General features: G+C 41.8%; 1 protein-coding gene across 1 annotated transcript; it reads right to left on the reverse strand.

Annotated features, from left to right (window-relative positions):
• Window positions 1–5,877: 5,877 nt before the first annotated feature.
• gnb1l (guanine nucleotide binding protein (G protein), beta polypeptide 1-like) lies at window positions 5,878–41,036 on the reverse strand. Its single transcript, XM_068006338.1, has 8 exons — window positions 40,968–41,036; window positions 35,656–35,757; window positions 22,883–23,015; window positions 17,037–17,162; window positions 15,003–15,165; window positions 13,751–13,849; window positions 11,257–11,472; window positions 5,878–8,382 (listed from the first exon to the last, which is right to left on the reverse strand). Exons 3-8 carry the CDS (start codon window positions 22,996–22,998, stop codon window positions 8,116–8,118), a joined length of 987 nt encoding a protein of 328 aa, XP_067862439.1. The 5' UTR covers window positions 22,999–23,015; window positions 35,656–35,757; window positions 40,968–41,036; the 3' UTR covers window positions 5,878–8,115.
• Between the last annotated feature and the right edge of the window lie 31,053 nt (window positions 41,037–72,089).

The raw sequence follows: 72,089 nt of genomic DNA on the forward strand, positions 1-72,089 counted from the left end.
TCCCACTCCCCAGCTCTGACCCCACATTGCTGCTTTGTAACTCCATATCTAATTCGACCAAATCCAATATCGAGAGTATGAAGAGGTAGATGGAGCAGCACAGAGAATGGGAAGGGAACTATAAACAGATAGGGAACCATAAACTATCCATTCAAAAGAAACCCTAGTATACATGTAGCAGAATGAGTTTCGTATAACAGGAAAGGGGGAACACTGTAAAAGTATACACTTTATTGGGAGAGTCTATGCTTCAATGGGATGGGTAGCCATATCCGTTGTATTTCCGGTAACCTGGGCCTGCTCAGACAGCTCAAATAGAATATCACCAATCTGCAGTTCACAAGGCAACAATATAAAAAAAAAGTAATTCTCGGGATGTGGGCATCACTGGCAAGGCTGGCATTTATTGCCCATCCCTAGTTGCCCTGAGGTGGTGGTGGTGATGGGCTGCCTTCTCCTGAGAGTACACGGATAAACATACATTTAAGGCATTGAATTATTCTGCAACTTTAAAAGGATGCCATGTTTAAACTATAGCTCTGAGCTTCTTCTTGTTTGATTATACAGTGTAACCATCTCTGAATATTCAGAGTGAAACGTTACAAAATAAGCTACACCCCACACTGTTATTTTAGAAAAGAAAGACCTGCATTAATATAGCTCTTATCACCACCTCAGGATGTCCCAAAGCACTTTACCTCCAATGAAGTACTTTTGAAATGTAGTCACTGTTATAATGTAGGAAATGGGCAGCCAATTTGCGCACAGCAATGAGATAATAACCAGATAATCTGTTTTTGGTGATGTTATGTGAGAGAACTCCCCTGTTCTTCTTCCATATGGTGCCATGGGATCTTTTACGTCCACCTGAGAGGGCAGAGGGAGCCTCGGTTTAATGTCTCATCCCAAAGGCGGCACCTCCGTCAGTATTGACTCAGATTAGAAATCTCCCTGAATCTATTGATTTATATGTGGGGGTCTAAGGTTGCACCGAGTTGTAAGACTCCGGATGTAAACTATCTGAGTCTAGCTCCCCGTATACTGCTCTATTATCATAAAACACTAGTCCCTTTAAGAAAAGACAGGAACTCAAGTGGACACGAAATTAAATTGGAAAAAGCAAAAACACTGCAGGTGCTGGAAATCTGCATTAAAATTGTCTTCATTGTCTATCAGCATTGCAGTGCATCTAGGGTTTACTGATAGAGAATTTACAGAGCTTGAAACAAACCACTAAAATACAGGGGATCTATTTAAATAGGGAGAATACATCACAACAGTGACTACACTTCAGAAGTACTTCATTGGCTGTAAAGCGCGTTGGGACGTCCTGAAGTCGTGAAAGGCGCCATATAAATGCTAGTCTTTTTCTTAAGGGTGTTTCAAGTCTACTCAAGGCGCTCCCATTCCTGGAAGAGCCGCATATATATTTTGGCGAAATGAACCCCAAATCCCGCCAGAACCAGCCGCATCTTTATTCCACCTGCTTCACAATATACTGGTCACAAGGGATAAAACCTCGTTTACCAAGACACACACGGGAGAGGGGTTGGAATTATGATGTCCGGCCTCTCCTCAGTCCTGAATGATTGTTAATATCACAACCTGTTTGATTAAATACAGTATGTCCACTCAAACACTATCGACACTTAACCATCCCCAGGTTGAGAGCTCGCATTCTCTTTTACAATGGGTAAAAGACGAGCAAACCAAACATATGAAATTCACAATCAGTTTACTTAACTGTACCGGGCAAACAATCTATCCACTTTTTTTTCTTGGTGCCTGTAGGCTGAGTTAATGACACGAAAACGACAAATTATTTGAAAAGTGCAAATCCTCACTGAGACACTTACCATGAACAAGTCGTTAAGGTGAAGTTAGACGGTAAGGTTGCAGAATTTTTTTTTGACGAGTCTCTTACAACACACCGTAGGCGAACTTAAAAAGACCACACGGAACTATTATAATGCCACAATTCTAAACATAAAAGGGAGATTGCCAAATTAGTCATTAGAACCCAAGTTGCCAAAACAAAAGTGCTATCAATTGCAAAAATATTCAGCACAGAGTAGATGAGCTGTATGTGCCAGTAACTCATTCCCTCCCGATTCCATTTTGCTTCTTACCATCCCACAATAAGCGGGATTATCATCATCTCCCCCAGTCCCTTTTCCAGCTTGTCATGTTGATAACAAGGGGGGTGTCAATGGAACCCCAAAACGGATCTAAAATTTGTCTGGAGAAATATCCCACACAAATGTCTAAATTACTCCGTTCTTAAATGGTTAATCGATTCGCTCCCATTTCAGGAGCTCGCCGCACATTGCAGACTGGATTCCTCTTGTGGATTGTTGTGCTGGCGGGTGCTAGGTAACCGTTTAAAACAAATGCAGGTGTGTAAAATAAGCCTGGCTACTCACTATCAATCACTCATCAGTCACAATCTGTCAGGCAGGTATTTCAAACTACGGGCCATACAACTAGCAACACTCCCCATTGTCTTTCCCTTAGAAATTGATTATTCTGGAAGTGTGCCTCTCAATTGTTTTATTGCTCACTATGGAATATTATTTTCAAATACTTATCGTTAATGCATACTTCTTGCAGAAAACTGCTAGCTGGATTTTCACACGATCGATAATCACTCTTCAATGTACAAACGTATCAGCGCGTTATTAATCTTGTAAATTGTTAAATATGCTATTAAAAAATGTATTAAAATCCGCTACTGACAGGGAGAGCATGGGTCCATTGAAGGTTTCAAGGAACATCTGCTCTTACAGTTTTACCAATAAATCAGTCCTCTTTATTCATGGCCCGGTCAATGTCATGATGCTGCAATTCAAACCAAAGCCGTACCGAAACCGCGCTAAATTCCTTCGTTGGCGGTTCTGCAGAAAATAACACTCAGTAATTGGGGACAGGCAGGTCCAGTACAAAACAAATGGATCATCATCTTATCTGTTTTGCAGTTATTTTAGTGCGATTCCCTTTTCCCAATTAAATATACCAGTCTGGAAATTGCTCTGAAGTTAGTTTTCACAGCCCATATAAAACCAACAAAATACCCAACACAATTTATAAAGTGTATTGTGACTACAATTAAGAAATTGGACAAAGTTATCCCCGACCATGCAAAACAGGGGCCGTGCTTTTACATACACCAATGTGGTATGTCACCAAATTTCTGACAGCTCAAACCTTAGGAAATCACAAGACTAATTTGGAAAGGGCCTAATCTAAAGCGTTTTGAAATGCCGCCTCGTGGGTTGTGGCATCATCACTGCAGAAATAACTTGAATGGGACCGCCGTGTTCATAGTAGGTACAGCACAGGAGGCCATTCGGCCCATTGTGCCTGTGCCAGCTCTTCGAAAGAGCTATCCAATTAGTCCCACTCCCCCTGCTCTTTCCCCATAGCCCTGTAATTTTTTCCCTTCCAGTATTTATCCAATTCCCTTTTGAAAGTTACTACTGAATCTCTTTCCTCCAAGGCTCCTGTGCAGAATTGCACCACCACAAGATTGGAGACACATTGGGATGGGACTTGTGACTCCTATTAGTACTGTCTGTGCAGTGCCGAGGGAGTGCTGCAGTCAGAGGTGCCGTCTTTTGGATGAGATGTTAAACGGACGCCCTCTCAGGTGGACGTAAAAGATCCCATGCACTACTGGAAGAAGAGCAGGGGAGTTTCTCCCGGTGTTCTGGCCAATATTTATTCCTCAACCCACAGCTAAAACGGATTATCTAGTCATTTATCTTGATGTTGTTTGTGGAATCTTGGTGTGGGCAAATTGTTATTTCCCACATTACAACAGTGATTACACTTCAAAAGTACTTAATTGGCTACAAAAGAACTTTAGGACTTCCTGAGGTTGTGAAAGGCACTATATAAATGCAAGTTCTTAGCAGTTGTTTTCCAAAAATGAAAACTAAATTGGGGTAGTAGTTCCTACTCTACACACCCAGGTCCTGCTGCAACCCAGTCTAATAAAGCAACCAGTGTATGTAAACATCTGTTGGAGCAGACTGTTCTCAAATGTCTAGCAAAAGTCCCCAATACTGTGACAATGGTTATCCATTTGGCGTCATGTAGAAACTGACTACACTGTGGCAAAAGATACCCCATTCGCTGTACTAGGAAGGTGCTTAGATTGGGAAGATTACAGGGCAAAAGTAGTACACCATAAAAAGTCTGTCACAGTTTAAAAAAAAATTAACATTTTAAAACTAATTGAGACAAAACTTTGAAAGTATCTTTCACAATAAATTGGCCATATTCTCTCTTTTTTAAACTTTAATTTTACATTTTTTTGACCTCATGTGACTTGCCTTGATTCTTCTTTCCTCTCTAGAAGTTGCTGACTCATGCTGAGGTATGCTGGCCATCGTACTTTGGCCGAGTTACCACTCTTTCAGCGTGAGCCGAGTAGGTGAATTCTGGAAGGCCATTCAACCATGAAGGGCAGCACAGCCACCCCGATCCTCTCGTCACTCGACACCAGCACATGCTTTTCCGGCAAGGATGCCATTCAGGAGAGGGAACCCTGGCAGGCTTTTTCTTCCTCCCTAGCACTGGAGCATTGAGGCTATTTGTATCATCGCAATGGCCGCATTGCCTGAGATTAGTTAACTCAGCCCAGCACTGGGACTAAACCCGGGTTCTTTCTGGGACAAAATTTACAGGGCTATGGGGAAAGAGCAGGGGAGTGGGACGAATTGGATAGCTCTTTCAAAGAGCCGCCACAGGCACAATGGGCCGAATGGCCTCCTTCTGTACTGTAGCATACTATGATACTAGGTTTGCAAGGCTCAGCATAACACTAAGCAGTGATTGTACCCACAACAGTACAATATTACATTACAATAGTGCAAAAAAACCTAATTGGCTGTAAAGCGCATTGGGATGTCCTGAGGCGGTGAAAGGTGCTATATAAATGAAAGTCTTTTTTTCTTTTATGATTGCTGATCCTATTATTGCTAACACTTTCCCCTTAGAAGCAACTTTAAAAACATTCCCTTACCCTCACTCTCCTATTTGCCACTGACAATTTTTGGAAGTTGGAACAAGTTTGGAATATTGGATTTTCATTGTCTTACGACCAGCTTTAAATATTAGTATTTCAGACAATCGAAAGCCCAGGGTTTGGAAATCTAACCAATTGCATCAATCGTTATAAGTCAAACAGAGGATTGCTGTCAGTGGATCCCGAAACCCAATAGACAAATAAAGATCTCCATGGTGCTGGAAGGGTTAATAATGTACTACCCCATCTGTAACTGTACACTGCCAGTATCACAACTTGGGGTGGGGGCAGGGGTTGTGATCAAAGGTTTCGTGCACTTGTCTTGTCACAAATAAATGATTTTTTTTGTGGTGGTGGTTAGTTAAAGAAGCCTGTTAATTATCATTGGGTCGGCTTTGCAACATTTGTTGGTTTGCACAGCAGTGGTTAGTTTCAGGAACTTGAGCTGTGTATCTCTATTCTAAACTGAACATTTCCCTTTATGATTGACAAAAAAAAACCATCATAGGTCAAAGCCTAAACTGTACAAACACCATCCTCCTTTTTTACTCCGCCATTGTACTCCTGTCCCTTTAATACAGAAAACTATATTCAAATATTAACAACTCACCTTCACCACAAACACTTCAATGTCGTCACAAAAGCAAGACTTTCTTAGTTCCTACCAGCAAATGGAAAAAAATAACTGCAGCAAGGTCACGGCACTGCAGCTTTAAGCACTTTCCACTGCAATTAATTGAGGATCAGTCTCGATCGCAGTCCTTAGTTAATTCATTTACATTCCTGCATTGGAGGTTAAGAATTGTCAGATAAACAGTACAAAGCAGTGAAACAATAAGGTGCGTTGAATTATGTATTTTTAATATTGTATGCTTAACTGACAAAATGATGCATGGTATAAATCTGGTTTGTCGTAAACTATGACCAAAATATAGATACAAGAACAAATTTCTCAAGGCATTTTATTATGCCAGCAGACACCTGTATTCAAAATGGCGGCTGTGTCCATGCTTCATCAGGTCTGAAATATGCAAATAGTTGTTTTAAAATAATACATTATTAACACATTCATGCATATTATATACATATATATTGCACCCACCAGAAGTAAATATTCAAAAAGGTACAGAGATGAGTAATAAGAATGATTCCGAGTTCATCCTAAAGAGAGTCAAGCTGGGGGAATGTCACTCAATATATAAAATCTTAAATTGATTGGTTAAGACAAATCACAAATATTACTTTGAAATGAAGCAGCATATTAGGACCAGAGGTCTTAAGTATAAGATGGCAAACAACAAACTTAGATCAGATTGTTCTCCTTCGAGCAAAGAAGGTTTAGGGGAGATTTAATAGTGTTGATCAAAATTATATGGGGTTTTGATGGAGTAAATAGGGAGAAACTGTTTCCACTGGCAGGAGGGTCAGTAATCAGAGGACAAAGGTTTAAGATAACTGGCAAAAAACACAGGGGGGAGATGAGGAGAATTTTTTTTCACAGCGAGTTATGATGATCTAGAATGCACTGCCTGAAAGGGTGGTGGGAGCAGATTCAATTGTAACTTTCAAAAGGGAATTGGATAAATACTTAAAAAGAAAAAAATTGCAGGGTTATGGGGAAAGAGCAGGGGAGTGGGACTAATTGGACAGCTTTTTCAAAGAGCCAGCTCACGCACAATGAGCCGAATGGCCTCCTTCTGTGCTGTACGATTCTATAACAAAAGGATTTTCAGCTAAAGAATTGGATGCTATGCTGAGACAGCTGGGATACTAGATGGACGAGCTTTGCTGGGCTTTCCTTGTCCTTGACTTTTCTAATATTTCTAATAGAACCTTGGATCAAAATACCTATTTGTTGTTTCAACACTTCTCTAGGTGTGTTTTAGCCTTGTGTGTGTATATAGGGAAATAGATTAGAAAACATTCAAGAAATCAAAGAATTACAGGAAAAATATAGGCAAAAACAAAATTTGTATTGTACAGGAAAGGTCTGATCCGGAAGCAGCATCTGCCAGATCAGTTAGGACTCTGAAATTGTTGCTGGTGATGAAACTGGAATAAACTGTGCAAATAATAATGGGTGGGAGCTGATTCAAAGGCCAAACAATTAGAGAAATAAATGGTTTACAAACATTAATAAATTATGTTAAGTTGTTAACAGTTAGCCCAAGAAATAATGGGAGTTCAGACCATATTTTTGGCATATATTGGTAAAAGATTACATTAAAATGATGGCCCATTTTCAGTCTGTGAAGAGACTAATCCTAGTCACATTAATGTTACAGTGACCATGATCCAAAAGGATCTGCTTGGTTGATGTCATCTCATTGTCCACTTCTATGCTAGCTGAGCAAAATGGAAAGCATGAAGAGTGTTCTAAATATGATTTTTTTAAAATACTTTAAAAACAAATACATTTCGATTAACTATGGGTCAGTATTTAAAATCAAAACTACTGTCTCCTTTACGGAGGAAGTATTGTGTTAAACACAATGAAGTCTCATGAGGTATTAGAGTTAAATTATTTTTTAAAAATTTACCTCATGCCAACAAGTTGCTGTAGAATTTAGAGCTGTGACACTGGGTGGCAAGGTTTATTTTTGCAACATGCTACAGGCTTTCACTTGGTTATTTGTGATTTAAATTTTTGTTTTAAAAAAAATCCCAAGGCACTATTCGAAGTAGTGCTGGAAGCTCTCCTGGTGTCCGAGCCAACATTTATCTCCACCAAAAAAATAGATTAACTGGTCCCTCACCTCATTGCTGTTTGTGGGACTTTGCTGTGTGCAAATTAGTTGCTGCATTTGCATTTCAAAAGTAATTCATTGGCTGTAAAGTGCTTTGGGATGTCCTGAGGATGTGAAAGGCGTTATATAAATGCAAGATCTTTCTTTCTTCTTTAAATATCTGTTCAGTAAGAAACAGCCCGTAAAAAAATAACAAAATTATAACGATAATAGAATTACAGTACGAAGTGCACATCGTAAGGCTGACTCACATCATCCATCACCAATCAAACAATACCAGTCACATAGTCTTCAGCTTAGTGAGAATATGGATGATGCTTCCATATAAAATTAACTCCTTCATGGCTCGTTGTAGAGCGACCATAAGCTTATGCGCTGGTCTTTAGATCCTGCAGCCATAAATCTTTCACTTAAAACAACATGATCTGAGAATGTCACGCAGTGGACGCTGGCTGTGTGGTACTGTAGAACTGCCAGGGGTTTCAGCTTCTTCCAGCCAAAGACACGGACTCGATGATCCCAACCAGCTGTGGCTAGTATCTTCTTGTCTTGACGAATGCAGGTGTGAGCTATCCCATCATTTACTAGCGTCACTGTTTCCTGCAGCTAAGGAATTAATTTGGAAACAATAATTAAGTTTTTTGTAAAATATTCAACATCTACTTTCTGCCCAGTGATTTCCATTTTGTTCCAGCTTTAAGACACTAAACTATTTTTAAGCCATCTTTTTAAAGAAAAGTTTAATTGTAGTACCTTTCCAAAACTTGATTTGTATAATATACTTAAATAGTAACTAAAATAATATTTTCTGCAGGATCTGGTTATAAATATGTGGATTTCAGCTACACTATAACTACAGTTATAAGGGAACAAGAGGGGCAAAGAGGGAGTATGAGAATAGATTAGTGGCTAACATAAAAGGGAACTCAAAAGTATTTTACAAAATACATAAATAGTAAAAAGGTAGTCAAAGGAAGAGTGGGACTGATTAGGAACAAAAAAGGAGATCTTCTTGTGGAGCCAAATGGCTGGGGTACTAAATGAATACTTCACATCCATCTTCACTAGAGAAGAGGATGCTGCCATTGTAGCAGTAAAGGAGGAGGGAGGAGGTAGTAGCGATATTGGATAGGATAAAAATGGATAAAGGAGGTACTTATAAGATTGGCAGTAATCAAAGTAGAAAAGTCACCCGGTCCAGATGGGATGCATCCTAGGTTACTGAGGGAAGTACGGGTGGAAATTGCAGAGGCTCTGGCCACAATCTTCCAATCCTCCTCAGATATGGGGACGGTGCCGGAAGACTGGAGGATTGCAAATGTCACATCCTGTTCAAAAAAGGGGAGAGGGATAAACCTGGCCAGGCTAGTCAGCCTAACATCAGTGGTGGGGAAACTTTTAGAGACAATAATCCAGGACAAAATTAATTGACACTTGGAAAAGTATGGGCTAATAAATGAAAGTCAACACGGATTTGTTAAAGGAAAATCATGTTTGACTAACTTGATTGAGTTCTTTGATGAAGTAATGAAAAGGGTTGATGAGGGTAGTGCAGTTGATGTGTATATGGACTTTCAAAAAGCATTTGATAAAGTACCACATAATATACTTCTTAGCAAAATTAAAGCCCATGGGATTAAAGGGACAGTGGCAGCGTGGATACAAAATTGGCTAGGGGAAAGAAAGCAGAGAGTAGTGGTGAACAATTGTTTTACAGTGGTGTTCTCCAGGGGTCAGTATTAGGGCCACTGCTCTTTTTGATATATATTAATGATCTGGACTTGGGTATAAAGGTTATAATTACAAAGTTTGCAGATGACACGAAACTTGGAAATGTAGTAAACAATGTGAAGGATAGTAACAGACTTCAGGAGGACATAGACAGACTGGTGAAATGGGCAGACATTTGCCAGATGAAATTTAACACAGAGATGTATGAAGTGTTACATTTTGATAAGAAGAATGAGGAGAGGCAATATAAACTAAACGGTACAATTTTAAAGGGGGTCTAGGAGCAGCAAGACCTGGGAGTGGACGTACAAATCTTTGAAGGTAGTAGGACAAGTTGAGAAGGCTGTTAAAAAAGCATATGGGATCCTGGGCTTTATTAATAGACGTATAGAGTACAAAAGCAAGGAAGTTATGCTAAGCCTTTATAAAACACTGGTTAGGCCTCAGATGGAATATTGTATTCAATTCTGGGCACCACACTTTAGGAAGGATGTCAAGGCCTTAGAGAGAGTGCAGAAGGGATTTACTAGAATGGTACCAGGGATAAGGGACTTCAGTTATGTGGAGAGATCGGAGAAGGTGGGGTTGTTCTCCTAGAACAGAGAAGGTTAAGGGACGATTTGATAGAGGTCTTCAAAATCATGAACGGTTTTGATAGAGTAAATAAGGAGAAACTGTTTCCAGTGGCAGAAGGGTCAGTAACCAGAGGACACAGATTTACGGTTATCAGCAAAAGAGCCAGAGGCAACATGAGGAAACATTTTTTTTAAGCAGCAAGTTGTAATGATCTGGAATGCGCTACCTAAAAGGGTGGTGGAAGCAGATTCAATAGTAACTTTCAAAAGGGAATTGGATAAATACCTGAAGGGAAACGTTTTCTGGGGATACGGGGAAAGAGCAGGGGAATGGGACTAATTTGGATAGCTCTTTCAAAGAGCCGGCACAGGCACAATGGGCCGAATGACCTCCTCCTGTGCTGTACCTACTCTGATACTATGAGTTATGACTCCAATTTCAGAACTATTATTCACTGAAGTACAATGAACAGACAATAGCAATTTAGCCAGAACATTTTTACCTCAGGGAAATAAAATGAACTACGGTATAATTGCATTTAGTCATATCTTGGAAAATGTAACATAAAAAAAGCTTTTAGATTTAATATTTAACTGTAAGCACATGGACATCATAATATAACAATGGTTTTCAATCATGATGAATAGTGCAGCATATAAAACATATATTTTGTTTGTGTTTTCTGCAGTTTGTTTTGCTAATAGGTCAACATGGTAAAGAGAATGGGCAGATGAACACTGTGCTTAGCAGGTCAAGATAAAAAAATGCTAGCTATCGTACATAAAGCAAGAGTCGCTCCTCATCCTTAGCTTTCCTTTGAACCATCAGCAGCCATTGTCGGCAATTAAACTTTGTGTGGTTTTTTTGGCGTTAAGGACAAAGTGGAACAAATAAGGGGGTTTATATGGGGATAATTTGCCAAACCTAAAATTTACTGTTACAACAGCTCAGCAGTATTGACTTTCTAAAACACGGAACATAAAATCGTTAAAATTTCAGTACCTGCTAGATTGACAATCCAGACAACATACCCTGGGCCCATATATTGTAACTGGTGCATGATTAATTAGCTTGGGCTCTGCAACAACTCCTCTTCATGACTAAATATTTTTTCAGCATATCAGACTGTTGGTGCAATGCTGAATAAATGACACACAGGTCATTGTTGCTGACCTTAAGGTTCTGTTGCTTGTCAAGTCCCCAAGAGCTGAGAACCTTTTCTGAAGAGCCGGAGATACCCTTGGCCTTCTCTGGGTCAAAGTCAAGACACATGATTGGTTCTTTATGGCAGGCGAGACGGCTCAACATTTTCTTTTCCGATAGGTCCCAGAGGGTCACAGATCCATCCTCATATCCAACCAATAACAAAGGCCGAGAACAGGAACGAGGCTGGTGCAAAGGGCAGAGTAAGGTATAGTAATGCAGCACGTAATGTTCCATGACAAATTCAGACCTTTGAAAGGTTCATTGTTGCTGCAGTCCAATATACAGCAAAGATTCAGACCGAGTGCAACCCATTTTAATAGCAGTCAAAACGAAAACAGACAACTTACAGTTCTCCCAGTATTGCTACAGAAAATGTCTGGGTGCAGAAGAAAATAGGTCAACATGGTAAAGAGAATGGGCAGATGAGCACTGTGCTTAGCTACATCATTAAATAAATTTAAAACAGAAATAGACAGTTTCCTAGAAGTAAAAGGAATTAGGGGTTACGGGGAGCGGGCAGGAAATTGGACATGAATTTAGGATCAGATCAGCCATGATCTTATTGAATGGCGGAGCATGCTCGAGGGGCTGATTGGCCTACTCCTGCTCCTATTTCTTATGTTCTTATAAAATCTCACCCAGCCAATCGCTGCAGAATTTTCAATGTGTTAGAACAGGCTCGAGGGGCTGAGTGGCCTACTCCTGTTCCTATGTTCTGGTTAACACCAACTTCAGTGTGAAGGTTCCTTTTTTCTCCAGCATCAATAGGATTACATTGCATGTTTTTAGTATCTGTGGATTAACTGATTTCCTTACATATAGAAAAAGTCCTTGTCATCATCAGTGTCACTGTAAAGGCATTCAGACCTTTTCAAAATGTAATCACAAATATGTGATCCTTGGAGCACCTATATGTTTCTTATCAGACCACAGATTTTAAAAGAAATTGCAACAGAGGTATGTTTTTACTATTTAGTCGCAAGCAACTTTTTAATAATATATCATATATAGTGTTACTACAGCAGGGGTTAATCATAAAAGGTCTGATGCTGTAACAGTTTTGAAAATTATTTTTATTTTCCCTTCCTTTCTGTTCATCACCTTTTTCCTTTCTACTCTTTTTTCTCATTCCTTTCTGTTATTTTCCTTTTGATGTCTTTTGTTTCTTTCTTCACCTCCACAACCCCGGGCTGTCTATGCGTCTGCTATTCTTTATTCACTTTTTTCTTTGCCCGTTTATCTTGTCCACTCCCCCATATAATACTTCCCTCTACAGGTCAAAATCAAGATTCTACTGAGACAATATAAATTATTTATGCTTTGCTGTTGTTATTTGTTAAACTGCAGTATAATGTGGATTATTTAGGTAGTATTAGGTGTACAAGACAGAAATTGATTCTATAAAAACTATGGACAATTATTGACAGCATAGTTTGTAAGCCCCCTCTAAGTGCATCTAAATTTTGGACTCCAATAAAAATATTAAACAAGGAAAAAAAAAGTTGCTCAATAAGTGCATATCCTTCACAGATAAGTGTTACCAAAGGTCATGTCAGGGCAAAGGAGAATCCATCACAACAGGTGTGAAGCATTAAGACCCGTCCAAAAGGCATGGAAACCAGTTGGGATGGATGGCAAAAAAAGTCAAAGGCTGCATCAGATACTGTCAGCGACACTTCATCAAACCCCAGTGGACATTGCTTTGAGAAAAAGCTAAATGAGATGTGTAACAACTCCCCTTTCTCTTGCTACAGGTCTGATGGACACTTCAATGATATAACAACAGTAAGATAGGTTGAAAGGGAAGCCAATGCTGGCATTTACAGTGTTACCATTTTGGTAATTTTTCCCTGTCAAGTTGTAATTACTGTGAATATTAGCAAAGACTTACAAAAGAATTACTGTCAACCATGTCATAGCTAAGTTGGATAATTTCAGAAATAAAATATTTACTTGGTTCCAATATTGGCATGCCCAAATATACCAATAATGCACACCTCCACACAAACTGCCTGTTAACTACAGCGTGGCCACAACTGTCTAAAACTGTTCCAGTCTTCACTGAAACATTTAAACTTATTTCACATCACAGACAGTGCATAACCAGTAGCTTTGTAATTAAACAGCTTTTTGAAGAAATGCCTTGTTAATCCCAAAATAGGCTAAAGCCAATATTATCATTTCCTGCTCATGACATTGACAAAGTGCCAAACTGCTCAGCCAACAATCCTGCCCCCGCTCCAGCCCCCCCGCCCCCCACACAGACGAAATAAACAGCGCCTGCTGTTCAACTGTCTACAACACAAAGTGCATCTGCTTTCTGGGAAATTATAGTTTTCTAGATGAATCGGAGACAAGCTAAACAGAAAACAAAAAGAGCACCTGATCAAAACATGAATCACATGCTCAAGGCAAAATGAGTCAGTGTTCAGGTTTCCGCAACACATTAAGTGTGTATTACCTGCCACAGTTTCAGACACATGGGCATGCCCAGTTTATCATCTGCTGGCGGCTTTAGGGTCCAGACTGGCGTCTTGTTAGGTAGATCTATAATCTTCACCTATGTTTTAGAAAAAAAAACAAACACCATTAATTCAGCGCTATGCCAGGCCTACATTTGTTGCATCCTACATTGAAAGCTATGGGCAATAATCAGGGAGAAATTATGTCCCACATTATCTCTTTGAAAAGCGAAACTGCATTAGCACTAATCAAGAAACAGTTTGTCTGCATCCAAATTATTGTGCTTGGTTTAATGCCTTCATTGTTTTCCAAATTTAAACATGGTAAACAATCACACTGCTCTTGTGCACTATTCCAAAAGCTGCAAATGTGATACCCGACGGCAAATGAAATGGCAACCAGAAACGTTCTGTCAAAGGTGGCAGACATAACAACAGGGTGGAATCACAAGAGTTTATTTAAAGTATAGCAATTAGAAAAGTAATAATCTAAAATGAAAATCTACCAGTCTGGCAACCCAACAATACAACCTAGCGGAAACAGTTCTTTCACTCAGTATGTTTTAATTAATCATTATTTGACTATTTGTTATTCCCTTCAAGCTGTCATGTATAATCTTGTAGTATAAATGCCCTGCCCAGTTATAATAGATCTGCACACAAAGTAGATTAACCTTGTTGCAAAACTCCCTTAACATTAAAATGAAATCTTACATTTTATACTTATGTTGCCACATACATGGTGCATTGCTGCTCTATGGTTAATATTAACTTTTTCTTCGAATGTTTCACATTGGGACCTTTTGTCAAAGTTCAACATTCTGATGACTGGTCTCAACATTTATTTCTTCTTTCAAATACTGACAACACTGCATTTCAAGCATTCCCTGCTTATATGTAACACAACAACCCTCTTCACTGGGCCTTTATGCCAACTGAAGAGGCAGCTCTAAGTTCTTCGACGTGACATTAGCTTTGAAAATGATTATTTAACTCAGTGTAACCGACATCCAATGTACGCGTTGCTCATTCACAAGATGTTACAAAATGTGAGAAAACTGCGAATAAAACAATTGGCACTATACCACTACTCTAGGTGTATGCTGATAAATAGAGTCGAGACGACGTTAAGTAAAGGCAGAGTATTGAATCAGACCATTCATGAGAGCTTACCTGTACAGACCCTAAGCAAGGACACTGCATATCTGTGTATTATGATTATCACATCCATACGGTAAAGTGTACGATTACCTCTGACATAGTCTTGCCCGGTGAAGCTAAAAGGTAGCGGCCAACATCTTTTTCCATTAGCGAACATTGACAGAATCCATAGCTATCCAAAGGAACGCAGTCCATCACTGCAGTGCGCCCTTCCGATAGGTCCCATGTATAGACAGCTGAGTCACGGCCTTGGCTACATGAAAATATGGAACACATAAAACAAAGCAAAACCGTTACCACATTTTCTTCATTAAATTAGCATTAATTTGCAATCAGAATAAAGCTTCCCTTGGTTGCAATGAATTTAACTTGTGAGCAATTGGCTCTGAAATGGTACCATGGGATGCTAACATACAAACAGTTAACTCGTTTGTCTGAAATTCCCCCTCCCTTCGCTAATTTAGCAGAGGCACTAACCCATTTATTTCAAACATTTGTGAATTTTCTTTACTTTTATACAATTCCAAGTCGTAAAGTATCCTATTGTTTAGAACACAATTTTGTCCCTCCTCTCCTGATGCACTGATTCCAGCTGTGTACAATTGCATGGATGCCAGTGGGTCTTCAGTACTTATTCCAAGAGATCATTTTCCATACGTGTGTCTTGACCTCCCTATATTTTTATCGAGGGCCACAATACAGCATCTTACTCTCGAGTCACTCTCAGGAATGCTGCGACACAAAGCATCACAGCGTGACGAGACAACAAGTCCACACATGCAATTCCCTACACAGTGCAAAATTTTGATTTCAGTCATGGGCAGTTGTCTAGTGCAAGCGAGTACTTCTCTAAAGGAAGAGGGACAAATAAAACTATAGGTCCAAAAGGTTTTTGCTGGTCAGTAAGAATAACAGAGAACAGTAGTGAATCAGACATAAGAACATAAGAACATAAGAAATTGGAGCAGGAGTAGGCCAATCGGCCCCTCGAGCCTGCTCCGCCATTCAATAAGATCATGGCTGATCTGATCCCAACCACAAATCTAAAGAACACAAGAAGTCGGAGCAGGACCCGGCCACATAGCCCCTGGGCCCTCTCCGCCACCCACAGGACATTGACCGATCCGAACTCAGCTTCATGTCCAATTTCCTGCCCGCTCCCCATAACCCCTAATTCCCTTTACTTCTAGGAAACTGTCTATTTCTGTTTTAAATTTATCTAATGATGTAGCTTCCACAGCTTCCTGGGGCAGCAAATTCCACAGACCTACCACCCTCTGAGTGAAGAAGTTTCTCCTCATCTCAGTTTTGAAAGAGCAGCCGGGCAGAAGGGGAATAAAGGCCCCAAGGCAAATATGGCAGCAATATTGTGAATATCAGCAGGCTCTTCAATCATTACAGCCAAGCCTAATCTTATCCTCACCACACATACACCCACCTTGTCCAACACAAACACAGACTTATTTTCCGGCAGGATTCATTGGATAGCTAACAGAAGCAGGAATACCGTTGGATCTTTTCCATCCTTAACTCAGAGACACTGAGTTGAATTATGGTGCTCGTTCTATAACTGAGATCAGTTAACTCAGCATGAACCAGGGACCTTCCTGGTCTATGTAAGACAGAGTACAGTGGATGTACCCATTACGTTTTGAGGAAGGTGTCTCATATGTCAAACTAAATTTAGACGGTTTCACTGAAGCACCATAACACAGCAAAAGCCAATGTGATAAAATGTTAAACGTTTCATACTGGTGGTACTGCAAACTCATCTTTCTTAATGAGTTAATTTTCTTCCCCCCATTATTCTTTCTGAGAGCTCCTCTTATAAATCAGCGAATTTACCAATGAGCAGCTGAGCCATAAATGTCAGGAAGGTCCCAAGTTTGATTCCAGCCCGTGCTGAGTTAGATGATCTCAGTTGAAGCAGCAACAGAGGCACAGCTGTCCTCAACGCCCCCTGGGTTAGTGCTATTCTGAGCCATGTCATGTCCTAATTTCCTCTGCCTTAAAACATGCCAAAATACATGTATACTTTGCAGCTCTCATGAATTTCCAACCACCATGTGTAGTGCTCTACATTCATTTTCCACCAAGAAGGATCAGATTCTAGAGTATACTAACCTGATAAGGGAGTCCCTCCCTTGCAAAGTTTGTATCCATAGAACAGACTCTCCACCATGGCTTTCCAACACTGTATCTGCCCTGCGTGTCTTTAAGTTCCAAATGTGTATTAGTCCATTAGCTGAGCTGTTAGAAGAAAAATTTAAGTCATATGGTCAACACAAAAGATTGTACATCATAAAACAGCTTAAGCATATACATCCAATTCTGCAAACAAAATACAAAGAGGTTGTTTCATTTACAGGAAAGTGTTGACTCTAAGCTGTCTGGTAGAGTGCAATGGCTGTAAACACAGTTAAATGAGATTTTCAGTGACTCATTTATGTTCTACTCTGGTGTACACTCATCAGAGTCTAGATCAAGGGGACATAATCTTAAAATCAGAGCCAGGTCATTCAGGAGAGAAATTAGGAAACACGCCTTCACGCAAACGGTGGTAGAAGTGTGGAACTCTCCCACAAAAAGTAGATGCTAGCTCAATTAATAATTTTAAATCTAAGATTGACAGCTTTTTGCTAGCCAAGGGTATTAAGGGATATGGAGCCAAGGTGGGTAAATGGAGTTAGGATACAAATCAGCCATGATCTCACTGAATGGCAGAGCAGGCTTGAGGGTTTACTCAAACGATACTCGAATGGTTTACTCCTGTTCCTACGTAACATAAGCAATACAAAACAAAGCGAAATGGGCAGAGATGGCGCACTGTGCTAGAGCTCCAACACACTGTCAAGAGTGTGTTGGAGCTCTAGCACAGTCTGTGGGAGATCATGTTCACGCCCATGATCTCCCACAGACTGAGCTCCTAATTTCAGCTGTGCTGAGGAGGAAGCATCAAACATAAGTCTACCAAATCCCAAGGAGGGAAGAAACCAGGAATTAGAAGTCACTTTAAATCACTGTCGTGCAACTCAAGAGCATTTGCAGAGGCCTTGGGAGTGGCTCTTTGAAAGAGTTATCCAATTAGTCCGACTCCCCTGCCCTTTCGCCATAGCCCTGCAAATTTTTCCCCTTCAAGTATTTATCCAATTCTCTTTTGCAAGTTATTATTGAATCTGCTCCTACCACCCTTTCAGGCATTGCATTCCAGATCATTACAACTATTGTGTTGATATTTGTATAACATCTTAGCTATCTCTAGCTATCATCAGCACCCTCAATTACTGGGCAACAGGTGAGCTTCTACAAGGTGGGACTTGGTCCGTTAATTCTTCACTCAAAACTTTCAAAACCAAAACTGATCCAAAAGCATCGTCTGAATGTCAGTCACAGTTCGGATTTAAGCACTCTTACTTGAAGACAGTAAGCCTCCCATGACTTGTGCGTCTTAAGTCTCTGAGGACTGAGTATCATTTGAGAAACAAGCATGATTTGCCTAGTATTTCTTCCAAACTAATATCTACAAAAATAGAATGTTAAAGCATGGCTGTGAAGACAGAATAACTGGCAGTCAAACCCAAGGAAAATGACAAATTGTTATTCTGTGTGCTACTACCCGAATATCCCTATAGGGACTACAAGAAACAATGAGTGAAGGAGCTATTTCTAGTCCTCTTGAAAATAAGACAGGTATTTGGGGAAAAAAACAGCTCATAAATTTTAACTTCTTTACCCAGAGAGTGATTAGAATGTGGAACTTGCTACCACAAGGAGTAGTTGAGACGAATAGCATAGATGCATTTAAGGGGAAACTAAGTAAGCACCAGAGGGAGAAAGGAATAGAAAGATACGCTGATAGGGTGAGATGAAGTCGAGTGGGAGGACACTCGTGTGCAGCATAAACACCGGCATGGACCAGTTGGATCGAATGGTTTATTTCTGTGCTGTACATTCTACATAATTCTATGTAATTCTCATTTTACTTTTTGGAGCAACACTACTTAAGTCAAGAAGAAACCTTATCACATCCATCCCTTCCTACCAATAGATCATAATTAATTTGGAAAAAATCCAAATGACCTGTTACGTAGCTTCAAAATCCGCCCTTGTAAATGAAGCAATGTTGGTGTGAAGCAACACTAAAAATCACCTGGGAACTGGAAGTGCTCAAACCCAATAATTTGTTGAAGAGCTCCATTAGTTCAAGTCCCACATCAAACTCAACGCCACGCCACAATACCCGACAGTAGCAATTATATTTCAGTTTGTTTAGTAGCAATTATCCTTAGTTATCGTTTTGGAGCAAGAGATCACACCGAATCATTCTTTGAGCCACTTAACATAAAAGCACAATTATAATAAGCTTGAATTATGTAGTAATTTGCAATCAGCTCAACCCTCAAAGCAATTTGAAGATAGTGCATGCTGGGGAGAGGCGGCAAGTCAAACGTGTAATTTGGTAACAAGTTCATGACAGCGTCGTCTTGAGGAGGAGGCTGTGTAGAAAGCCCACCTGGATTTTTCTTTTATGATAATTTTGGGCCCAGGGTTTAGACTCATTATTGACATTCAATCAGTTCCAGTCACATTCTGGAATTAAAACCGTTTTCAACTCCAACTTGCCTTTTTCAAACCTCAACATTCAAAAGAAAGTGCAGACTACAGCCAGCACTAGTTCACAATAAAAACCTCAAGAAAGCGCAATATTATTCATTGCAAGGCATCATGATTTCCCATTTCTTGATTAATAATTGATTCAGCAGAGTACATACTACTCCACTTTACAGTAGGAGTATGGTTGCTGTACATATCGATTTTTCCCACTCATTCCATGAGGGCTAACTTCCAGATCAGCCTAACATTTGCTCTTATAAGGAAGTTCTCCTCAGTTCCAACACAGACTGCAATGGCAAGGAAGCTAGAACTGGCTCTGTGACATGAAAAAATGATAATTATTTAGATTATGCTGTATCTTTCTGAAAGTCACTTCAAGAGTGGTAGCAATACATTCCCTATACATCAGTCATAGGAACAGGAGTAGGCCATTCAGCCATTCAATTCGATCATGGCTGATCTATAACTTAACTCCACTGGGTCACAGGGTCAATTAGTATCAGTGGAAAGTATTTACCTCAATTTTGTGAGCACAAAATTACAAATATTTTACTTGGTATATTTGTTTTCAATTGGGAGGTTCTACTAGAAAGACTGTGCTATAGGTGCTATAGCAGGGGCTAATTACTCCACTTTTTTTTTGTGCTAGCGACCACTGTCACCCAGTGGAGAATATCGAAATTTGTGGTTCTGCAGTTGTTGTAGATGATAATTGGGAGTTCTCAGAATTTATTTTTAAACCAGTTAATTAAGACCCCTTTGTAGTACTCCTGGTTCCACCTGAGCTACACCCCGCTGATATCTACTTAAATTATCTAGTTGTCTGTCTTTACTTTCAATTGGAGCTGAAGTAACCAGAATTACATAGAATTTGCAGCACAGAAACAGGCCATTCAGCCCAACTGGTCTATGCCAGTATTTATGCTCCACTCGAGCCTCCTCCCACCCGACTTCATCTAAACCCTATCAGCATAACCTTCTATTCCTTTCTCCATCAAGTACTTATCTAGCTTCCCCTTAAAAGCATCTATGCTATTCCCATCAACTAATCGATGTACTAGCAAGTTCCACATTCTAACCACTCTCTGAATAAAGACGTTTCTCCAGAATTCATTATTGGATTTATTAGTGACTCTAGTTTTGGACTTCCCCACAAGCGGAAACATCTTCTCTACGTCTACCCTATCAAACTCCTTCATAATTTTAAAGACCTCCATTAGGTCATCTCTCAGTCTTCTCTTTTCTAAAAAGAACAAAGGCCCTGCTGGGAGTGGGTGCAGCATGCAGCAAATCTGCACAGTTTACAGAATGAGTAGCATTGCCAGTATTTGTTTGTATTTTGTGCATAGGCACAGAGGCAGAAGCTGACTGCACAGAACCCTGACAGCCCCAGCAAAAGATATCTGCAGGAGCATACCTACTGTCTCAGGACCAAATATCTGGATAAGGCTGGACAGCACTGCACGCAACAACTCCGTTGGGTGTTGAGCAAGTGTGAGCACAACTCTGCCTATGATTCTTGAAATGACCATCGTCCTGCTTCAGATTCCTTCCAGGATGCCACAGCTGATTTGACAAGACTGAGCCATTCCTTGGTGCGCTGATAGATCCACAGCGCTAGGGGATCTACAAGGCACACACCGCAATATCTGCCTGCATTCTGGCACCTCATTGCAGCAGCAGGGAACCAGGCAGCAAGGGTGCTTTAATATCAACTACTTCCCAAGAACCCAGCCCAATTAATAGCATACAAAAACTGAGACAGTTATCACTCCGTCAATGTGCAGATAGTGTGTGGTGTCAAGTTAAACATCGTCCACATCAATTCCAGATATCTTGGGAGCTAAGATGACTCTTGACCCTGAGACATTCCAACATTTGTTCCAGGGAGATGGCGAGCTGATGGACGGCTCCTGGGGATTTCCGCCTTTCCTCTTTGACTTTGATGATAGCAGTCACCATGAAAGCAGGGCTGATCAGCACTATAGTGAGGCCCAAGCTAAAACGAGGGTACTCATTCAGCTGTGATTTGGAGTCACTCTGTTGCTTGGATCATTTGGAGGTTAACTGTGAGGGTTCATGCAATGTCTATCTCACTCAGGGAACCAGCATGTTGTGTATTATACAAGGAGGATATCCAGATGCTAGTCTGTGTTAAGGGAGCCACCAAATGCTTAAGGTACAATATATTTATAGCGAGCTGTTACCCGGGCTTACCTTCTGCATTGTGTACTTCTAAATGCTTCTCAGCCTAATGGTATAACTATATTTACAATCATATTTACTGCAGCCATTAACAGTAGGTCAAAATCCTGGAACTCCCTACCTAAAAGCACTGTGGGAGCACCTTCACCACACGGACTGCAGCGGTTCAGGAAGATGGCCCACCACCACCTTTTCAAGGGCAACTAGGGATGGGCAATAAATGATGGCCTTGCTAGCCCGTGCCCACATCCTGAGAATGAATTTTTAAAAAAGCCTGAGGGCTGCCACATAAAAAAGGCCCAAAGTCTCCGTGCACAAACAGCTCTATTAATGCTCTACACCCAGTCCCAGCTTTAGCCCAGCAGGGTTTGGTTGTAGAGTAACATTCAGTTGTGGGTGAGCCAGCACTTCAATGATAAAAACAGAGACAGCAGCATCAAGGAGAGCTGCCCCCGTATCACTAATTCCTCCATCCTGCACAGCTAATTCAGCAGCCACAGCCACTCTTATCCGAGTATTTAGGACTGCTAAGGCACTTAACAGGTGCTGTACAAGTCACATGCTGACAGGTTTCCTTTTTGCCATGAGCACTACAGAGAGTTAAACTATTGGCCAGGAGAGGGCAGGGCCATCATCAGGGACACGCCAGTGGCCAGTAATTATTTGCCTAATGAGCAGCATTGCCTTCAAATACTCCAAAAACAAGATGGCCGGATTTTTACCCTGCCCCATGTTTTTTTCTCTATAGCAGTTTCCCATTGGATTGACATTGGTCACATAAAAAATACCCCTTCCCTCCACCCAATAAACACCCTAGTTAGAAAAACATTTACTCACTAGCATGCCCGGCATCAGTTATCATTATATATGTTGTATGAGTATTGCAGATTTTAAAATGGTCAAGGTTGCTACAAAATATAGCTGCCTGATAGTATAATTGCAGTGTAATGTGCTGTCAATGTCACAATAAGCAGTTTGCAATAAGTTTGCCTAAGAATCTTCCAGCATAAAGCAGCTAGTAGCAGAATCCTTTCACCATAGCACAATGGAAAATCTTCCATTTTATTAGTTACACACACATGTGCTACTTTTGTATTAAGTTTCAGCAGACTATTCGATGCACTACAGGAGGTGCAGTAGACGTTTCTCACCCAGAGAAGAGTATAGGATCACAATCCTCATGAACTCCGCAGCAGAAATGCAGAGTGTTTACTGAAGCTCCAGTCCCTCGAAGCACAAACTTTGGATCAGGGGGACGCAGGGCCATAGGGTAGCCACGGAAATCTGTAGAGAGAACGTTCAACGAGTAACGTAACAAGGGTTTAAAAATTGTTAATATATTCTTAATCCACAATGCATCAGCTATTTTTGTTGCTGCATCAAATGCACAACAACTTTTAAAGTAGACTTTTTTGTGTATTTAACAAAATAGCACACATCACATGCTCTGCTATGGGCAACATGAGAACATGAATTACATTCTATAGCAAACTGACAGCACCAAATAGGTAAACATTTGCAGTCACTCAGTGTCGATTTAGAAAATCACAAACTGATATTCACCAAGTGGTCTTATGGCACAAAATAAGTACTATTGGGATAATATATATTGTTTAAAAATCACTGACATCTCTGGGTAGCCATGTGCAATAGAATGACTAGATACAGTTTTATACAGTGAATTTCTGATTTTAACTATGCAATTAAGGGGAAGTGCCAAATAAAGACCAGGCATTTCCCTATATGGATGTAATGGAGGGGGAATGGATTCCCCATATTTGTTCAAGGTCAGCAAGCACAGAGCAAGTCACCTCCCACCCTTCAAAGCTGCACCTCACATTTCTCCATATTAAGTTTCATCTGTCATCCATTTACCCAATCTATCAACCTGTCAATGTCCTTCTGAAGTCACTTGCAGTCACTCTTCAGTTCACCATGCTCCCTATTTTTGTGCCATCCACAAATTTTGATATTTTGCCCCTTATAACAAATCCAGTTCATATATATAAAATTTTAAAAATGGTCTCAGAATTCCAAAGATACCACACCTAATGGTGGTGCTATTAAATATAACGTTACGTGACAAATTGGAAGCAATGGGGCAACGTCTAACATTACGCAACAGCCCAAATAGTACCTTTAGGGAACCCCCAAACTAAGCCTGAGAAAATGGCAGGACAGAGGCCCATTTTATCAGAAAAATAAGCGACCAAATCCAATATGGACAACTGCAGACAGAGGCAATAATGTAAAATAGAGGACCCCAGGGAGTTTTAAAGTGAACCAAAAATGTGAAGTGAGCCATGAAGAAAAATCTCGGAAGGGGAAGAAATAATTATTTCTGTTGAAAATAAGTGCAGGATGTCAGTGGTCCAATAGTGGCAGAGAGGCCTCAAAAGAAAACGACTCAAAAGACACAGAACTCCAGCAGGACGCTCTCTTAGAATGGTGGAGCTTCCTTATCACCCCTCCCCCACCCCAAAATGTGGAGCAAATATTTGGCGGCCGGTCTCCTCAGCCCCTGCCCTGACCCCACCTCCTGCTATGTTTGTTGTCAGTTGGTAGTTTCTGTCCCCATTTGCTACTTGCTTACTGGTACGTTCCATATCTATTCAGTTGTAGTTTGTTCCTGTTTTTATGAATGACATTTGAGCCAATCAGGTGCAAGTGTCACACATACTTTGCACATCAAGTGTAACAGATACAGGTGCACGCTACACATAAGACTAGAATTTTTTTTCTTCTGAATGATTTAATTTAGCTCATCAGGCCAATAACCACATAAAAGTTCTTTTTCCTCCAAATAACAAATCTCACGATTCTTCTCAAAGCTTCATGTGAGCTTGTTTCTGCTGGTAATGTCAGCAATATCTAGAAGAACTGGATATCCTGTCTTGATCAGAAAACTGCTTGGTTAAGGGCCCTAGCTTAATTGTGCATTGCTAATCTGTCAGCCACACAGATGTCAGCCCTGCCTCCCTAATTAAGGCCAGCGCCAGGTAGTGCTTCCTAAGTAAATGTTGAGCGATTCAGATAACTGTTCTCACAGCCATGTACTCTTAACAGTTAGGAAGTATGTTTTTGTGCTAGCTCATTTCTCCTTTGAGGAGAGGTTTGTTAAAAGGCTTTCACTTATCAACATTTGGCCAAACACAAGAAATGCTATTTTAGTGTAACACAAAGCAATTAATTTCACATGGTTCACATGACTAGAGCTCTATCCATTGACATAAAAAAATCATGATTCATGCTACACTATTAGCAGTCAGGCGCTTTCAATATTTATATTTAGTACAGAAACTCGGGAAACATAGTACCTAGATTTAAAAACACAAATATCAAAACTTATCACCTTGTTTGATATTCAAATTTTTAAAGTTTATATAATGTGCTGGTACGGGACTCAAGAGTGTTTACAGAAATTAGTCTGCAATATGTTGTCTTAAATAAAAGAAATGGGTGACATTCACTTTGTGACTATGGTTTACAGTGTGGTAAAGACTGCTAAAGTTAATCAGGACACAGCACCATTTCCACTCTCTCAATCACTGAGGGCCTCCAGGTTGTGAAAAAGCAAGGAAAACACATTTTTTTTAAAAACAACAAATGCTAGCTCCCCTATATTAGTATAAGGCAATCAGCAACTTCGGACCAATTGAATAATAAATTGTGCACAGATACTTATTCATCGCATTTCCAAAGCTGAAATTGGATCACTTCTGTAATTTAAACTTTAAGACAGCGATAATTTAAGGTGGGGGGGGGGGGGAGGGGAAGGAATTAATTTAGTTGCAATGAATCAAAGAGATTTTCTTTTTCAATATTCTCATCCCAATCCCACATATTGTGGGATCCCATTCCTCTTTGAAGAAGTAACGAAGAATCAGCCTTGTAGTCAGCAGAAGCAGATAACACAGGAACTGTAATCTGACTCTAAGCCTTGGATAAAGAAAGTTTGTTTCCTTGTGACCATATGATGGCTTGTCCATCAACACATTCTCACTAATTAGGCCTAATTATCAGCCAAAGCTCGCTTCCCCTTCATGTTATTAAATCAGAAATAATCACATGCCCAGGCTTCTGTCAGCACCTGAGAGACCGGAGACCCCAATTCAATTGAAACCACTATCAAGCCCGGCCTTTGGAAGAGCTTGCTTGGCAATTTCTCCTGGCTTCAAAGATCCAGGTCCCCACACAGCCGCATGCCAGCGGTGCATTCTTGGGAGTGGATGCGGCGGTATGACTGACAGTGACACCCTTGACCCCTGCATTATTTCACAAATTACCGCTCGAGAAAGATGCTGATTACCTATTGTGCGGTAATATTGGGTAAATGGCACACCAAACTTTTAAAATGCGTTCATAACAAAACACGCGCATAGGACAAGAGTAAAAGAAAAAAGGATCACTGTCAGCAGAATGGACTCTGTACAGGAGCTGCATTTTGACAAAGGCAGGACAGATTGATTAGAATCAAACAGCCATGATTGTGTTACTCATGAGCATTTATAGAGGAATCTGTAAGCTAGGGATTTAGATAAAGTTTGAAAACAGGGATTCTGCTGAAATTTGAGGAAGTTTTCAAAGTCAACACATAAAAATCTTGCCAATTCTACTTCCAGTTTGTAAACTTTTGACATGAAATTATGTTATTCCTCAATACTGATCAATGTCACCTTTCTTTTGATTACAGACTGTTTATTGCTAATTCAGAGAAAGCTACCTTTCCATTTTCTAGTCAGCAGACTTTGGCGAACAGCCATGATTGAGAGAATACGTAAAATGTTACAAAAACCGTATGAAGTAACTAAAACACTTAGGACTTGAAAATAACTTCAGACTGGATTATTTCCCAGTAATCAATTGTTTATCATTACCAGATAAAACTTGGAGTGAATAGGTCACAATCATTAATCCTTCACCACATACCCTGTGACCACAAGTCATAAGCCACTGCTACCATTCAACTGTCAGCAAAAGCTGACCTATAACAGGACTACTCCGTCAAAAACAAGGGCCTGGAATTTCATCCGTGGACACAATCCGGAAGTTAAATCCGAAAACGCTCCCATTCAGCCCATGTCAAGTTATGCTCAAATTTCCTGCCACTCTCATTAGAATACGTCCGAATGGAAAATGGACATAAATCAGCGTAAACAATCGGGGCCCATGGAAAGCACCAAACTCACACTACATATTCCTTCTTCAAGCATGAAAATAAAAGTTTCAACTCATTCAACCATCATTCATGCACAGCAAAAAAAAAAGCCATTTAGATTCCGAAACAAAAACGCTTCCGGACTAAGTGATATTAAATAGACTGGGACACAGATCTGATTTCCCCATGCCACTGGATGGGAGGGAACAGTCAGTGGCAGAGGAATTCCCTCAGCTGCTTTTGTGTGGCTCCTATCTGCTGTTTGAGTGGTGCTGTCACAGACCTTGAACCAAGTAGCCCATAGCTGATGTGTGGCGTGGTAGCACCTGAGGGGAAAAATCGATTCCTTTAATAGGTCTTAAAAACCCCTTCTCATATATCTAACAATAACGTATTGCAAATTGCAGCTGTAGTCATGTATTTTACATAGTGAAGCATCTACTTTTTACAACTGGGCAATGCCTCACATACAAAGGAAAAGGTCTCAGAGCCAAAAAAACACTGCAAATTCCTCCTCCAGATTTTTAAAAAACATATTAGAAAGTCTTTCAGTGAACCAATGTGTAGCCTAAAAGTACATCAAAAAAAGCACTTTATTGAGATACAGTGTACAAGACAGAGTGCCCAGTAGCTACAGTGGCAGCTGACACTCCAGTGCAGTACTGAGGGAGCGCTGCATTGTCGGAGGTGCCGTCTTTTGGATGAGATGTTAATCAAAGGCCCTGTCTGCCCTCTCAGGTGGACGTAAAAGATCCCATGGCACTATTTTGAAGAAGAGCAGGGAGGTTTTCCCCGGTGTCCTGCTCAATATTTATCCCTCCACCATCACTAAAATACAGGTTATCTGGTCATTATCTCATTGCTGTTTGTGGGACCTTGCTGTGCGCAAATTGGCTGCCACATTTCCTACATTACAATAATGACTGCACTTCAAAAGGTACTTAATTGGCTGTAAAGCGAATTGGGACGTTCTGAGGTTGTGAAAGGCACTATGTAAATGCAAGTTATTTCTTTTCTTTCTTTGAAGGTTAATGCAAATAAAGATAGCTGTGTTTTACTGTGCAAGTCAATCTACACCCCTGTTATTGCGGAACTGAAAGAGCACATAAAAAGCATATGGATTGATCTGTCTGCCACACCCAGCCCTTTCAGTATATATTTATACCTGGAAATAATGAACGTTTTCAGCTTGCCCACAGTCACACACACTATTGTTATATTTCCATAGCTGGCTCACTGCCGGTGGTATTTCTGCCATCAACAACAGACCGGCAATGTAGAAAGTTGGTGCTCCTGCTCCCAGAGGCCGTCCACAACACCAGGAGGCGGTTTTCCTTGGACGCCTTTGGCAGTAGTGCCGCCTCGAATGGTAACATGAAGAAAATGCGGCTTGCTGTCAGAGGTAGAGGCAACTACCTCTTTTGGCCCACATGTAGACGGAGTGTGGCCCACCCAGTCTGTACAATTCATTGATGTGGTTTTGTATTCACCGTCCAATACGGGCCTTCCCAGTTATTGCGAAAGTTGGGACAACAACAGCTACATAGCTGCAAACCACAACTTCAAAACTGCACAATTTTACATGTGCACAATTGTTTTAAAGTGAAGCCAGCTGCCGTAGAAACTCCCTGTAATATAAACAGGGTCCTTCCTTACAGAACCTGGGACCGAGATGGTTGCAGAACTCCAGTTCCCCAAGTAGTCCTTCAATAAAAATGCTCCACATAAAATCTGATGGAAAAACTCTTAAAAGAAAGGTATCATTCAAATATTTTTTTAAATGTTTAATTCCCTAGTCCTCATACCTTTTTCTGGTAAACACACATCCACAATAAGTATTCTCATTCAAAGCATACACACACAGTGGGAGGCCTCATAAAGAACTGTACCCCCAAACACTATATAAAATACTATTCCCCAACATTGTCATCCGTTTCCTTAAAGGATAATTAAATCAACTGATACGGTTATATGATCCTAAATATTATATAATCCTATATAATCATAAACATTATAACATTATAAAGAGAAACATACTGTTTGTCAATATCCAACTGCTGTTTAAAGGCTACCTATAAACTTTTCCATACAGTGAAATTATGAATAGGGAGCATACACTCAAAATCAATTAACTTGAGGATTCAATATCATTTCTCCCATCATAATTTTGTGGAGAGGTTAAGAGGCAGGATAGTGAAGGAACGAATAATAATTAAAAAAAGAAAAGGATACTGAGGAATATAAATGTGTCAAGGTTGTAATGCTTATATAGAAATGTGTACAGCATTGGAAATAAATTTAGGGGCATTAGTTAGAATGGAGGGACATGACATTGTAGCTTGAAAGAAAGACAGAAGGAGAAAAGGGAGGTGGGATGATTTTATTAAAGACGTGGCTACAGTCACAGAAGGTTTTTTATTGATGATGGCAATTTTTATTGATAATGGCTGTTAGGGCACATGGTATTAATGGAAATGCAACCGTATAGATCAATGGCTGGGAACAGAAAACAAAGAGCAGAGCAAATGCATGAATTAAGAAATAGTAAGGGATCTGTGACCATATTGGGAGTACATTATACTCCACTGAGTAGTGGGGAAAGAAATCAAGGATGAAATTTTCAGGCAATTTAGAGAGCTTAGCAGTAATTCACTGGCTGTGAGGCGCTTTGGGACGTCCTGATGTCATGAAAGGCGCTATATAAATGCAAGTTCTTTAATAACAGGGTTGTAATACTGGAGGACTTTAATTAAGCTAAATTAGTGTGGGCTAAGACAAAAATTTGTAATCAAAATGGGAGGGACTCTTAGAATACATTCAGAACTGTTTTCTTAATGTCCAACAAGGAAGGGAGCAGTGCTAGGTCCGGTTCTGGATAACCAAGGACAAGTAAATGACCTGAAAATAGGAGAATACTTGGGAAATAGTTACTATAATCTAACTGGTTCACGTTGCAAATAGAGAGGAATCAAAAATAAGGTGCTGGACTAGAAATGAGCCAATTTCAGTGGGATGAAAGGGTGCCTAGCCCAGGCTAACCGGTTGTAAAGAATGGCAGGCCAAACAGCAGTGGGAGATATTTAATGTATGTATTTAATACATTCCAACTAGAAGTAAAGGGGAAACACCAAGGGCAACGATTCCATGGATAAAGAGAAAGCTCGGAGCAAAAATCAGATATAAAAGAAAAGGTACATGATAAATATGGGAGGGAATAATACAGAAGAATATTATAATTTAAAAGGTGTAAAAGGAAAGCAAAAAAGGAAGATTAGGAAGACTCGGAGGGGAGTTTGAGAGAAGACAGGTGGTCAACAAAGAAAAATGGCATGGGTTGTTATAAGCGCATAAGAAGAAAAAGGATAGCCTTAGAAGGGATAAAGAGTACTTACAAATGGAGCCATCTTGTACTTGAGATTGAGGAAATTTAAGAGATGTTTCAATAAATGTTTTGCCTTCATTTTTAGAGAAGGTGAAAGTGGGACTGTAGGAGTTGTGGAGGAGGATAGGGAAGAGCCACTGCTGGAGATAAATATTCAAAAAGAAACTGGATTTTAAAAAAGTCATTGGGACTAAAGGAAGTGGCCCTGGAAATAGTGGATGCATTGGTGATCATCTTCCAAAATTCTATAGACTCTGGAACAGTTCCGACAGATTGGAGGGTGGCAAATGTAACCCCACTAATTAAAAAAGGAGGGAGAGAAAAAGCAGGGAATTACAGACCAATTAGCCTAACATCAGTAGTGGGGAAAATGCTAGAGTCTATTATAAAAGATGCGATAACAGAACACTTGGAAGGCATTAATGAGATTGGACAAAGTCAGCATGGGTTTATGAAAGGGAAATCATGCTTAACAAATCTACTGGAGTTTTTTGAGGCTGTAACTAGTAGAATAGATAGGGGCGAACCAGTGGATGTGGTGTACTTGGATTTTCAGAAGGCTTTTGATAAGGTCCCACACAAGAGGTTAGTGTGCAAAATTAAAGCACATGGGATTAGGGGGAATATACTGGCATGGATTGAGAATTGGTTGACAGACAGGAAAGAGAGAGTAGGAATAAACGGGTCTTTTTCCGGGTAGCAGGCAGTGACTAGTGGGGTACTGCAGGATCAGTGCTTGGGCCCCAGCTATTCACAATATATATCAATGATTTGGATGAGGGAACTAAATGCAACATTTCCAGGTTTGCAGATGACACAAAGCTGGGGTGGAATGTGAGCTGTAAGGAGGATGCAAAGAGGCTCCAATGTGATTTAGACAAGTTGGGTGAGTGAGCAAGAACATGGCAGATGCAGTATAACGTGGATAAATGTGAGGTTATCCACTTTGGTTGTGAAAACGGAAAGGCAGATTATTATCTGAATGGTGATAGATTGGGAAAAGGGGAGGTGCAACGAGACCTGGGTGTCCTGTTCACCAATCGCTGAAAGCGAGCATTCAGGCGCAGCAAGCAGTTAGGAAGGCGAATGGTATGTTGGCCTTCATTGCAAGAGGATTTGAGTACAGGAGCAGGGATGTCTTACTGCAGTTATACAGGGCCTTGGTGAGACCACATCTGGAGTATTGTGTGCAGTTTTGGTCTCCTTATCTGAGGAAGGATGTCCTTGCCATGGAGGGAGTGCAACGAAGGTTTACCAGGCTGATTCTTGGGATGGCAGGACTGACGTATGAGGAGAGATTGGGTCGACTAGACCTATATTCACTTGTGTTTAGAAGAATGAGAGATGATCTCATCGAAACATATAAAATTCTAACAGGGCTAGACGGACTAGATGCAGGGAGGATATTCCCGATGGCTGGGGAATCCAGAACCAGGAGTCACAGTCTCAGGATATGGGGTCTGCCCTTTAGAACCGAGATGAGGAGAAATTTCTTCACTCAGAGGGTGGTGAACCTGTGGAATTCTCTACCACAGAAGGCAGTGGAGGCCAAGTCATTAGATGTATTCAAGAAGGAGATAGATATATTTCTTAACGCTAAAAGGATCAAGGGATATGGGGAAAAAGCGGGAACAGGGTACTGAGTTAGACGATCAGCCATGATCATTTTGAATGGCGGAGCAGGCCCGAAGGGCCGAATGGCCTACTCTTGCTCCTATTTTCTATGTTTCTAAGAGTAGAAAAGTCACAAGGTCCAAATGGTATGCATCCACAGTACTGAAAGAGGTTGGGAAGGAGACGGCAGAGACACTAACCAGTAATTGCACCAAAGAACTGGAGAGTAGCAAATGTTACATCTCTAAGGGGAAAGAGATAAACCATGAAAAAAACCTAAAAAGGGGAAAGGGATAAGCCAGAAAATTAAAGGTCAATTAGTCTTATCTATCTTTTAGAGGGTATAGACAGGTGAAAACGAACATAAGGAGGGCATGGACATGTGAGGAAGAACACAAGGAGGGTGAGACAGGTGAGGAAGAACTCAAGGAGGGTTTAGACAGGTGAGGAAGAACTCAAGGAGGGTTTAGACAGGTTACTGCAATAGGTAGATGTAGATCAATACAAAGATAGGTGTAGTAGTACATTGTGGGGGGCAAAAATCAATGAAAGGAAGCATACTCTAAACACTAAGGTCCTTAACAAAATGGAGGAAGAGAGAGAGAAATTTAGGGTGCCGATACAGAGATCTTTAAAGATGAGTATGCAGGTAGAAAACATCACATTAAAAGCAAATGAGATTCTGGGTTTTATACACAGAGCAAGAAAGTGATGGTTGGTTCAAGACATCGCCTTCGGCCACAGTTGGAATATTGTACATATCTCTGGGCATTCAAGTATAGAAAGGATATTACAGCCATGAAAAAAGTATGGTGAAGATTCATTAGAATCATAATAGGAAAGAAAGACTATATTTTCAAAAAATTGGGGCTTTTTTCTTTAGGACAATGAAGGGGAAAGGGGGAATCGAAAAGAGGTTTTCAAACGTATGGGACACAGATGGAGAGGATAAATAGTGAAAGATCATTTCCACTATTTGGTAAATCAGTAGCAAGGGGGCGCAGTCAGGTATTTCACGAGAAGAATATAGAAATAAGTTAGATTTTGTTCACACAAAGCTATTAGATCAGAGGGAATGCTTTACCACAAGTGGCTATTGAGGCAGAGATTGTAACATTATTTATCAGGGGACTGGATAAGTATTTGAAAAGGAAGATTACAAAAGGACAGGGAAATGAGATTAGACCTGACATAGGTGCAGTGGGCTAAATGAAAACAGAATCCGTATTAGCTTTTAAAAAGGAAGTTAATAAATATTTGAAAAAGAAAAATGTAAAAGAGTATATAGAAAGGGGAAGAAATTGTACCACCAGGATAGCTCTTTGAGAGAGTCAGTACAGGCGTAATGGGCCAAATAGCCTCCTTCTGCACTGTAAAATTTTATAAAATGGCCACCTTCAGCATTGTACTTTCTATGTCACACTACAAAGATCCCAGGTGTACACGATGCATATAGCATTATGTGGCAATACTGAGATGTGATCATGGAAACACATGAGAGACATTCAAGCCTTGGAGGGCAATTCAGAGAAAAGCCATAAGAGTAATCCCTAACATTATAGAAAGATGCTGCAATGAAAGACTGCAGAAATTTGGGCTTTTTGGTCTTGAAAGGAGGCGACTAAGAGGGGTCCTCATACAGGTAACACTTTTCTATATAATGGCCTCCTTCATCAGTAATTGGGAATTGAATGAATACTTGAAGGGGAAAAATTTGCAGGGCTACGGGGAAAGTGCAGGGGAGTGGGACTAATTGGATAGCCCTTTCAAAGAGCTGGCACAGGCACAATGGGCTGAATGGCCTCCTGTGCTGTATCATTCTATCTTTATACAGTACATATATGGTAAACAGTATAGATAAAAAATAAATCTGGCACACTACTTCCAATTGAACTGAGATAGTGGGACAAGGGGACACAGATTCAAGCTGCCAAAGGCAAATTTAGGACCGATGTCATGAAATTCTCTCTCACAATGAGCAATCAACCCAGACTAGACTCTGGAATTATTTAATAATGATTTGGGGAAGAGACAGTAAATTATTTTTAGATTGATGAGCTGGGATTGGGACGAATGACTCTCCTTGTATCTATCTTGTGAATTATATTTTAAAAAACAATAAAAGAGGGTATTAATTATTTTTAATCACTGACATTGAAAAAACCTACAATATCACTCCATCCAGTCTGAAAATAGTATATTTACAGACAGAATATCAGACATGATAATGAGCCTATGTTATCTATCCCTGGAGCCTACACTGCCTGGGAAACAGGTCAAACTGTAGGTGGATGGGAACATGCAGTTGCAGCTCTGCCAGCCCACCCACATTGAATAGAGCGGCACCTGTCAGGGGGGACTGAAAATGAACTTTTTAAAAAAACAATTAGCACATTAGTATTGCAATATTGATAAATTTACTGCCAACAATATGAAATTAAAGCTCATCACTTCTTTAAGTAGAGTTTCACTGTCTAGTGCCCAAGGGCAACAATATGCAAGATAGGTTTAAACTTCACCTACGGTCTCTGATACTACTAGGCAGGTGATCTGAAGTACTTGCACAGCAAGCTCAAGAACACAACATCACAATGTTCTCAAAGTTTAACGAGAACAACTGTTACAATTCAGTGCACTCCAAATACGTTTTCTTGTGAAAGACTGAAAGATACACAAAGGGAAGTCCGAGCTCCCTCGGAACTGAAATTTGGCCTTATACAATGACCTCTTACTGATGAGGTAAACATTGCAATTAATAGAGGTTACCACCATAAATAAACTCCTGATCTCTCTGAGAGACGAACAAACAACTTTCTTTCAAACCGCTTATGCCAGGTTACAACTACGAATCAGGTTTATTAATAAAATTAGGAGGAGAAGCAAAAGTTAAACACAGCAGACAGATAAAACCAGCACGGTTCAAATAACTTACAAAGATCTGCAACACAAAACAAAAGAACTCAAAGTTCTCTCAGTTACGATCAATCTTTGTGAGGGGAAGTTTAGACGTGAAATCAGACATTCACAGAGCTTTCCACTAGCCCGAGCTGCCTGGTAAAGTAGGTGTTCACTGAAGAAGCCCTGGTAGGGACCCCAATTATATCCCCTCTTTACCTTGATGTCCAAATATTAAAATACAGAGTCTCTTATGACGTGAAAAATGACAGATCTCTGATGTGCCACAACAGTGTTATTGCCATATTAGCTAATGTGGGAGTTTACATAGTACTTATAGTAGTTTGCCTATCTAACAAGTGACTGCACTTCAAAAGTAATTCATTGGATATGAAGACATCTTGAGGATATGATAAGGCACTATATAAATGCAAGTTCTTCCTTTAACAAGAAATAGATCTATCTACACAAACAAAGGTCTTGTATCTATTGCATGTCCACCACATACATCAAAATATTTAAAGTATATATTTTTTTTAAAAACAAGTCAGTCATTCCCTGCTAGTTTTTCTGACCTTCCTTAACCCAGCCTTTCCCCACGGAGCAGAAGGAATGTACACGCAGCTGCCAATCTACAGCAACTTCTCTCTGCGATTAGCCTCCAATTGATCTCAGGGTGTACAGTGGCCTAAGGCCAAGTTAAACACAGCTCTGTCATAGCATTCGAGCATCATAACTATGCTCCAGACTCTCATCCCTGGTAAGCAACATCACAGGAGATCAACTTCATATGTATATTAACAGTACTGTATAAAACATACTGCTCCTTTAAGTAAAACAATTTAATAAAGATCTATTAACTCAGGCACACATACCTGTCGTTGTTCTTTTCAATCTTAAAGGTTAATTATAATGTTGGTGTGCAGTTATGATCTGAAGGAAACAGGAAATCAGAAGCACTTGTACTTCGACACCTTCTAGAAAACAGAAAGGCTTCAGTCAGTTGTCTACACCTACAAGTATGGACATTCATCAGTATAATGTAATATTTTCATCAAGTCCACGCCTATGTAACAAATAAAGACCTGCATTTATATAACATCTTTCATGACCTCAGGACGCCCCAAAACGCTTTACAACCTTTACTTTACTTTTGAAGTGTAGTCACTGTTGTAATGTAGGAAAAGTAGCAGCCAATTTGCTGAGGCCAAGGTTCCACAAACAGCAACGTGATAATGACCAGATAATCCTTTTTTTAAAAAAAAAATGATGTTGGATGAGGGATAAATGTTCGCCAGGACACCGCGGAGAACTCCCCTGCTCTTCTTCAAAATGGTGCCATGGGATCCTTTACGTCCATCCGAGAGGGCAGACGGGGCCTCAGTTTAACGTCTCATCTGAAAGACGGCACCACTGGCTGTGCAGCGCTCCCTCAGTACTGCACTGGGGTGTCAGCCTAGATTTTTGTGCTCAAGGCTCTGGAGTGAGGCTTGAATCCGCAACATTCTGACTCAGAGGCAGGAGTGCTACCACTGAGCCACAGCTGACACAATAAATTTTGTTATAAATATTTCTTTAAAATGTTGTGTTCTTGAAGTTATGACAGTAGGGTCTTTTGTTACTCTGTCTCTTTTTATTTTTTTTACCTTCAGTAGGTCTCCCCAAGCTATGCAACATTCCCCACTTAGGTGGCAAGCAGATGGCTTCATCTCAGGACTTTCCCAAAATGTACTTTTTTTTGCTGAGGGTATCAAACCACTCTACTTTCTCCCTGGTCACAAACCAATTGAAGCTCCCAAACCTCTATAAATGCCATTCTCAACTAGCAACTAGGAGATGAATGGTAGCACATTCCACATTCTTACCACTCTTTGGATAAGGAAGTTTCTCCTGAATTCCCTATTGGATTTATTAGCGACTATTTTATATTTACGACCACTAGTTTTGGACTCCCCCACAAGTGGAAACATTTTCTCTACATCTACCCTATCAAACATAATCATTAACTTAAAGACCTCTGTCAGGTCACCTCTCAGCCTTCTCTTTTCTAGAGAAGAGAGTCTCAGCCTGTTCAGCCTTTCCTATAAGGATATCCTCTCAGTTCTGGTATCATCCTTGCGAATTTTTTTTGCACCCTCCCCAATGCCTCTATATCCTTTCCATAATATGGAGACCAGAACTGTGCACAATACTCCAAATGTGGTCTAACCAATGTTCAATACAAGTTTAACATAACTTCTTTGCTTTTCAATTCTATCCCTCTAAAAAATGAACCCTAGTGCTTGATTTGCCTTTTTTTTTTTAAATGGATTTATTAACCTGCATCATTACTTTTAGTGATGTGTATCTGTACCCCTAGATTTTTTATATATATATTTCAAAATATACTTTATTTCATAAAATTTAAAGATACACACAGTTCAATGTAAAAGCTCACAATTTCAAGCAATGCAGTTCAAACCAATAAATGCAGATCGTACACATTATGATCTCATTATTACAATTCAAAACATAGTACATATCTTCTAATACATTCTGTACAATACAAAGTGGGGTGGTCTTTCCCTATAGAGCTTTTGCGTGGGCCGCAGCTCGCTTCAGTGCATCCCGCAGCACATACCCCTGGACCTTGGAATGTGCCAGTCGGCAACACTCGGTCGTGGACAGCTCCTTCAGCTGGAAGACCAACAGGTTTCCTCCCTTTGCTCCTCTAATCTGTTTAGACTCTTATTAACCAAGCAGTATGTGGCCTTCTTATTCTTCCTAACAAAATGCACCACCTCACACTTATCTATATTGAAATTTATTTGCCAATTACACACCCATTCTGCAAGTTTATTAATGTCCTATTGCATTTTGACGCATTCTTCGTATGTATTAACCACACCATTCAATTTGGTGTCATCTGCAAATTTTGAAATTGTACTTTCGATTCCCGAATTCAAATCATTAATGTAAATTGTGAACAACAGCGGTCGCAGCACCGATCTTGGGGAATACCACATCCTACCTTATGCCAGTCTGAGGAGCTACCCTTAACCCCTACTCTCTGTTTTCTGTTTTGTAGCCAACTTGCTATCCATTCTGCTAGCTGTCCACTGTCCTCAGCCACAAATCTACTTTATCTGCCTATTGTGATCTGATCAGGCTACAATGGTTTGACTTATAGGGAGAGGTTGGATAGACTGAGACTTTTTTCCCTAGAGAGTAGGAGGTTAAGGGGTGATCTTATAGAAGTCTATAAAATAATGAGGGGCATAGATAAGGTAGATAGTCAAAATCTTTTCCCAAAGGTAGGGGAGTCTATAACGAGGGGACATAGATTTAAGGTGAGAGGGGAGAGATACAAAAGGGTCCAGAGGGGCAATATTTTCACTCAAAGGGTGGTGAGTGTCTGGAACGAGCTGCCAGAGGCAGTAGTAGAGGCGGGTACAATTTTGTCTTTTAAAAAGCATTTGGACAGTTACATAGGTATAGAGGGATATGGGCCAAGTGCAGGCAATTGGGACTAGCTTAGTGGTATAAACTGGGCGACATGGACATGTTGGGCCGAAGGGCCTGTTTCCATGTTGTAACTTCTATGATTCTAACTGAATCTTTGACTTCACGATCAATTTGCATAAAAACTGAATCATTTCAGCCTTTTAAAAATGTGATATTCTAATCACGAATGTATGAGAATCTTTAAAAAGCAAATTATGCCAACCGTGGAAACCAGTTATTGTCCCCTTATTACGAAGCTGCAGTTGTGCTCTAAGGCTGTTCGCTGTAGAGTGTGAAGGGCTGTTAACAAGGCCAGAACTACACTTATAGAGTTGTAATGTACACTCTGCTCCTGCCAGGAGAGAGCTCTACTACTGCAGTAGCTATTTTTCTTTAACATTAGTAAAATGCAGGCAGCATTGCCTGCTTTCTCTTAACATTAAAGAAACTGTGTTAAGTTGATAAAGTATCCAGGAGACCGCTTGATCACTTTTATAAAGACGGCCTCACACAGAATGTACAATTATATTCTAGCAGGTATAACACCCAGGTGGTGTAATACATTGACTGTCTTGTTTGCGTTCAGCAGTCATATTAGGATTTGATTCCTGGGTCACACTGCCACATTTGCATCAATACACACCCAAAAACACTTCACAATGGCTCGAAGTTAGCAGTATAACTGCAGCCTCAGCCTCACACGCTGGACGAAAAGTTGTATTTCACCACTTGGGTACCTCACAGAATTGAAATTATGCAATAGAAATAAATTCATTGAAAACATTAATAGGAATTTTTTCTTTAACATTGAGACTAATCTGTAAAGATGGGACTCGCCTCCGAGTAAACTGAGGGGCTCCTATCCCAGAACCTCCTGTATAGTGAAGGACTCTCAGCCCAGACCTCCTGCACAGTGAGGGGAGGGGGAGGGGTCTCCTCTCCCAGATCCTCCTGTACAGTGAGAGGAGAGATGTCTCGTCTCCCGGACCCTCCTGTTCAATGCGAGGGTGGTCTACTCTCCCAGACCCTCCCGTACAGTGAGGGGGGGGTCTCCTCTCACAGACCCTCCCGTACAGTGAGGGGGGGGTCTCCTCTCACAGACCCTCCCGTACAGTGAGGGGGGGGTCTCCTCTCACAGACCCTCCCGTACAGTGAGGGGGGGGTCTCCTCTCACAGACGCTCCTGTACAGTGAGCGGGGGATCTCCTCTCCCAGACCCTCCCGTACAGTGAGGGGGGTCTCCTCTCCCAGACCCTCCTGTACAGTGAGGGGAGGAGGTCTCCTCTCCCAGACCCTCCTGCATAGTGAGGGAGGTCTCCTCTCCCAGACCCTCCCGTACAGTGAGGGGGGTTCTCCTCTCCCAGACCCTCCCGTACAATGAGGGGGGGGGTCTCCTCTCCCAGACCCTCCTGTACAGTGAGGGGGGTCTCCTCTCCCAGACCCTCCTGTACAGTGAGGGGAGGGGGTCTCCTCTCCCAGACCCTCCCGCACAGTGAGGGGGGTCTCCTCTCCCAGACCCTCCCGTACAGTGAGGGGGGGGTGTCTGCTCTCCCAGACCCTCCCGTACTGTGAAGAGGGGGGGTCTGCTCTCCCAGACCCTCCCATACAGTGAAGAGGGGGGGTCTGCTCTCCCAGACCCTCCCATACAGTGAAGAGGGGGGGTCTGCTCTCCCAGACCCTCCCATACAGTGAAGAGGGGGGGTCTGCTCTCCCAGACCCTCCCATACAGTGAAGAGGGGGGGGTCTCCTCTCCCATACAGTGAAGAGGGGGGGGTCTCCTCTCCCAGACCCTCCCATACAGTGAAGAGGGGGGGGGGGGGGTCTCCTCTCCCAGACCCTCTCATACAGTGAAGAGGAGGGTCTCCTCTCCCAGACCCTCCCATACAGTGAAGAGGGGGGTCTCCTCTCCCAGACCCTCCCATACAGTGAAGAGGGGGGGTCTCCTCTCCCAGACCCTCCCATACAGTGAAGAGGGGGGGTCTCCTCTCCCAGACCCTCCCATACAGTGAGGGGGGATCTCCTCTCCCAGACCCTCCCATACAGTGAGGGGGGGTCTCCTCTCCCAGACCCTCCCATACAGTGAGGGGGGTCTCCTCTCCCAGACCCTCCCATACAGTGAGGGGGGGTCTCCTCTCCCAGACCCTCCCATACAGTGAGGGGGTGGTCTCCTCTCCCAGACCCTCCCATACAGTGAGGGGGTGGTCTCCTCTCCCAGACCCTCCCGTACAGTGAAGGGGGGTCTCCTCTCCCAGACCCTCCTGTACAGTGAGGGGGGGGGGGTCTCCTCTCCCAGACCCTCCTGTACAGTGAGGGGGGGGTCTCCTCTCCCAGACCCTCCTGTACAGTGAGGGGGGTGGTCTCCTCTCCCAGACCCTCCTGTACAGTGAGGGGGGGGGGGTCTCCTCTCCCAGACCCTCCTGTACAGTGAGGGGAGGCGGGGGGGCTCCTCTCCTGCCTGCTCGGAGCCGGGACCTAAGCAGTTTACCACGACCCCGCAAGTACAGTACTGGAATGGGAGACACGCCCGACCGCGCTGCCCATTCCCGTTAACCCGAACTCGCGGCCTGCGGCCTTCGAGTGCTCGTTGCCAAGGCAACCGCGGCCCTAGGCCTGTACGGCCCACGCCAGGACCGCGGGAGCCTAAATCACTCCCTGGGAGAAACTTCGGAATGAAACTTAAAGCAACTCCGGCGACATTATTTTACCGGTTAAATAATCCAGGTACCGAGTGAACGCTGCGCAAAATCCGGTTATGCTTTTTGCACAGTGACTTCCGGTCGTTGCAGTGACTTCCGCTCGGCTCTCTGGGTAATGTAGTCAAGCCCCAGTGTGATCAAACAAAAAATAAACAAAAGAGCCCCTTTTTTTATATAAAGAGGGGTACAACTAATAAAGAACTAAACCATAAAACAAAGGAAAACTTATCAAATTAAACAGCAACATTAACATCCGTGTGTCTCCAGTACACACTCCAGCCGCTGCGGTGCCCACCGGTCGTGGAAGACCTCAAGCGTGTGTGAGTTGGTTGTGCGGACGGGTGTGGGGAGGTGCCAACATCTTAGAGCACAGAAGGTTAAGGGGAGATTTAATAGAGGCTTTCAAAATCATGCAGGGTTTTGATACAGAGTAAATAAGGAGAAACTGTTTCCAGTCACGCAAGGGCCGGCAACCAGAGGACGCAAATTTAAGGTAGTTGTGAAAAGAACCCGAGGCGACATGAGGGGGAAAAAAAATTACGCAGAGAATTATTACGATCTGGAATGCACTGCCTGAAAGGGCGGTGGAAGCAGGTTCGGTAGTAAGTTTCAAAAGGGAACTGGATAAATACATGAAGAGGAAAAAATTGCAGGACTATGGGGAAAGAGGCAGGGAGTGGGACTAATTGGATAGCTCTTTCAATGAGCCGGCACAGGCACGATGGGCCAAATGGCCTCCTTCTGTGCTGCATCACTTTATGATTCTATCACTCTATCTGTATGTGCAATGTGTGTATGTCTGTGTGTTTTGCTGTGGCACACTGGCTGGGGGCCCATTTGTAGAGGAGAATGTTAGGAGTGGAGAGCCACATCTGATCAGCAATTGTCACAAATTGTAAAGCAGTGAATAAATATCTAAAATAAAAACAGAAAATGCTAGCAAACACTCAGCAGGTCAGGTAGCATCTGTCTACCGTAGAGAGAGAAACAGAGTTAATGTTTCAGGTCGATGCCCTTTCATCATCTGGAAGATGTTAGAGATTAACAATATTTAAGCAAATACAGAGCATGGGAAAGGAGGGGAAAGAACAAATGGGAAGGTCTGTGAAAGGATGGAGGGCAGGAGTGATTAAATGACAAATGGTGCAAGGCAAAAGGGGGTGGTAATGGGACAAATATGTAAAGTTATGTGCTTCTTAAGTTACATTTGTCAAAATGGACCCCATTTTTAAATTGGTTGCCATAGGAACAGGAGTCGGCCATTCAGCCCCTCGAGCCTATTCCACCATTCAATGATATCATGGCTGATCTGTATCCTAACTCCATTTACCCACCTTGGTTTCATATCCCTTAATACCCTTGGCTAGCAAAAATCTATCGATTTCAGATTTTAAATTATTCATTGAGCCAGCATCTACTAATTTTTGTGGGAGAGAGTTCCACACTTCTACCACCCTTTGCGTGAAGAATTGTTTCCTTACTTCTCTCCTGAATGGCTTGATTCTGATTTTAAGGTTATGTCCCCTTGCTCTAGACTCCCCCACTGGCAGAAAAAGTTTCTCTCTATCTAACCTATCAATTCCTTTCAAAATCCTAAGAACTTCAATCAAATCACCCTCTCTCATCAGTGAGATTTGGCAAATACTTTTTAAAAATTTATATAATATCCCTAAAAATGCCAAAGGGGATTCTATCAATGACAATGAATAAGTTGTTAAACTGTACACCTGTGTTTTATTATGAAATCTGGACTTCTGGATAGAACATGTCTAATAGTAAATGCAATGCAATAGGGAATCACATTGACTTCTGATCGTATAAATGTGTAGTTGTTGCTACAATAATTGATTAGTTAAGATTTCTTCGCCACCGAGGAGTTTGGTCCAGCAAAATCATAAAGCTCAGACGTTCTTGCTTGGTTGGTATGTGTCATTTTTGGTTTTTAATAGAATTATAGATTTGATAATGTAATTTTATCTACACAGAAAATAAAAAGGAAAACAAGCATAAGGCTATATAATATTCAGTACAGTTGATTTCAAGATAAATATATGACTTTTTCATCATATAACTTCTGCAAAGCTTTTTTTTAATTCATAGGATGGTCACATTTATTACCTTGCTAGGTCTTCATAGGTTATTAAGAGTCAACCACGTAGAATGGACTAGAGTCACATGTAGATCAGATCAGGTAGGAGTGGCAGGTTCCCTTCTCTGTAATTAGTGAACCAGTTGGATTTTTACAACAATCTGGCAGCTTTCATGGTCAATTTGTTTCTGGGGCCAGCTCACAAACTATGAGATTTATTAAAAAATAAAACTTGTCAAGGTGGCATTTGAGCTCACAACTTCTGGGTTACCAGCCCGGTGCCATGACCACTATACCACATTACCCATTGCGCATTCCTAATATGGAATTTTATGAAACAAGAACAGATAATACTGGAAATATACAACAGGTCAATCAACATCCATAAAGAGAAAAGACAAGTTAATGTTACGAGTTTAGACTCTTCATCCGATGAGAAGGCTGCAAACCTGAAATGTTAACCAATCTTTTCTTTTTACAGGTGCTGACAGTTCTATTATGTATTTCTAGCATTTTCTATTTTTGTTTCAGACTTCCAGCATTTGCAATTTTAAAAAAAATTTGTTCTGAATTTTATGAAGAGTTTAGAAAAATAGACAGAGCATCAGCCAGTCCCTAATTCAGAATATTCATGGAGCGAAATAATCACAACCAGTTTCTGTTTTGTGGTGCATAAATGCTATTGTAGTCACACCAGAGACTTGAGTACATAAGACAGGCTGACACTTCAGTGCAGTATTGAGGGAGGCTGCACTGTTGGAGGTGCCGTCTTTCGGATGGGAGTTAAACCGAGGCCCCGTCTGCCCTCTCAGGTGGACGTAAAAGATGCCATGGCCACTATTCGAGGAAAAGCAAAGGAGTTCTCCCAGTGTCCTGGGCAATATCTATCCCGCAGCCAACATCACTAAAACAGATTATCTGGTCATTATCACATCGTTGTTTGTGGGATCTTGCTGTGCACAAATTGGCTGCTGCGTTTCCCTACATCACAACAGTGATTACACTTCAAATGTACTTCATCGGCTGTGAAGCGCTTTGGGACATCCTGAGGTCATGAAAGGCGCTATATAAATGCAAGTTCTTCATTTCTTTTCTTTCTTTGAAGGGTTAAATGAATCTAGGAGCACTCAGCCCATACAGCAAATAAACACAGGTCGAAACGTGTTGCGTTGATTTTGAGTACACAACCAAAACAATAATGAAGCAAAGGACTTTGTAATACACACATGGAACTGTACAAAAATGATAGAATATTACTGCCTGTAGCAGTCAGCTCAAAGTGCTGGAGAAATCAGAAAAAGGGACTGTTTAGCAGCATGCTAACTGGGCTGGGCATGAACCCATCTCCCCCTATTTATGTGTGTTGGGAGTTTTGTTGATACTTTTGTCAGTGTATCACTAGACGTTTTTATTCCTTTCAATTAATAAATTGCATGGCTATATGTTATATAAACTATACTTTACTACCCGTAAATATATCTAAAAGCAACTTTAGTTCCGTTTTCAGTCCTTTTAGCATCTCAGTAACAGCAATGAATCTAATCTTAACACTAACACACCTTTTATAAGCCTTGCCAACTGGAACTGGAATCTCAAGGGATAGCAATAGGTGAACATCTGGCCATTCCATTAAGGCAGAGAGTTAGAACAGAGTCTTGTAATTCCCCTGTCTATTTGTGCGTGGACTTTGCTCACCACTTCCTCCAACAGAACGGCTGAGATAAGAAACTCGCCTCATCGGATTAGGAAACATTAGCCCACTTTCTACCATTACACATTATTGACTTTGAGAGTGATGTAGTTAAATCCGAAACTAGGGTCTTAAATTTAAACAAGGCCAATTACGTGGATATGAGGGGTGAATTGGCTAAGGTAGATTGGAAAATTAGATTAAAAGATATGACGGAAGATAAGCAATAGCGAACATTTAAAGGAATAATTCATAATTCTCAACAAATATACATTCCCTTAAGGAATGAAAATGCCACAGGAAAAGTGATCCAACCGTGGCTAACTAGAGAAGTTAAGGATAGTATTAGATTAAAAGAAGAGGCTTACAATGTTGCCAAAAAGAGTAATAACCCTGAGGACTGGGCGGGTTTTAGAAATCAGCAAAGGATGACCAAGAAATTACAAAATAGGGAGAAAATTGAACATAAATGTAAACCAGCAAGAAATATAGAAACAGATTGTAAGAAATTCTACAAGTATGTAAATGGGAAGAGAGTAGCGAAAGGGGGAAATGTGAAATTATCCACTTTGGTAGGAAGAATAGAAAAGCAGAATATATTTTAAAAGGTGAGAGACTAAGAAATGTTGGTAGTCAAAGGGATTTGGGTGTCCTTGTACACGAATCACTGAAAGTTAACACGCAGGTACAGCAAGCAATTAGGAAGGCAAATGGTATGTTAGTCTTTATTGCAAGAGGGTTGGAGTATAAGAGTAAGAAGGTCTTGCTGCAATTATATAGGGCTCTATTGAGACCATATTTGGAATACTGTGTAGAGTTTTGGTCTCCTTACCTAACGGAGGATATCCTTACCTTAGACAGGGTTCAATGAAGGTTCACTAGATTGATTCCTGGGATGAGGGGGTTGTCCAAGAGGAGAGATTGAGTAGAATGGGCCTATATTCTCTGGAGTTTAGAAGAATGAGAGGTGATTTCACTGAAACGTATAAAATTCTTAGAGGGCTTGACAGGGTAGATGCTGAGAGGCTGTATCCCCTGGCTGGAGAGTCTAGAACTAGGGGGCACAGCGTCAAGATAAGGGAGCAGCCATTTAGGATCGAGATGCGGAAAAATTTCTTCACTCAAAGGGTTGTGAATCTTTGGAATTCTTTACCCCAGAGGGCAGTGGATGCTCAGTCGTTGAATATATTCAAGACTGAGGTCAATGGGTATTTGGGCACTAAAGGAATCAAGGGATCTGTGGATAGGGCGGGGAAGTGGAGTTGAGGTAGGAGATCAGCCATGATTTTATTGAATGGCGGAGCAGGCTAGGAGCCGTATAGCCTACTCCTGCTCCTAGTTCTTATGTTCTTGCCCCCACCCTAGTTGTGGTCCTGAATCTTGCTCTTTTGCAAGAATAGTTTCTTTTGGGCAAACTATTGGAATCAATACTGAGAGATAGAATAAACTGTCACTTGGAAAGGCATGGTTTAATCAGGGATAGTCAGCATGGATTTGTTCAGGGAAGGTCATGCCTTACAAATCTAATTAAATTCTTTGAGGAAGTGACAAGGAGGATTGATGAGAGTAGTGCAGTGGATGTTGTCTACATGGATTTTAGTAAGGCATTTGACAAGGTCCCACATGGCAGACTGGTCAGAAAGGTAAAAGCCCATGGGATACAGGGAAATGTGGCAAATTGGATCCAAAATTGGCGCAGTAACAGGAAACAAAGAGTAAAAGTCGATGGATGTCTTTGCGAATGGAAATCTGTTTCCAGTGGTGTGCCATAGGGCTCAGTGTTGGGTCCCTTGCTGTTTGTGGAATATATTAAATGATTTGGACTTGAATATAGGGGGCATGATTGGCAAATTTGCAGATGACACAAAAATTGGCCGTGTAGTTGATAGTGAAGAGGATAGCTGTAGACTCCAAGAAGATATCACTGGGTTGGTGGAGTAGGCGGAAAAGTGGCAAATGGAGTTCAACCCGGAGAAGTATGAGGTAATGCACTTAGGGAGGGCAAACAGTAAAAGGGAATATGCAGTAAACAGGAATATAGTGAGAGGGGTAGAGGAAGTGAGAGACCTTGGAGTGCATGTGCACAGGTCCCTGAAGGTGGCAGTATAGGTAGATAAGATTGTGAAGAAGGCATACGGAATGCTCTCCGTTATTAGCCGAGGTACAGAATACAAAAGCAGGGATGTAATGATGGAACTGTATAAAACGCTGGTAAGGCCACAGCTGGAGTATTGTGCGCAGTTCTGGTCACCACATTACAGGAAGGATTTAATTGCTCTGGAGAGAATGCAGAGAAGATTTACAAGAATGTTGCCAGGGCTTGAAAATTGCAGCTACGAGGAGAGATTGGATAGGCTGGGGTTGTTTTCCTTGGAGCAGAGGAGGCTGAGGGGTGACTTGATTGAGGTGTACAAAATTATGAGGGGCCCAGATAGAGTAGACAGGAAGTACCTGTTTCCCCTAGCGAAGAGTTCAAGAACTAGAGGACATAGATTTAAGCTGATTGGCGGAAGGATTAGAGGGGACATGAGGAAAAACTTTTTTACCCAGAGGGTGGTGGGTGTATGGAATTCGCTGCCCGAATTGGTGGTAGAGGCAGGGACCCTCAACTCTTTTAAAAAGTACCTGGACCTGCACCTAAAGTGCTGTAAGCTGCAGGGCTATGGACCGGGTGCTGGAAAGTGGGATTAGAATGGGCACCTGGTTGTTCTTCGAGCCGGCGCAGACACGATGGGCCGAATGGCCCCCTTCTGTGCTGTATCTTTTCTATGGTTCTATAGTTCTATGGTTCTTTTGCCCTTGCTCCAATCGCAAGTCCTGTCATTGGCTGGGTTTACAGATGGTTACTAAAAGCAATGGATTAGAAGAATGTATTATAATGTAAGAACAGTTTTATATTCATTACAAGTGCGTTGAACCCAGACTTCAATTCTACGCCAGAATGCATGGTAGAAGAAACGGCCATTCAATCCATCAGGCCATTGCTTCTCCCACCCATCACAACCTCTCATGTGATGGATTCCACGCAACTAATTTAATCCCCTGAGAGAAAGTTCTATTAAGTTTTTGCCTGACCTTCCCTTCCCAAAGATAGACAAGCAAAACTCCACCATATCATTCTATGGTTAGCCCGCCATTATTCATGATCCCAGTTGCATTCCAGAGATGATTTTTCTAAGGTTGCAGCATCAGAGAAACCAATGTGTACCATGGACCGTCTCCATTTGTACTCATTCCTATTCGTAGCTGAAGCTTGGTATAACAAAGATAACAAAGCTGTTCTTTGGATGAGCAGAAATTTCCTCCAATTAAATATTGGGAAGACTGAAGCCATTGTCTTCGGTCCCTGCCACAAATTCCGTTCCCTAGTTGCCAACTCCATCCCTCTCACTGGCCATTGTCTGAGGCTGAACCAAACCGTTCGTGACCTTGGCGTCCTATTTGACCCTGAGCTGAGCTTCTGACCCCATATCCACTCCATCACCGAGTCTGCCTACTTCCACCTCCGTAACATCACCCGTCTCCGCCCTGCCTCAGCTCATCTGCTGCTGAAACCCTCATCCATGCCTTTGTAACCTCTAGACTTGACTATTCCAATGCTTTCCGGGCCAGCCTCCAACCTTGTACCCTCCATAAACTTGAGCTCATCCAAAACTCTGCTGTCCATATCCTAACTCGCACCAAGTCCCGTTCCCCCATCACCGCCGTGCTCGCTGACCTACACTGGCTCCTAGTCCGGGAACGCCTCAATTTTAACATTCTCATCCTTGTTTTCAAATCCCTCCATGGCCTTGCCCCTCTCTATCTCTGTAACCTCCTCCAGCCCCACAACCCTCCGAGATCTCTGCGCTCCTTTCAATTCTGGCCTCTTGCGCTTCCCCGATTTTCATCGGTCCACCTTCAGCTGCCTCGGCCCTAAGCTCTGGAATTCTCTCCCTAAACCTCTCCGGCTCTCTCCCTCTGTCCCCTCCTTCAGGACGCTCCTTAAAACCTACCTCTCTGACCAAGCTTTTGGTCACCTGTCCCAATATCTCCTTATGAGGCTCGGTGTCAAATTTTGTTTGATAACACTCCTGTGAAGCGCCTTGAGACGTTTTACTGAAAGGCGCTATATAAATGCAAGTTGTTGTTATATGCCTGGCCACAATGATTTATTAATTTCACCAGCATTCCAGTACTTTAGAGTGGTGTAATTGTGTGCTGCCCATTGTTGGAATCTTTTAAGGACAGCGTAGCAACAGCACCAATCATTGACGGTAACTATGATGCTCGCTGTGGGTATTACTCGCAGAACAAAAGCCACTGAAAGAGATAATAAACACAGTTATGATGATGCATTAAGTCTTCATTTATCCAGCAATAGAGGCTGTGTGTAATTTGTAGGTGTGTATTTGTACCACAGACATGCCATGCAATGACTTCTTCCTTTTATTTATTGTTTTTTTTCCCACCAAGTATTCAGTTCGTGCTAAGATAGTTACCTTTTAGAAAGAGACACAAAGAGGTGTGTTGGTGAGAGCAGAGAGAGGGAGATTACCCTCCCCCAGTAAGCAAACATCATCTTTATAAGATTGTTTGCCTTTTCCATGAGACAAATAAGCAAATATGCCTCCTTTCGGCTGTCATTCCCAGAGATCTGGTTCTTTCAAAGATGCATTGTTTAAACAAATTGTCTATCCCCCAACCCCACCCCCAACAGTTTACTAAGTATTACTGACCAGATATTAGCAGGACCCCATGTACTTTACAGACAGTTGTTGAAAATACATTCTGTAACTCCTGCCTGTTTTTTTTCCATTTTCTGTCCCTTCTCCCCTCCCTTCACTGCCACTTTGTACAAGGTATGATTCCACGGGCATTGGACACTCTCCAGGACATCACCCAAGTAGTCATTGTTCATGTGTGAGCCTCGAAGGTGAGTATCGACATACAATTCAGTCTCGGAGGGGAAGAACACAGCAGAGCCCAGCCCCGACCTCATTTGCCCATGCGCGCGCGCACACACACGCACGTGCACACACACACGTGCACACACACACACACACACACACGCACGTGCACACACACACACGTGCACACACGCACGTGCACACACATATTTCCAGCAGGGGCTGCTGGATAACAATCAAGATTGGGCACCCTGACAAATATTCCACTCGTAACTTAGGGATGCTCAGGCCAACTGAACCACTCTTGATGTTGGCCGTGATCAGTCGCTCATTTCAGCATTTTTTTTTTCCTTTTTGCAAGTTTCTTTTGCAATTTTCTTGACTTACCCATCTCCCAATCCAACCTAAAGGCAATGAGATACTGGGCAAGATGCCCTGTTATTTCAGTGCGCAACCACTGCTAAAACACTGGCCTATCCTCTCTCGGAGGCCTGGGGCTTGAGTTTGCTCCTTTCCCGGAGTTTTCTTAGCTCAGGTACCACAATATTTTCAGGTCTCCACGTACACCCAATCTTTCAGGGTTTTGGACATGTGCTGCCTTTTAGGCTTCTGGGCATACACGTCAATGGCAACGGCAGTTCTGGAGCCTCCAGTAGGCCACTGTAGCTCATTACTTAATTTTCACAAAAAAAGGGAAATACCTAGTCTGAAATGGGATTCAGGCCACCTGTACCTTTTGTGGCCTGAGTCTGCGTACTATGTGTGTATGGAATGTGAGAGATTGCAGCCCCTCTTGCACCATTTGAAGGGGCTGCTTCTCAATTTCTGGCTGCACTTCAATCCCGCGCTCCTGATCTTTGGCCACCCAGTGAGGAGGGGGCGCAGACAAGTCGAGGGTTGCTCCGCAGAGCTGCCTGCCTCTCTTCCGCGGAAGGATACGCGGTGTCTGCCGGTGCATTTGAGGCCTTCCGCAACCGGTGGGTACCACAGGGACTGGAGTGCATAGTAGACAGTGATAATAAAATTGTGATTTAATTTGCTAATTGATCCATAAAGGTGACATGGGTTGCCCCAGTGTCATCAACAGAGAAACAAAATTATAGCTGGAAAAAATAAGAAACGGGAATTGGATGCTTTTTGTGGTTTCTAGGTTTGTGGCAGTGAAAAGGTTAACGACAATCACCTTTGTGGAACAGCTCACAATGTCCTTATTCACAGCTGCCAGCACTGTACGTGCTATAGATCACACTTTTAATTATAAAGGGGAGCACACAGTTGATAAGAGGCAATACCCTCAATTTCCTGTTTTGTGGGAGGATTCTTCCTGATGCTTTCCAATGCCAGCAGCTGCCAAACATAAATTTGCTTCTCTTTATAAGATTTAATTGAGATTCTTGCTTTATTTCCCTTAGCAGCTATTTTGTTTGCACAAACATTTGTTCATATTATACAAGGCTCTCTCATAATGCTGTTATTGGGAGCTGCACAGTAACACCCAGCAACATAACAAGGGCGAAACACAATTTTAACTTTTGCATAAGAATAGAAAACGTATTTGTTTGTTTATCACTGGCTGCTTAAAAAAAATCTCCTGTGAAAACACGATTAAAATTCGGATGTTTTCATTTATCTTACAATATCGATTCTAAAATGTGCTAGTTTGTAATTAGCACCCCTGTATTCAGAGAACATAAAGCATGAATGTGAGACTTGGGCAATAGAGTTTAGTGTACAAAAAATACTGCACACAAATATTAGTTACCCCAGAGTACTTCTGTGATAATATTGATAATTATGAGCAAACCACTAAGCAAACATTACATAGAACAGTGTTGTTATATGTTTTTCACTACTAAACAGGGAGCTGTAAACCTATTTGTGTTATGTTACAGACAATAAGTATTATATACAATATTATTACTATACTGAGGCACAGTAATGCGCCTCCCCTCGCAGAATCAAATACTTTCACTTTTGAGGCAGCTTTATTATGAGTGAAAGTTCTTGAAAGGTTATCCATAGGGCTAGGTTATCTGTCCATTGACTGAATTTTTCCTTGACTTGTTCTCGGGATGTGGGCAATGTTGGTAAGGCCAGCATTTATTGCCCATCCCTTGACACCCCGAGACAGTAGTGGTGGGCCTTCCCCTTGAACCGCCACAGTCCTCGAACTGGTGGTGCTCCCACAGTGATGTTACGCAGGGAATTCCAGGATATTGGCCCAGCCCACAGTGAAGGAACGGCGATATATATCCAAGTCAGGATGGTGTGTGACCTGAAGAGGAACTTGGAGATGATGGTGGTCCCACAATATTGCTGCTTTTCAATGGTAGAAGTTACAGGGCTATCCAAGTAACCTTGGTGAGTTGCTACAGTGCATTCCTTATATAGTACATAGAGCAGGTACAATGTGCCGGTGGTGGAGCGAATGGATATTGAGTCTGCTCTGTCCTAAATGGTGTTGAGCTTCTCGTGTGTTGTTGCTTTGCTATGGCATAAATGAGGTGATATACATCAGATGATACATTGTTGTCATTTGTCTATCATAACAATATGCTCACCCATATATGGATGTACGTACTGTATGATTCCATCATTTCTAACAGGAAATTCCGAAGCATTGGGAGTGAGTGGGGAGCCACATATCAGCTCCCGTTCCATTTCCCTCCCAGGTCGACTTGAGTTTTGCAGGGAAGCCAGTGTGACACAAGTGTAAAATTTAGGCCAAAGTATGCTTATTTTCTGATTTAAGCATTAATCTTTACGATCCTATAATAGAACTGCAGAATATATTAGGCACATTCTACAACTCTGTGTCCAGTGTAATTTACAAGCCTATTAAAAGTTAATTCTGGAAAACATTTGCTGTATGTGTTCATAGCACCTTTAAAGTCATGGAGAATTGAGCATTTTCCACTTTTATCATCCAGTGACAACATCAAGCACTCTGAGGTCAGGTATAAAATGATGCAAAGTAAACCTTCCCTCTGCCCTGCTTCAACAATCTTCTGCACCAACGTGATATTTCCATACCTTGTGGCATCAGTTTATTAGAAATAATGTAATAATAAGAAAATAATGTGCAATAAACAATGGCCATAAAATTCCGCAGGTTTTCCACTGATGTTACGGAAGGAGGCTGAGAACCTCTGTGGAATTTCAGGGCCAATATATTTATCTATGAATAAGTGTTGTAACCATCACACTTCAGTTGTCACATTTCAAAGAATCAAAAGTATAAACAAAGGAAACAAAAGCCAATAATTTTCTGTTAGTTACTTCTGACATGGAGTAGAAACATGTCAATCTACAAATTTCCCTGACCAATAACAATTTATCTCTAATTGACCAATCATGCATCTATCTACACAATTAGACTTTGTGGCCTTTAAAATGACAGGCTACATTAAATGTAGCTCTATCTTAGCAGCAGAGTAACACATCCTCCATTTCATCCACTTATCCATCCTCCACACATCCCCCCCCCCCCCTTTCACATCACCATTGGCAGCCATACCTTCAGTTGTCTAGGCCCTAAGCTCTCATATTCCCTCCCTAAACCTCTCCATCTCTCTGTCCTCCATTAAGACCCTCATTAAAACCTATCTCTTTTTTTCACCTGTCCTAATGTCTCCTTCTTTGGCTCAGTGTTAATGTTTGTCAGATAACGCTCCTGTGAAGCACCTTGGGACGTCTTATGACTTTAAAGGTGCTATTTAAATGCAAGTTGTTTTTGCATCTATGTTTCTATCATTAAAGTTCACTTTCTTTACAAGTTATATCAAGTTACATTGAAACTATAGCACAGAAACTAGCCTTTCAGTCCAACTGGTCCATGCTGGTGTTTATGCTCCACATGAGCCTCCTCCCTCCCTACTTTATCTAAACCAATCAGCATATCCTTCTATTCCTTTCTCCCTCATGTGCTTATTTAGCTTCCCCTTAAATGCATCTATACTATTCACCTCAACTACTCCTTGTGGTAGCGAGTTCCACATTCTAACCATTCTCTGGGTAAAGAAGTTTCTCCTGAATGCTCTGTTGGATTTATTAGTGACTATCTTATATTTATGGCCCCTAGTTTTGGTCTCCCCCCACGATTGGAAACATCTTCTCTACGTCTACCCTGTCAAACCCCTTTCATTATCTTAAAGACCTCTATCAGGTCACCTCCCAGCCTTCTCTTTTCTAGAGAAAAGAGCCCCAAGTACTTCCAGCACTTTGCCCTCTTGGGTTGTACAGGCAGCCTCGTAAGTGTAGCTACAGAGCCTGTCTCACTGCCGGCCTCTACTTGTACTTCAGGATTAGGAGTAGTCTGAAAAAAAAAGTGCAGCTGTGCACAAACACTCTTATTATTACCAGTTTGGGAGGATTACTCATCATCTGCCTTTTATCTTATTCAGTTTGTGCACTGAAAGGATAAAGCTGTTCTCAGCAAGCAGCAAACGTATCAGATAAATATAAACTCCAACCAAGCTCTTAAATCCCAAAGCTACTTTCTGCAGATCAGAGAACCCACTGGGAGTTTAAAAGTTAAGTCCTAAAATGTTAAAGCGGTTTAAGAACTCCTGTTGCTCAATATCTAAGGGTCAACAAGAAGCAAAAAGAACCTTTGTGTTTAATTTCATATTTTTCTATTTAAAAAAATCTCATATATTTGAATACTGGCCACATATTTTAGGGCTGTATTTTTTTTTCCATGTCTCAGCTTTTATGAAAATGTAGATGTGTGCAGACAGGTGAGCGAAATGTGGTAACAGAATTTCAGCTATTTTCACCACTATGGTGTTGCCGTGCTAAAAGGTGTTTACAAAAATTAACTCACCCAAGTCGCTTAACAAGAGTCACTTGTTAAGAATTGTGAGCATAAAATCGAGGCTGACACACCAGTGCAGCACTGAGGGAGTACTGCACTGTCGGAGGTGCCGTCTTTCGGATGAGACATTAAACCGAAGCCCCATCTGTCCTTGAAGGTGGACGTAAAAGATCCCACTGCACTATTTCAAAGAAGAGCAGGGGAGTTCTCCCCAGCGTCCTGGGACAATATTTATTCCTCAACCAACATCACTAAAAACAAATCATCTGGTCATCATCACATTATGGGACCTTGCTGTGCGCAAATTGGCTTCCTACATTATAATAGTGACTACACTTCAAAAAGTACTTCATTGGCTGTAAAGTGCTTTGGGACGATGTCCTAAGATCATGAAAGGCGCTATATAAATGCCAGTCTCTTTTTTTCTTTATTAATGCAGCGAAATACACAAAATGTAAGTTAACAATCATAGTCGGACGTGTGGGTTATCATACAAAGTTTTGAAGTTTCTGCAGAACACTGTCAGAAGTGAACAATAGGCCAGAGTTTTCATACCTGCCTGTAACAACACAAAGGCAAAGTTCATTTGCAAAGCTACGTGGCGAAATCACACTGCAATATTGGCATCTGAACTTAATAGCTGTTCACTGTTTACAACAAATGGGTTAGCATACCTCTATTAAAATAGATACAAAGGAATTTCATATGAGCTCTTTAACATGCACTCATGCTAATATGCTCATGATGTCACCCCAATAATATTTGCATCATTTAAAATAGATACAGTGCTTGTACTGCTTGCATGTAACTTTTCATCAGCTATTTTATTCTTTCCTGTTCTCACATCCATTGAAAATGAATCTCAATCTTTGCTATAAGACTGAAAAATTGGTTTGGAAAAGCATTAGTGAACATCATTTACAGTTAATGAGGAGACCTTTTTATAATTTATTATTAAAGTATAGAAAATGGTTCAGTTCCCTGTTTGTGGCACATTCTTAATGTGACTTTAAACATCAGCTTGATAATTAGAAGGAAGGATAGGGGATGAGTTGTACTTGCTGGGACCTGATTACATATTTGGATTTGACAGAAAGAGGTGAACTAAGTTTGAAATGAGGAAATATGATAGTGTTTGCTGAACACATTATGCAACTCCACGACCAAAAGTGCTCACATCAACTGCATGGCACAGTAATGAAGCAGCTTACTTACTGTTTCAAAAGCACAACTTGCTGTTTATTACTTGTTTCTCCGTCTTGTGTTACACTCATACTCTGTGCTAAGACCGTGAACTGAACTAAAGCAGTGGGAAGAGAAACAAAATACCTGCATTTGGATTAACTGAATAAGAACCACTTTGGAGAATATACATTAAACTCGTCGCACGGTATTTTACTCACTTTGAGCTTTCAGTTGAGGTTAATCATATTAAAACTAGTAGATCTCCCTTGGCATTGCTCACAGATGGTCTGAGACTGGAGTGTGATATCTGATGGTCCTGTTCCAGCCTAAATGTGACAGTGGTTCTCCCCTCCCTGTAACACACCAAATTTACTGAAACAACACCTCTCATGACAGATTCAAAGTAAAAATATTACCTACCTTACTGTTACTGAAAAACACAGGCACTACAAATTAATATCTGTAACACTACTTATCTTTTAGAAATGTTATTCAGATGCAAGTAACTATGTTCTTCCCTCAACAAAACCTCTAATTTACCGTTATATTAAATAACTGTAAACTAGTGGTATATAACATAACTGTACAAATATATTTATAGTTGTATCATAAAATATTTAATTCTTTGCCCTAACTCCCACTGCAGATTTATCTTATAAAAACCCCTCATAATTTTGAAGACATCGATCAGATCTCCTTTGATCTAATGAAGAGAGCCCCAGTTTCTCTAGGCTCTTCTCATAATTAAAACCTCTGATCCCTGATACCCTCTCACTAAATCCCTCCTGCATGCTCTCCATGGCTTTGATACCCTTCCTTTTTGTTGTTACAAATATTGAGGTTGAAAATTCGCTGCCCTTGTCCGCCAGTTTCTGCAGAACCTTTTTTGCCATGGAACTGCCACTGCCCCTTACAAGGACATCTATGTCAGACAGTGGGGTGAACTCCTAAGCCAGGAATCTCCTTGTCCCCCAGCCTGGGATTCCACCAGCAGGCTGGTGTGCCAAATGAAAGCAAACAGCTGTGGCTCAGTGGGTAGCACTCTCACCTCTGAGGCAGGAGGTTGTGGGTTCAAGCCCCACTCCAGAGACTTGTCCCCTCTGCCAGTGCTGAGGGAGTGCTGCACTGTCAGAGGGGACATTAAACCGTGATGTTAGATTGAGGCCTGGTCTGCCTTCTCAGGTGGACGTGAAAGATCCTGTGGCACTATTTGAAGAAGAGCAAGGGAATTCTCCCTGGTGTCCTGGCCAATATTGATCCCTTAACCAACATAATTTTTTTTAAAAACCCAGATTATCTGGTCATGTATCTCATTGCTGTTGGGGGACTTGCTGTGTGCAAATTGGCTGCCATGTTTCCTACATTACAACAATGACTACACTTTAAAAATACTTCATTGGTTCTAAAGTGCTTTGGGATGTCCTGAGGTCATGAAAGGTGCTATATAAATGCAAGTCTTTCTTTCTTTCTGTTCCAGCCTGAGAACTAGTGTATGATGGACCCCCGAACCCCCCCCACCAAGGGAGTGAGCACCCCCCACCGCATTTTGCAGTGTCCCCTGACTGGTCAGGGTCGAAGATGTGCCCCTAGTGGTGTGGCCGCCTGCCATTGGTATTACGATCAGGGAACCTCCTCATGACCCCAGAATGTCTCCCAGGGTCATCACCAGAGGTTTCCTGTGGGCACATCCTGGCACGTATACCACCCCCCCACTCCCCACCCTGGACATATTTTTGGAGCCATTATTTATAGTTCTATACAATTACCTGAGTGAGGAAAGAAAGAAAGACTTACATTTATACAGTGTTTTTCACGACCTCAGGACATCCCAAAGCACTTTACAGCCAATGAAGTACTTTTGAAGTGTAGTCACTGTTGTAATGTAGGAAAGAAAGAAAATGGTGGGTGAAAACAGCTGGAAGGAATTATTTGAGCGATTCGTTTGGTCAGTTTTTGGTTACTTGCTGGTTGGTAAATCGTAGCTTCGATCAAAAAAGCGAGGGATTTGATTGCTCGGTTTTCCGCTGGTTACTCATTCCTCATTGGTGTAATTTGTAATCATATATACGATTGGTAACAAATAGGTGATTATTTGTGCCAATCACGTTTGTTGTACCTTACGGACATGTGACGCTTTGGAAATGTGACGCCAGAGCTGTGACACTTCTGAGATGTGATGCATCTGAGGTGCACACTATTAGAAAACCCTTAACTTTCTCCATTCCAGTGAACAAAGCCCCAATTCTTTGAGACTTTGCTCATAACTATAACCCTTCATTCACGGTTTCATTCCAGTGAAGCTTTGGTGTACCTTTTCTATGGTTCTAATATCTCTATAGTATAGATTCATTATTCTTTGACTTTGACTTTATTTCTTGATGTGATGAAAGCAGTTTTCATCCTGTGCCAAACAGGAAAATATCTGTATTGTAGGTTTTAGATGACTTTAGATAGGGTAGGTGTAATTTAAATAGTAGTTTCAGCTGAAAGATTTCCTTTGTTTCTGTGTCAGGGAAGTAGCCAATACACAAAACTGTCCAGATATATTACTGAAAATGCTGGAAACACCCAGCAGGTCAGGCAGCATCTATGGAGAGAGAAACAAGGCTTAATGTTTCAGGTCGATGACTTTTCATCAAAACTGGAAGAAGTCAGAGATTTTACAGTTTTTAAGCGCGTGCAGAGCCAGGGAAAAAAAAGGAGCAGAGAACAAAAGGGAAAGGTCTGTGATAGGGTGGAGGGCAGGAGTGATTAAATGACAAAAGGGATCTTGGTGCAAGGCGAAATAAGAACAGAAGTCGGCAAACAGCATGCAAATGATGGCCAGCTGTTAAAATAGTCCGATCCTGCTTGTAGCCACTCCCAGATGAGTAAAGCCGTTTGCCTCCCGCCCGGGAGTAAAACATTGAGGCCAAAGATTTAGTTATTAGCTGTTGTCTAATATAAAGCGGAAATTGCTGTTCGTGATGTCATCATACCAATGCTTAATGAACTCGTATCAAACTCGTCTCTCTGCTATTTTAACAGGTGCTAACACAAACGGGTTAACTCTTCCTTTAAAGTAGCAGAGATAGAATTTTGGTATGAGGGCATTAAACGTTGTAATTTCTACCCTTTGGTGCACGTTAGGGGGACGATGCAGAGATTGTAGTTGAGGAGGAGTGTGAAATAGTGGATGGGATAAACATAGTGAGAGAGGAAGTATTAAGGGGTTTGGCATCTTTGAAAGTAGATAAATCCGGATGAAATGTATCCCATGCTGCTAAGAGAAGCAAGGGAGGAAACAGCGGAGGCTCTGACCATCATTTTCTAATCCTCCCTGGCTACAGGCTCGGTGCCAGAGGATTGGAGGACTGCTAACGTTGTACCATTGTTTAAAAAGGGAGAAAGAGATAGACCGAGTAATTATAGGACAGTCAGTCTAACCTCGGTGGTGGGCAAATTACTGGAATCGATTCTGAGGGACAGCATGAATCGTCATTTAGAAAGGCACGGGTTAATTAAGGACAGTCAGCATGGATTTGTTAAGGGAAGATCGTGTCTGACTAACTTGATTGAATTTTTTGAGCAGGTAACAAGGAGGGTCGATGAGGGTACCGCATTTGATGTAGTGTACGTGGATTTTAGCAAGGCTTTTGACAAGGCAGGCTGATCAGAAAAGTAAAAGCCCATGGGATCCAAGGGAAACTGGCTAGTTGGATCCAAAATTGGCTCAGTGGCAGGAAGCAAAGGGTAATGGTCGACGGGTGTTTTTGCGACTGGAAGGCTGTTTCCAGTGGGGTCCCGCAAGGCTCAGGACAAGGTCCCTTGCCTTTTGTGGTATATATTAATGATTTGGACATGAATGTGGGGGGGCTTGATCATGAAGTTTGCAGATGATACAAAAATTGACCATGTGGTTGATAGTGAGGAGGAAAGCTGTAGACTGCAGGAAGATATCAATGGACTGGTCAGGTGGGCAGAAAAGTGGCAAATGGAATTCAATCCGGAGAAGTGTGAGGTAATACATTTGGGGAGTGCAAACAAGGCAAGGGAGTACACAATAAATGGGAGGATACTGAGAGGTGTAGAGGAACAGAGGGACCTTGGAGTGCATGTCCACAGATCCCTGAAGGTAGCAGGACAGGTAGATAAGGTGGTTAAAAAGTCTTATGGGATACTTCCTTTATTAGCCGAGGCCTAGAATATAGGAGCAGGGAGGTTATGCTAGAACTGTATAATGTGGAGATGCCGGTGATGGACTGGGGTGGACAAATGTAAGGAATCTTACAACACCAGGTTATAGTCCAACAATTTTATTTTAAAATCACAAGCTTTCGGAGATTATCTCCTTCGTCAGGGGAGTAGTGAATGAGAGGTTCTCAAATCGCATATCTTATATTAGGCTGGGACACCATCACACCAATCAAAGGTGTCGTTGGTGTTCAGACAGATTAGCCACAGAAAACAGTAGGTCCCAGTATGTTGAATACACAATGTGTCAAATTACACAGACAGAGAGAAAGAGACCCGAAAGGCAGAGAGAGAGAGAGAGAGAGAGAGAGAATTTCCAGTTGTATTAAAAACAGATAACTTTTTTTTCCTTGCTGGTGGGGTTACATGTAGCGTGACATGAACCCAAGATCCCGGTTGAGGCCGTCCTCATGGGTGCGGAACTTGGCAATCAATTTCTGCTCGACGATTTTGTGTTGTCGTGTGTCTCGAAGGCCGCCTTGGAGAACGCTTACCCGAAGATCGGTGGCTGAATGTCCTTGACTGCTGAAGTGTTCCCCGACTGGGAGGGAACCCTCCTGTCTGGCGATTGTTGCGCGGTGTCCGTTCATCCGTTGTCGCAGTGTCTGCATGGTCTCGCCAATGTACCATGCTCCGGGGCATCCTTTCCTGCAATGTATGAGGTAGACAACGTTGGCCGAGTCACAGGAGTATGAACCATGTACCTGGTGGGTGGTGTCCTCTTGTGTGATGGTGGTATCTGTGTCGATGATCTGGCATGTCTTGCAGAGGTTGCCGTGGCAGGGTTGTGTGGTGTCGTGGACGCTGTTCTCCTGAAAGCTGGGTAATTTGCTGCGAACGATGGTCTGTTTGAGGTTGGGTGGCTGTTTGAAGGCGAATAGTGGAGGCGTGGGGATGGCCTTAGCGAGATGTTCGTCGTCATCGATGACATGTTTAAGGCTGCGGAGAACATGACGTAGTTTCTCCGCTCCGGGGAAGTACTGGACGACGAAGAACTGTATAAAACATTGGTTCGGACAAAGCTTGAGTACTGCATACAGTACTGGTCACCACGTTACAGGAAAGATGTGATTGCACTAGAGAAGGTACAGAGGAGATTTACGAGGATGTTGCCAGGGCTGGAGAATTTTAGCTATGAGAAAAGATTGGAGAGGCTGGGGTTGTTCTCTTTGGAACAGAGGAGGCTGAGGGGAGATTTAACTGAGGTATATAAAATTATGACGGGACTAGATAGAGTGGATAGGGAGGACCTATTTCCCTTAGCAGAGGGGTCAGTGACCAGAGGGCTTAGTTTTAAAGTAATTGGTAGAAGGATTAGAGGGGAGCTGAGGAGAATTCTTTTCACCCAGAGGGTGGTGGGGGTCTGGAACTCACTACCTGAAAGGGGGTAGAGGCAGAAACCCTCAACTCATTTAAAAAGTACTTGGATGTGCACTTGAAGTGCCGTAACCTACAGGGCTACGGGCCAAGTGCTGGAAAGTGGGCTTAAGCTGGATAGCTCTTTATCGGCCGGCACGGACACGATGGGATGAATGGCCTCCTTCTGTGCCGCAACTTCCTATGATTCTGCAGCACAAACCTGGTGGGATCAAAGTTTTAATGAAACGTCGCAACCTGTCTTTTCTTTTTACACACGGTGACTGACCTGCTGTGTATTTCCAACATTTCCTCTTTTTATTTCAGATTCCCAGCATTTGCAGTTTTCCACCTTTGCTGACGGGAGTGAGGTGGATTTATTCAGAGCAAACTTTTTCAGCTGTTTCCTTGCCTGAAAATCACTAACACGATGAAACTGCTCCTTTAAGGCAACAAAAAAAAATGCACCGATGATTCCCCATTGTACTAACCGCCATGGGGAGACTTTTAATGTTTCCTTTGCTCACCGCCTGTTTACGAGCTGTTGTGCATTATCTCTTTCCAAAGGCCTGTGAACTACGCTACTGAATAAACTTAGGACAGAACAAAAATCTTTGTGATCCTGCTTAGGGAGAACTGTTCGGATTTGATCCAAAGAACACACAACAGTTCTTTTAATACTGTAATTCACCGCACCGATCCTTTATTTTTTTTCCCACTGCTGTGGTGTACCGAGGCTTCAGCAAGCAGGTTTAGATTTCAGGATTAGGTGAAACAGGAGTGTTTTAAACCTATTTGCAGACTTGGATTAGGCCGAGATCAGCCCTGAAACAGGCTCCCTGTTTAAAGCCAGTTCAAACACTGGGGCCAGTTCTGTGTGCAGCTACTCGCAGGTGTTTGGGAAAATTTGGGGAAGGTGTGAAGGAAATATTGGAGATCTTAAAGGTGATGCGAAAGGAAACATGGGTTACTGAGGAACTAAGTAAGCAGGACAGCTGCATGGGGATTTTATGTAAGCTTCAGTCTATTGTTCTTGCGCTGACCTACATTGGCTCCTGGTTCCGGTAAAACCTTGGTTTTAAAATTCTCATCCTTGTTTTCAAATCCCTCCATGGCCTCGCCCCTCCCTATTCCTGTAACCTCCTCCAGCCCTATGACCCTCCGAGATCTCTGCGCTCCTCTAATTCTGGCCTCTTGCTCATCCCCGATTTTCATCGCTCCACCATTGGCAGCCCTGCCTTCAGCTGCCTAGGACCCAAGCTCTGGGATTTCCTTCCTAAACCTCTCCACCTCCACACCTCTCTCTCTTCCCCTTTAAATCACTTCTTAAAACCTACCTCTTTGATCGAGCTTTTGGTCACCTAATATCTGTCCTAATATCCCCTTACGTGACTCGGTGTCAAATTTTATTTGATAACGCTCCTGTGAAGCTTCTTGGGATGTTTCATTAAAGGCACTATATAATTGCAAGTTGTTGTTGTTCTTAGTTTTACCAGTGGCTTTTATATATGGTTGTTTTCTTTGAATTGCAAGCTCCCTTGTGAATACAAGTAGGAAAACTATATGCCTGAAGCTGCTGTAAATATTTGGGAGTCAGAGTGACTAATCAGCTACAAAAGTACCTAAACAATGTTTAACTTTGTGTGTGGGTTTTGGGACTAACCTCGGTACCTCCACCAAGATCATATCCATTTCAGCCACTTGACTTTTTGATCATGGTGAAAGTTGAGGTTTAAGTTGGCTGCACATGATTTGGAGAAGAACACATAAGTTTTGGGGGCCCATACATATGCATTCCTTGTAACACAATCTATGGGAGCAACTGCAGTACCTGATTAGCAAAGGGGTGTTTTATACGGTTTGTCTATTGTAGTGAGAGCCATAATATACCACGTTACAGCAAGGGCTTGGTATATCGGGAGGATGTCTTATGTGGTTTCTGCACCAGAGAAGGATTGTATATTACACCCGAGGCTGTATTACATCAGAAAGGGTTGCAGAAAGTGACTGCTTTGTTATTTTTGCAGTACTGTTCCCTGTAACAAGGAAGATACAGAACCTTTCACAACCATCCCACTGTCTATTGGAGTTATTGATGAGAAAATGTTCCAAGTAATTGATGTGTGCAAGACTGGTTGAATTACCAGGAAAAGCCATCAGTAGGTCTAAAATACATTAACTAATAATTATACGCCTTTTACTGTTCTTACTGCCATTTAAGCCTAGTTATGGTATTTAACAACAACTTGCATTTATAGCACCTTTAAAGTAGTAAAACATCCCAAGGCGCTTCACAGGAACGTTAAGAAAATTGACACCGAGCCAAAGAAGGAGCTATTAGGGCAGGTGACCAAAAGCTTGGTCAAAGAGATAGATTTTAAGGAGCATCTTAAAGGAGGAGAGAGAGGTGAAGAGGTTTAGGGAGGGAATTCCAGAGCTTAGGGCCTAGGCAGCTGACAGCACCAGTGGTGGAGCACTGAAAATCAGAGATGCGCAAGAGGCATCAATTGGAGGAAACAGAGTATAGTGGACGTTTCGTCCAAACCAGTATGCCAGGTTTCAGGTAGGAAACACTTTTCTTGTCGTTGCCTGGCAGTGAAAGGGTTAAGTATCTCACTTCGCCTTCATATCATTTCATCTTTGAGTAGCATTCCTTGGATTGACTGGTATTAGAAGAGTTTTGTTACTAGCGGAGAAGGTCCCGCCCTTAATGGCTGTCGGGATCCTTATAGATTCTCCACGTTACGGCTGGAGGACCCCCTTGCACATTCTCCATATCACCTTGCCATAAATGCATCTCCTGTTGGCCAAGCCACAGTTAGATTGAGCCTTAAGTCCAACCATTCAATGGATTTAGGCACCGTAGAAAGGATCCATGTGGTTGAACTGGATAGCCTGTCAATACAATGAATTTATAGATTGAAGTCCTGATATTAAATGTCACGAGCACATTTCATAAATACTCCATTGTGTAATATTTACGAGGTTTGCTGAAGATGGCTGGGGGCAGATAACTGTTCATACACCAACTCTTTCTTCACTTTGACTCCTCCAGTGCATCATTAGACACCTGCAAATTGCATGAATAGATTTCTAGTGTTAGCGATGACTGCCCTTGGAACTGACTTCAGATCATCTTTATAGACAGCATATATAGTACATAAAGGAACTTTCTGTAGAGCTGTCATATGACTTTTTTAAAAAAAAGAATAAGGTTTAAAAAATAATTACATAAAAATGGACTTTATAATAAGTCACATATTGGTTACAAAGTGTAACAGGTCTATACCATCCTGACTTAGACTGTGTCGTCTCACTACTATGTTCAATTAAAGTAGAGTAAAGCCAAAAATTCATGTTCACTGAACATTATATTAGTTTTTTAATTAAAATCTGTACAGCAGTTCTTTCAGCTCATGATTACAGTCCATATTTGAATGGCATGCTGGATTAAGTCAGATGCCTTGATGCACCTCAAAGCTCACCATCAAGTAATGGAATCCTTATGCTCTGTGTATTAAACTGTCAATTGTACACCCTCGGGGAGACAGCAGAGTTGTCACTTTGTTGGCAAAGTCCTAAATGTGAGTACATACTTTTATCAAATGAAATTAGTGTAAACCGTTTCAAGTTTATAAATGCGAATGCCAGGAGTTGGAGGAGCAATTCCTTGCACACTGTTTCCTTGACTACTGGGGTGCCCTTGTCTGTGTTATTAGGACATTGTGGCCTAGAAATTCAGTGGTGCCGCTCCCGTTTTTCAGGTCCAAGAACGGGTGCTTAAGCATCCCTTATGGTGGCTAGACCCATTATAGACGCCTCTTTTCCTGTCTTCACCAATATGGCGGGCGATGCATTCGTTGCGCGCCGGAGGTGCGCCGTCTGCCATATTGGTGAAGGCAGAAAAAGAGTAATCCAGGGCCGGTGCCTGAAATAGGCTCTAGGAGCTTTGCTTATGCAAATAGGGGGCCTCGTGCTTGTTTGAGGTCCCCACTATGAAAATTGGGCAGCCGTGAATGCAGACAGCTCCGGGCTGATTTCAGGAAAACGTGGTCTAAATGCGGCCTAACCAGTCGCCCTTAAAGGGACTGCTGGAGGCTGCCACTAAAAAGGTATGTTTTTAAAAGAATACTCAACTGAACGTGAAGCGTGGAGGTGCTGGAGTGCTCCTCCTGGCTCCACTGCAGAGCTGAAGATCATAGTCGACCCCCACTTGGCCCCCTCCCTCCCTCCCGATCGCGCCCCCCCCACCCTGTCACCCCTCTCCTTCCCGATCAGTTCCCGCCCCCCCCCAGGACTGACCCTTCCCTCACGCCTCGCTTCCCCCCGTCTCTCAGTCGCTGCCATCTCCATAGGGTTGTCTTGGAGATTCCAGGAATTAAAGACTGATCTCCTGGATGTTGCTACGAGCAAACCACAAGAGAAAAAAATCATAGAGGCACCAAAAAATTGTGTTTTAAAAATTTTTTCTTAAAACGCTTTTGTTTATTAGTTATAAAAATATTGGGGGATTGGGAATAAAGGCTGTTTGACCAGGGAGGTCAGAGGCGGGAGGTCACGTGAGGAAACCTCATGTATAGGAATAGGTCCAACCAGAGTTGGCAACCCTACCTACCCACGATCAAATAGCATGCAAACACTCATTGTCCAAGCTCACATCTGAAGTATGGGGAGTTGGGTGATGTACTGGAGGTTGGTGAGCACCCATGGAACAGGAGCCCAGCATGAGGCATAGCCTTCAGCAGAGAAGCGGAGGAAATTGGAAGGGCTGCGATGGGGAAAAGAATAAACGGCCTCATAAAATTCAGGCACGCTACATACCGTTTGTAATAACAGGCCAGTCCGCTAGCAGCTTACTTTGACTGTCAACACACATTTCAGATCTCAGATTAGATTCCTCTAAGTAGCGAGCACTATAGCCCATCCCATCCAATGAAGCTTCTTCGTTCTAACCAGTAAAAACCGAACAAATGAACAATGAAACACAGGAGTGTTCCTGTCCTGGCCCCCAGGCCTCAAACCACCTTCTCTGCAAATATGTGATCACTGAGAATGTTTACAGTAGACATACGTTGAGCATGAAATCACAGGAATATTTGAAAACTGATTACTGTCATACAAAGTCAGCTGTTCTTTTTCTCCCCATTGACAAAGAAAATCTTCTTTGAAAGAGAAAAGGGAGATTGCCTGTTCTTTCTTTGGAATTAACAACTCGTAACAAAAACATGGGAACATGCGGCTTTGAAAGGTGCAATTTGTGAGAATGCGAATCTTTGTCAGTGGGTCACTAATTGGAGAGAAAAGAGACAGCATTCTCCCAATCTATGTTCAACTGTGGCTGACTCGCTCTTTCAGAGGCCCTCCACATGTCAATTGATAAAACAGTTACCAATTGAAGATGGGAGCCTCATCGTTTCAAGCCTATCCTAAATCACTGCCGAGGAAATTAGAATATAACAGACACTCCAGAAAGACAATTCTGGGCAGCAGAGCAAAAAGTCAGCCCAGAAGAGGTTAAACTTGGGCCTTCAGGTATGCTCCAGCTATTGACAAGTGTTCTATTCAGGCTGTTGACGTTGTTGGCATAAAGCACAAAGGTGGTGAGTTGTACGCGTTACCTGAAACAAAGTTTGGTAAACCAGCCACTATTTGATCACACCCATTCTTACAATTAGATGTTATTCACTATGGTTGACGTCAACTGAAAAGATTTTCCTTAAAGATCCTTGACCAGCACATTTCCTGTGTACTGGTGTTAGTGGCCTCAGAATCAAATCTGTACATTGTTCCTCACAACCTGCATTCACTCAGACACAAAGCTGTTATCACTTTTGTTTCCTTCAGTCCGGTGAGCACTTAATTTACTCTGAAACTTTTGTTACAACAATTTGCGTTTATTTCCTGTTAGACTCATCATTTTTGGGATATGAATGTAATAATGCTGAGTTAGAGATAGAGAGCCAAAGAATTCTTTTATATATGGAAAGTCAACAATGATTCGAGGGGCTTAGCTCAGCATAAACCACAGGAGCAGTCCAAATCGGAAAGTGCACAGTATCCTTAAACATATTCTGGGCCATTGTATCCAAAGTAACTAAGGGGGAATTTCCCCCAAGTTCTCCTGAGTTCCTGCCATTATTATAGTTATTTTTCATTTATTCATCAGATTTCATATCTTGTGTTGGTATTGCCAATACTGGAGGTTTTTATAATCGCAGCTGTCAGCAGCATTTGGGAATTGGTGCTGATTACCTCGTGTCTTTTCCCTTTATGGTTCTGGTTTGCCTGCGCCAACAATTTATTTTGATGATTAGAAAACTCTATCAATTAAAAGATTTTTTTTAAAAATGTTCTTGGGTTCTGCACGAGATTGCACTGATCCTTCAGCTGCATTAATGTATCCAACGCTCTCTTTAAGTTTTCAAAATCCCATTTTAACCAATGCCAATTATAGAAAATTAGAGCGTCTCGAAAGCTACAAGGAACATTCCGGAAACCCACGGGTTAAACTGGCCTTTCAGCATAACACTGGAGCTGAGCCCAATGCCCACCGAAAATTACTGAAAATCTTGTATTAATAAAATGATCGGTCGTAAATAGTGAGGTCTGGCAACAAAATTAAAAAGCAGATATGATAAAGCAGCTTTCAAGCACAACAAATCAAACTAAATCAGTAGCTCTGAAGGACACAGGGAGGTTAGCAGTGCGATAACTTGCTTTCGTTCAAGGCTGGGTCACAAATAAATTCTAAAAAGTGTAAATAGCTGGGATAGTTTGAGGAGGAGAGGCTGCCGCAAGTACACGACTGCTACTTTTCCAAGTAGAAACAGGATACTCCCTTTGACTGAAGCTGTGAAGAGATTCCGTTACCAGTTGAAAGCGGTTTATAACATCAAGCGCACATCAAACATTCGTGGGATCATTTTTTGAAATAGTGGGTTTTTGTCTTTTTTTTCCAAGATATGACCTTTCCTACTATGCACTATCTGTGTGAGCTGAAAGGGACTGGGGCTGGGGAGTCTTCAGGTGGGCCTACGTTCCTAGAGTGGTCATTGTGGAAGTTCTCCTGTGGAGCTGCCATATTGGATGCCACAGCAAGTTTGCACTGTCACAGAGCAAGTATTCTGCTACAGTGTGAACTTTTCCTCTACACACAAACAATTACACACACACATACACACATATACACACACACACAAACAAACATATACACAAACAATTACATATACACACACATAAACACATACACACACACAAACATATACACACACACAAACAAACATATACACAAACAATTACATATACACACACACATAAACACATACACACACACACAAACATATACACACACACATAAACACATACACACACATACAAACACACATAAACATACATACACACATACATACACACACATACATACACACATAAACAAACATACACACACAAACATGAACAAACATACACACACACAAACACAAACATAAACAAACATACACACACACAAACATAAACAAACATACACATACACAAACATAAACAAACATACACACAAACAAACATAAACAAACATACACACAAACACATTCATAAACAAACATATACACACACATAAACACATTCATAAACAAACATACATACACACATAAACACATACATAAACAAACACACATACACACACATAAACACACACATAAACACATACATAAACAAACACATACATAAACACATACATAAACAAACACATACACACACATACACACACATAAACATAAATGCACACACACGCGCATAATGCACACGTATAAACGCACACACAAATACATACACATAAATGCACTCACACAAACGCCTACACGCATAAATGCACACACATAAACATAAGCAGATACATAAACACACAAGCACACATACATAAACACAGTTTATTTCCCTCTTTCTCAAAGTTAGTGGCTCAAATTCAGGTATGGTTACGCAGCTGCCAGTGACCATCCATCACTCTGCTCGAGGACATGAGTTGAGACATCGGCCGGGGAGTAATTTTAACCTAATCCGCCCGTCGGGAAACTGACGGGATCGGGTGCAATGCTGGTTTTACACCCCGCCCCATTTTACTCTCTGTTGAAGTCAACGGAGATAAATAATGGGCGGGGTCTAAAACTAGCACTCCACCCGATCCCGTGGGGTTCCCGCCCAGTGAATTATGCTAAAATTCCCACCCCACCGAGTGTCAGCAGGTATATGTGTGCGTTATGCGCGTGTGTGTGCATTTATGTTTATGTGTGTGTATGTGTTTGCGTTTGTGTGCATTTGTGTGTGTGTGTATGCGTTTATGTGTGTGTATGCATTTATGTTTATGTGTGCATTTGTGTTTATGTGTGCATTTGTGTATGTGTGTATGCGTTTATGTGTGTGTATGTATATGTTTATGTGTGAGTTATGTGTAAGTGTATGTGTTTATGTTTCTGTGGTGATTGGTGAGGCGGGGGTGGGGGGGCTCATCACAGCCCAGCTTAATCCTTATCTCACCCCATGTCCACACACACACACACACACACACACTAGCGTGCTTCACTGGATAATGATCAGGAATGGGGATCTTGGCTGATTCATAATATGCTGCAAGCTTCACAGCAACCTGCTACTCACACGGAAACACTGCTATTGGCAAAACTGATGGTAAACCTTCAGGTTCTATGGCACAATCCCATTAACTTCATCTTTCAGCTGCATCAATCCCCCTCGACCGCGCCTTCTACATAAAGTAAACAGAGTGGAGCCAGTGACAAGTCAAAAACACACCAAGGAGCTCAGGTAGCACGATAAGCTGTTTTTGTGGTTTCACAAAGCTGCCTGAACTCCGAGGTGTGTTACATCCTTCAAACATGCCACGACTTGCACCCTTCTCTCTCTGATACCTTACAGGTGAAATTCCCGGCGGGAAGTTTAATGAATTTTCGGTCAGATACTATTTTATTTAGGGCAGCAGCCAATGCTCCTCAATGGAACTGAATCACATGACCTGAACTGACTGGAGTGCTGTTGTACCGTCTGGTTTGAACTTTGACAATACCAGATTTTATTTCACAGCGTGTGGGAACAGCAGATCCTGCGCGTATTAGATTGAAAATAAAAAAAACAACAGATGTCTGGCACCGAGTTTAAGTCAGTAATTCAACCTCGCAGCTCTTCCAGCATCTCTAAACCACAAAAACTTCACTCAGATAGCTTGAGGTGTCACCAGAAAGTTTGACTGAGTTCCTGTCAGCCCTATATTACTCTATTCTTAATAACCTAGTATTAGTCACACAATATACTGTCCGGTAGAAAATTGTTTCCCTGCCTGTAATGTCTATGTGGTCATTTTTCTTCTCTCTGATTGGTTGATACTTAACCAATCACATTCCACCAAAACGATCTTGCACCGAGATACGCCACCTTAATAAAAGAAAGACTTGCATTTATATAGCGCCTTTCACAACTTCAGGATGTCCCAAAGAGCTTTACAGCCAATGGAGTACTTTTTGAAGTGTAGTCACTGTTGCAATGTCGGGAACGTAGCAGCCAATTTTCACACAGCAAGGTCCCACAAACAGCAATGTGATAATGACCAGATCATCTGTTTTAGCGATGATGGTTGAGGGATAAATATTGGCCAGGACACCAGGGAGAACCCCCCTGCTCTTCTTCGAAATAATGCCATGGGATCTTTTGCCCCCACCTGAAAGGGCAGACGGGGCCTTGGTTTAACGTCTCATCGGAAAGACGGCCCCACTCAACAGTGCAGCACTCCCTCAGTACAGCACATGAGCGTCAGCCTAGATTTTGTGCTCAAGTGTCTGGAGTGGGACTTGAACCCACGACCTCTGACTCAGAGCATCTCCTATCTCCTATGCTCCAACTAACTCCACTTCAGCACCTCCCAAATCGTTGTACAATTTGCAATTTTACGATAAATAATAGATTAAATTGAAGCATTATGTGAATGTAAGGATATAATGAAAATGAGGGCTGAAATTACATCTACAAGTCCTGGTTGAATTACACTCAATTTCACCTGAAGACTAACCTTGATCTTGACACTGCCAAGTGTAGACTTCGACTAGTATAACGTAACTCCAGGAGGTGAAAATGTACAGGAAATTTTCAGGCCTGAGAAATGGATGAGCAAATCACACTTGTGAGTAAAACTCAAGTCCTTCATGTGACTGCAGAGTATAAACTTTCATTAGATTGAATGGCACAAGAGAAAACTTTGCATATACAAAACCAGACAATGCTGGAATCACAAAAACAGGTCGATCAGTATCTGTAAAGAGTAAAGACAGGTCTTGGTGTGTTGGATGTAGGCCCTTCATTAGAACGCACCAACAACTTGCATTTATATAGTGCTTTTAACATAATATAACGTCTCCAGGCGCTTCACAGGAGCGTTATCAAACAAAATTTGACACTGAGCTACGTAGAGCGATATTAGGTCAGGTAGGTTTTAAGGAGCGCCTTAAAGGAGGAGAGCAAGGTAGAGAGGTGGAGAGGTTTAGGGAAGGAATTCCAGAGCTTAGGGCCCAGGCAGCTGAAGGCACGGCCGCCAATGGTGGAACGATTTAAATCAGGGATCCGCAAGAGGCAAGAATTGGAGGAGCGCAGAGATGTCGGAAGGTTGTCGGGCTGGAGGAGGTTACAGAGATAGGGATTTGAAAACAAGGATGAGAATTTTAAAATCGAGGCGCTGCCGGACCGGGAGCCAATGTAGGTCATGTAGCGAGCACAGGGGTGATTGGTGAATGGGACTTGTTAGGACTTTGCGACAACCTGAGAACGTTGTTGTTTTTGTATCTCTTCAGGTTGTAGTGCGAAGCTTGGTTGTCCAAAG

The sequence above is a fragment of the Heptranchias perlo genome, chromosome 25, assembly GCF_035084215.1.
Source record: "Heptranchias perlo isolate sHepPer1 chromosome 25, sHepPer1.hap1, whole genome shotgun sequence".
NCBI lineage: Eukaryota > Metazoa > Chordata > Chondrichthyes > Hexanchiformes > Hexanchidae > Heptranchias > Heptranchias perlo.

Bases quoted from the DNA above. Each gene is read 5' to 3' on its own strand.
- gnb1l (XM_068006338.1), bottom strand. From the start codon at position 22,998: ATGGCCCTGCGTCCCCCTGATCCAAAGTTTGTGCTTCGAGGGACTGGA. The intron at 17,163-22,882 runs GTGAGAAACGTC...TTCTTCTAACAG, and splicing joins GATCCTATACTCTTCTCTGG to CTCAGCTAATGGACTAATAC. The intron at 8,383-11,256 runs GTCAGCAACAAT...TTAATTCCTTAG, and splicing joins ACAAGCAACAGAACCTTAAG to CTGCAGGAAACAGTGACGCT.